The sequence below is a fragment of the Eubalaena glacialis genome, chromosome 15 (assembly GCF_028564815.1).
Source record: "Eubalaena glacialis isolate mEubGla1 chromosome 15, mEubGla1.1.hap2.+ XY, whole genome shotgun sequence".
Lineage (NCBI taxonomy): Eukaryota > Metazoa > Chordata > Mammalia > Artiodactyla > Balaenidae > Eubalaena > Eubalaena glacialis.
In genome coordinates, this window is record NC_083730.1 from 77,184,289 (window position 1) to 77,239,426 (window position 55,138).

Below are 55,138 nucleotides of genomic sequence, written 5' to 3' on the forward strand. Positions count from 1 at the left end.
ATATCCCACTTCAGCTAACCAATCCCTATGGATGGACATTTGGGTTGTTTCCAGTTTTTCCCAATTATAAGCAATGCTATGATGAACATCCTTGGATGTGCATCTTTGCCTACTCATAGGGTTTTTTGGGGGGAATTTTGCCTACTAGTGTGCTGTTTCTAGGGGAAATTTCTGTAGGTGAGATTGCTTGCACAAAAAACATTCACATTTTGCATTTTAATTTTTTTTTTTTTTTTTTTTTTTTTTTTGGCCACACTGTGTAGCTTGTGGAATCTTAGTTCCCCAACCAGGGATTGAACCTGCACCCTCGGCAGTGAAAGTGGAGTCCTAACCACTGGACCACCAGGGAATTCCCCATATTTTGTATTTTAAAAGATGCCCCCAAGTTGGGTCTCCCAAGACTGTACTGTGTATTCTCCCACAAAGCCACATAGGAGAGCGTATGGAGAATACTCGATGTGTACGTTTGAAGCTCTGCAGCTTTCACAGGACTCTGCTGGGTTAGGGAGGGGAAGAAGGAGGAGGGTGAATTCATATCCAGTTCCAACAATTAGTTGTTCTCTAGCTCCTTTCCAGGCAGAAAGCAGAGAGAAGGGACTGGCTTGGGTGAGGTAATCCTGACCCTCTCCCCTTCCACCATGTATGGAAATATCCTTGGAAACATCAGTTCCATATGGAGCCAACCCCCACCCCACCACCTCCCACCCTGTCGCTCAAGCCAGCCTGGACCTACTGGCTCCAGGGGACAGAAAAGCTGGACTCTGAGGAGTATCTCAGCAGGGAACGGGTCCACCAGCCCCCAAACAATCTTCCCAGTGTAAGTCCCTGCAGGCTGTCTGCAAGAATCACTGGCTTCTCTGGGTTAAAAATATCCCGTGCCCAAGGGGCCTTCAGTGTCTGTCTCAGAAGAGAGCTGGCTTATAGCTCTCCATCACTGGGGAAATGAACTGAGACCAACTGATTTTTTTTTTTTCCCTGAAGCTTTGAAACCAGACTTTCTGGGTTCAAATCTTTGCTCCACTATTCACTAGCTGCGTGACCCTAGGCTACTTACTTAATTTCTCTGTGCCTCAGTTCTCTGGCTGTAAAAGGAGTGTCAGGATCATCACATCTATCTCAGAAGCCAGTGGGTCTCCACCCTGGCTGAGCACTTAAAATCACCTGGGGAGCTTTTAAAAATCCTCTTGCCCAGGCTGCATTCTGGGTCAATTCAATCAGAATTTCTGAGCATTAGTTCTGGGCAAAAAATATATTTTAAAGCTTCCCAGAGACTTCCCTGGTGGCACAGTAGTTAAGAATCCACCTGCCAGAAAACTATAAGACACTGATGAAAGAAATTAAAGATGATACAAACAAATGGAGAGATATACCATGTTCTTGTATTGAAAGAATCAACATTGTGAAAATGACTATACTACCCAAAGCAATCTACAGATTCAATGCAATCCCTATCAAACTACCAATGGCATTTTTCACAGAACTAGAACAAAAAATTTCACAATTTGTATGGAAACACAAAAGACCCCAAATAGCCAAAGCAATCTTGAGAAAGAAAAACAGAGCTGGAGGAATCAGGCTCCCGGACTTCAGACTATACTACAAAGCTACAGTAATCAAGACAGTATGGTACTGGCACAAACACAGAAATATAGATCAATGGAACAGGATAGAAAGCCCAGAGATAAACCCACGCACATATGGTCACCTTATTTTTGATAAAGGAGGCAAGAATATACAATGGAGAAAAGACAGCCTGTTTAATAAGTGGTGCTAGGAAAACTGGAGAGCTACATATAAAAGAATGAAATTAGAGCACTCCCTAACACCATACACAAAAATAAACTCAAAATGGATTAAAGACCTAAATGTAAGGCCAGACACTATAAAACTCTTAGAGGAAAACATAGGCAGAAAACTCTATGACATAAATCACAGCAAGATCCTTTTTGACCCACCTCCTAGAGAAATGCAAATAAAAACAAAAATAAACAAATGGGACCTAATGAAACTTCAAAGCTTTTGCACAGCAAAGGAAACCATAAACAAGACAAAAAGACAAGCCTCAGGATGGGAGAAAATATTTGCAAATGAAGCAACTGACAAAGGATTAATCTCTAAAATTTACAAGCAGCTCACGCAGCTCAATATCAAAAAAACAAACAACCCAATCCAAAAATGGGCAGAAAACCTAAATAGACATTTCTCCACAGAAGATATACAGATTGCCAACAAACACATGAAAGGATGCTCAACATCACTAATCATTAGAGAAATGCAAATCAAAGCTATAATGAGGTATCACCTCACACCAGTCAGAATGGCCATCATCAAAAAATCTACAAACAATAAATGCTGGAGAGGGTATGGAGAAAAGGGAACCCTCTTGCACTGTTGGTGGGAATGTAAATTGATACAGCCACTATGGAGAACAGTATGGAGGTTCCTTAAAAAACTAAAAATAGAGCTACCATGTGACCCATCAATCCCACTACTGGGCATATACCCTGAGAAAACCATAATTCAAAAAGAGACATGTACCACAATGTTCATTGCAGCTCTATTTACAATAACCAGGACATGGAAGCAACCTAAGTGTCCAACGACAGATGAATGGATAAAGAAGATGTGGCACATATATACAATGGAATATTAGCCATAAAAGGAAACGAAATTGAGTTATTTGTAGTGAGGTAGATGGACCTAGAGTCTGTCATACAGAGTGAAGTTAGAAAGAGAAAAACAAATACCACATGCTAACACATATATGGAATCTAAAAAAAAAAAAAAGGTTCTGAAGAACCTAGTGGCAGGACAGGAATAAAGACGCAGACGTAGAGAATGGACTTGAGGACACGGGGAGGGGGAAGGGTAAGCTGGGACGAAGTGAGAGAGTGGCATGGACTTATATACACTACCAAATGTAAAATAGATAGCTAGTGGGAAGCAGCGCATAGCACAGGGAGATCAGCTCGGTGCTTTGTGATCACCTAGAGGAGTGGGATAGGGAGGATGGGAGGGAGACACAAGAGGGAGGAGATATGGGGATATATGTATATGTATAGCTGATTCACTTTGTTATACAGCAGAAACTAACACACCATTGTAAAGCAATTATACTCCAATAAAGATGTTTAAAAAAAAAAAAAAGAATCCACCTGCCAATGCAGGGGACACGGGTTCGATCCCTGGTCTGGGAAGATCCCACATGCCGCAGAGCAACTCAGCCCGTGCACCACAACTACTGAAGCCCACGTGCCTAGAGCCCGTGCTCCGCAACAAGAGAAGCCACCACAATGAGAAGCCTGTGCACGGCAATGAAGGGTAGCCCCCACTCAACGCAACTAGAGAAAACCCACGCAACAACGATGACCCAACGCAGCCAAAAAAATAAAATAAAATAAAAGCTTCCCAGGTCATTCCAATGTGCCAGTGCTGTAGAGATTTTGTGGGTATTAAATGAGATAATATAGGAAAAAGGCTCCCCGTGGTGCCTGACACAGAGTTATATGCTTTGGTGGGGGTTGTGGGAGCAATTATCCAAGCCTGCGTGGTGGTCAGGGAAGGCCTCCTGGAGGAGGGGGTGTTGCGCTGTGAACTGAAGGAGGAGAGAAGTTAACCAGGAGAAAGAGGACAGGATGCCTTTTAGCCGGGGTATCAGTACCTGCAGGGTTCTGGAGCCAGGAGGATGTGGCCTCTTGGAGGAATTGAAAGTCATTCCCAGAAATTCCCTGGCAGTCCAGTGGTTAGGACTCCACGCTTTCACTGCTGAGGGCCTGGGTTCAATCCCTGGTCAGGGACCTAAGATCTGGCAAGCTGCACGGTGTGGCCAAAAAATTGAAAAGTCTTTCCCTGTGACTGGAGCTGAGAAAGGAGAAAGGAGAGTTGGTGGAAAATCACTGGGCTTTATTCTGGTGTCAGGAAGATTTTAAGCAGGACAATGAGTGTGGGGGGGTGCCCTCCCCCCAAATTCAGAAACAGCAGGGCCTCCTCAAGGCATTGTGTCCAAGCCCTCTGGGGAACTTGAACTTGCCAAGGGGTGTGTGACACAGTCCCCAAGTTCCCCTTCAGAAGCCACGTCCTAGACTGTAAAGTCAGACAGTCCTGGGTTTGAATCCCGACTTCGCCACTTCGTACTTGTGTGGCCTTGGGCACATGACTTCATTTATGAGCCTCAGTTTCCTGGCCTGGAAAATAGGCATAAAACCCCCATTGGATCTTTGTGAGGATTAAATGAGATGATAATGTAAAAGACTTAACATGTTGCTTCCCACATGCTAAACAATAAATGTTCCCAATATGTGTGTCAATGTGTGTAAAAGACTGGTCTAGAAGAATCTACAACTGGTCATTAATTTTGGGGGGATTATGGATACTTTTAATTTTTATATCTCGGTTTATCTGTTGTTGCTGTTTTTCTAAAATTCTTTCTGCAATGAACAACTACTGTTTTTGTAAAGAAAACTTCCACATCTGTATTGTAAGCTCTGGAATTTATTCTTCTAAATCTTTTTTTCCCCTTAATCTCCTCTTTCTTCCCAACATCAATTAGTGCAGTGGTAAACTTAATTCATTAAATGGGTACTTAACAAATGTTATTCACACAACATATTTTTATTCAGCACCTACTATGTGCTGTGTCCTGTGTCAGGTACTGGGGTAGAGCAGTGAATGAGACAGACTTAGTCTCTGCCTTCCTGAAGCCTTGAATCTGGTAGGAGATGGACAGATGCAAACGAGTGCATAAGAAGTGTTTAATTACAGCCGTCCCTCGTTATCTGCGATTGGTTCCAGGAGCCCCGAATATACCAAAATCCCTGGATGCTTAAGTGCCATAGTCGGCCCTCTGTATCTTCAGTTATGCATTCGCGGATTCAATTAACCATGGGTTGTGTAGTACTATCTGAATTTATTGAAAAAAAAAATCTGCTTGTAGGTGGAACCGCTCCATTCAAACCAGTGTTTTTCAAGAGTCAACTGTATAATTATGAGGAGTGTTTTCAGGGTGCTAAAAAAAAGGTCTTAATAACAGGAGCCCTGACATAGTCTACCAGGCCAGGGAATGGTTTTCTGGGGAAATGGCTTTTAGGTTGAAATCCTCCCAAATAATGATGCCAGCTATCATTTAAATTTGTGCTGTCCAATGTGGTAGCCACTAGCCACATGTGGCTACTGAGCCCTTGGACTGTGGCTAGTGGAAATGAAATGTGTCAGTGTAAAATGCACATATGATTTCAAAGACTTCCTATTAAAAAAAGTGAGCTATCTCATTGATGTTTTTTATATTGATTACAAGTTGAAATGATAACATTTAGGATAGACTGGATTAAGTAAAATATACTAAGATTAATTTTAACTGTTTCTTTTTATCTTTTTTAATGTGGCTACTAGAAAATTTTTAATTACTAATTTAAAAAAAAATTTTTTTTTCCCTCCAGATAACAAAACAATTCCATTACACTATGAAGAAAAAAAAAGACCAAAATACTATTTTGTAAATAAATCTTTACATTAAGTCAAGGATAATTAAGATAAATCTTTTTAAAAACCTATTCGGGATTTCTTTTCACTCTGCAGCAAATTCAGCCTAAATGCTCCAAGAAATGCAGTCTGGGGCAAATGAAGAAAACAACAAAAAGTCAACATATCTGCTGCTATGAATGTGTGAACTGTCCTGAAAATCACTATAGTAACCAGAAAGGTAATTAATTACACTCATTGCAACATGTACAGTGACACATCTGAACCATTTCTCTTAGGCTGATTTTTTTTAATCAGTCATCAATTTTATACACATCACTTTATACATGTCAATCCCAATTGCCCAATTCAGCACACCACCATCCCCACCCCACTGCAGTTTTCCCCCCTTGGTGTCCATACGTTTGTTCCCTACATCTGTGTCTCAACTTCTGCCCTGCAACCCGGTTCATCTGTACCATTTTTCTAGGTTCCACATACATGCGTTAATATACGATATTTGTTTTTCTCTTTCTGACTTACTTCACTCTGTATGACAGTCTCTAGATCCATCCACGTCTCAACAAATGACTCAATTTTGTTCCTTTTAATGGCTGAGTAATATTCCATTGTATATATGTACCACAACTTCTTTATCCATTCATCTGTCGATGGGCATTTAGGTTGCTTCCATGTCCTGGCTATTGTAAATAGTGCTGCAATGAACATGTGGGTGCATGTGTCTTTTTGAATTACGGTTTTCTCTGGGTATATGCCCAGTAGTGGGATTGCTGGGTCATATGGTAATTCTATTTTTAGTTTTTTAAGGAACCTCCATATTGTTCTCCATAGTGGCTGTATCAATTTACATTCCCACCAACAGTGCAAGAGGGTTCCCTTTTCTCCACACCCTCTCCAGCATTTGTTGTTTGTAGATTTTCTGATGATGCCCATTCTAACTGGTGTGAGGTGATACCTCATTGTAGTTTTGATTTGCATTTCTCTAATAATTAGTGATGTTGAGCATCTTTTCATGTGCTTTGTGGCCGTCTGTATGTCTTCTTTGGAGAAATGTCTATTTAGGTCTTCTGCCCATTTTTGGAATGGGGTGTTTATTTCTTTAATATTGAGCTGAATGAGCTGTTTATATATTTTGGAGATTAATCCTTTGTCCATTGATTCGTTTGCAAATATTTTCTCCCATTCTGAAGGTTGTCTTTTCGTCTTGTTTATGGTTTCCTTTGCTGTGCAAAAGCTTTGAAGTTTCATTAGGTCCCATTTGTTTATTTTTGTTTTTATTTCTATTACTCTAGGACGTGGGTCAAAAAAGATCTTGCTGTGATTTATGTCAAAGACTGTTCTTCCTATGTTTTCCTCTAAGAGTTTTATAGTGTCCAGTCTTACATTTAGGGCTCTAATCCATTTTGAGTTTATTTTTGTGTATGGTGTTAGGGAGTATTCTAATTTCATTCTTTTACATGTAGCTGTCCAGTTTTCCCAGCACCACTTATTGAAGAGACTGTCTTTTCTCCATTGTATATCTTTGCCTCCTTTGTCATAGATTAGTTGACCATAGGTGCGTGGGTTCATCTCTGGGCTTTCTATCTTGTTCCATTGATCTATGTTTCTGTTTTTGTGCCAGTACCATATTGTCTTGATTACTGTAGCTTTGTAGTATAGTCTGAAGTCAGGGAGTCTGATTCCTCCAGTTCCGTTTTTTTCCCTCAAGACTGCTTTGGCTAATTTAATTTAATTACTAATTTTAAAATTTAAAAATTTTTAACATGTGGCTTGCATTTTGTTTCTAGGGGATAGTGCTGAGTTAGAGAGTGCTTGTTAGTGACAAGAATTATGCTAAGTAGTAAATGTGAGTATCTCGTTTAATCCTATGATGACTCTGACAGGTAGGTATTATTTATGTTCTTTCTACAGAGGAGGAAACTGGCACAAAGAGTGAATGGTCTGAGATTCACCACCAGCAAGGAACAAAGCTGGCATTAGAACCTGGGTGGAGTCAGTCCAATGAGCTGTGCACTTAACCTCTACCCCACACTGCTAAGCAGAGGGACCTGTGGGCTGGGACAGGAAGAGGCATCAAGAGCCATCCAGGTGGAAGGAACAGCACACGTCTGAAAACACTGACATTCCGTGGACTAGAGAGCCTCAGAACATTCGGCCGTGGAGTGATCCCATGGAGGATCTACTTTCTTGGAGGCTGTTTTCTCACCATGAGGACCCTGAATTCAGTTTTGGCAGGGCTGTCCATCAATGTCCTGTCAATGTCAGTTCTTTTTTTTTCTTTTTGAGACTGTTTATTTTCCATCAACCTATTTCCATTTTAAGAGTTTGTGGAAGAACAGCTTAAGACCACTCAGTGGTTGTTCTACCCGTTCAGTGGCCTGAGCAGTGGGGGCTGCAGACCAGCCTTCAGTGGGGGATGGCTGAATAGGCACAGAGGGCACCTGCACACCTTCGGACCAGTCTGCCACCTCAGGTTGATTAGCAATGAACTCAGGAGGTGGGGCGGTCCATTCACCCTGAAATTCCTCCTTGGTCACAGCCTTCTCAGCCGCTGCCTGCTCTTCCTTTTCAATCTCTTCAGGACCTCTGTAGAAGTAGAGATCAGGCATGACCTCCCATGGGTGTTCACGGTAGATGGTGCCACGCACGTGCAGAACTTCCCGGGCGAGCATCCACCACATCAGACCCACTGAGTGAGCTCCCTTGTTGCACGGGATGACAGTGTCCACACAGTGCAGAGGAGACTCTGTTACACAGACCGGTGGTAGGCAGGTTAATGTAAGAGGCCTCTGTGAGAGGCTGGTGGTCAGCCCTGGGATCAGTAACCACCAGAAGTCTTGGCTCCTGGAAGGCTGCCTGGATCTGGTTAGTGAAGTTTCCAGGAGTGAAGCGGTCAGCAATAGGAGTGGCTCCAGTGACAGCAGCAAACTTCAGCCCAGCTCACTGGCCAGTATTCCTGGAGGATATGACACTGACATCAGCTGGGTTTTCAATGGCGACAGTGGCACGAGCTGCCAACAGAAACTTCTCCCAGGTTCTCTTCAGATTTATGATGTAGGTGCCATCACTTTTCCTTTGTAGATGTACTGTTCCATTTGGAAGTCAAGGTTGGTGCCACCTAAGTGGGTTCCTGCTGCAAGGAATTTGAGGACATCCTGCTGCTTCATTTGCTGGACATCAAGGGCTCCAGGCATTGTGAAAATTTCCCTTTAAGTTACGATGGGAATCCAGAGCCACGCCGTATGGACCCCTGTCTGGGTAGCGCGGAAAGGCAATGCCAGTTCATCCTTAGGAAGTATGAGAAAACCTGGTTTGAGTTAACCAAGTCTGATGGCTGGGGGATGGGAGTCCCTGAGGGGAGGAAAAGGTTTTTTTTTTTTTAAAGATCCTTTTTAAAAATTTATTTATTTATTTATTATTTATTTTTGGCTGCATCAGGTCTTAGTTGCGGCACACGGTATCTTTCGTTGCAGCACATGGGCTCTTTGTTGCGGCGCGCGGGCTTCTCTCCAGTTGTGGCGCAGGTTTCTCTCTAGTTGCGGCCTGTGGGCTTCTCTCTAGTTGTGGCTCACAGGCTCCAGAGTGCACGGGCTCAGTAGTTGTGGCACGCAGGCTTAGTTGCCCTGTGGCATGTGGGATCTTAGTTCCCCAACCAGGGATCGAACCCGTTTCCCCTGCATTGGAAGACAGATTCTTAAGCACTGGACCACCAGGGAAGTCCCAGGAAAAGGTATTTTGGGGCTCTTTACATTAGGAAGTCCCAAGCAGGGGTCTGAGTGTCCAAGGTCACCAGCACTGAACTCCAAAGACTGAGTTCTCCTTAGAACTCCACCCACCAAGGGCAAAATTGACGGCTCAATTGATGTCTTGTTTTTCCTCTCCAGGGAAATATTGCTTTGAAAAAGGTTTGAGACCTTTGAGACAGGGACAAGTGTATGTCCTGGGATTGGTCTAAGGATAATGGTTTCACCTGGCACAGTAGCAGGTTTCCTGCACAGGCCTTAGCAAAGAATTCCCAGGTTCAGATCCCAGTCTTCCCACTTACTAGCTCTGTGACCTTGGGTAACTCAATCTCTCTGTTCTTAACTTTTCCAACTGGAAAAGGGGATAACAGTGGTCATCTCCTAGGCTTGTGGTCAGAATTAAATGCAAAAAAGCATGGAAAGCACCCAGCCTGCAGCCTGTTCATTATATTGATAGTACAATTATAATTGTTACTATTGTTCTGAAGAGAACGCATTTGACCTCCTCTAGAGGAAATGTGACATTACATCCCCATTGTAATATCCCCTATTACAGTTTTAGCATACTGTTCACCCCAGAAACTCTGGGCTTAATGTGAATTAGACTAATTGTGGGTTCTTCTTTATGCCTCTCCCAGCTTTAGCCCAGTGTCTGATGCAGGATAGGCGCCCCTGCTAACCCCTCTGTACCCCCATTATCAGTCTTCACCTTGTATTCCATGCTGCAATTTCCTTCTAGTTTTTCCAATGCACCATGGTCTCTGTCTTGCCTAAAGGCCTTTGCATATGCTGTTCCAGGCAGCTGGGAATGGTGTGAGGTTATTCATCCTTCATACAGACCTGTTTGCTCTTCTGTCTGCCCTTTTGGACTAAATTCCAAGAAGGCAGGCACCATATCAGTCTTATTCATCATTGTATCACCAGCCCCAACACAGAACCTGTTCGAAGGGAGTGCCAATAAATATCTCATCATTGAGTGAATGAATGAGTGATCTCACTATCTTAATCTTCCATTAAACTGTGAATTTTCTGAGGAAAGGGACTACAATTTGCTTTGTTCCAAGTGTAAGGCACAACATCTGCCAGCCATTCAGCAAATATATATTGAGTGCTTACTATGTGAAACACACAGACTAAGTACAGATATGAGCAAAAATGGACATGGTTTCTGCCCTTGTGCACTTTTAGTCTGAAAGGGAGAGAGACATTTATCAAGCAATCCTACCACTAAATGTAAATTACAGCAGAGAGAAGTGCCTACAACACAGAAGTACATGGAAGGTGTTGGAAGGGCATGCAATAGACTGCCTAGCTGGGAAGCAGTCTTAGCTCTTGAATTTTAATGGAGGAGAATGTGGCGTCCACAGAGGAGAGCCACTTGGTTCTGCCTTCAAAAAAGAGTTTGTCATCCAGCTTGAGAAATGACAGCTTCCAGGTGCAGGGCCTTCAGGACAAGGCCACACACTTCATGGGCATCCCCAGCTGATGGCTGAACATGGTGGGGGAATTGGGGCCTGGACATTTCTGCCCAATGGGGACTCCTCTAATGAAATTTTGTTCCAGGGCTCCCAACTGAGTTGGCTTATCTTTGTCATATCCAAGTTTCTCCTTGCCAGTCCTGCCTCTTCCTCTTTCTCTCTCACAGACATTCCTCCAACTCTATCTCAACATCTGCTTCCTGGAGGACCTAACCCGACACAGAGGGTCTTGAGGGCTGGATTTCTGTGGGAAGGGGAACTTTTTTTTTTTGTGGCTGCGTTGGGTCTTTGTTGCTGCGCATGGGCTTTCTCTAGTTGTGGCGAGCAGGGGCTACTCTTCGTTGTGGAGCACAGGCTCTAGGTGCACAGGCTTCAGTAGTTGTGGCTCATGGGTTCTAGAGCGCAGGCTCAGTAGTTGTGGCGCATGGGCTTAGTTGCTCCGAGGCATGTGGGATCTTCCCGGACAGGGCTCGAACCCGTGTCCCCTGCATTAGCAGGCGGATTCTTAACCACTGTGCCACCAGGGAAGCCCCTATTACCTGATTCCTGAGTCTGTGGGAGCAAAACCCCTCTGGAGTCTGGGATGGCAGTGGGGTGTTTCAGGAAACTATGCCCAGCGCTGGGTGTAACCTCCCTGTAGCTTTTCCTTTACTGTCTAAGGTGGGGTCCTTTTTGCTCCATGCAGAGTTTCAGAAAAATCTCCGTCTAGGGAGGATGGATATGTGGAAGATTAAAGGATATATAACCTCGAAAATATTGAATCTGGCCCCAAAGCCTGGGCTGCGAGCTTCACTGCCATTGATCCAGAGGGCGCCCCGAGGAAAGGTCCTCCAAATGTTCCCGGCCTCGCCTGGTACTGATTTAGGGTCCTCTTGGGAGGCGACTTACTGGGAGATAGACAGACGGACAAATCTGACTCTCCAGTGGACAGACATGTGATGAATGAGTGACTGATGGATGGACAGACATAGGTCAGATTGTGAGACGTCAAGACAGGCAGATGGATCTGTTAGCCAGTCAGGCATGTGACTCTCAGACAGAGAAAGACTGACAGAGGGCCTGAAGGCCTGGGAGCGTCCCACCTGCCTGCTCGGCCACAAGGCGGCGCTGCCGCCTCGCCCAGCGGCGCCCACCGTCCAGGCTGCGCGCGCTCTCGTGGGCCGGCGGCGGGGGCGGGTCCAGCGTGCTCACGGGGCGGGACCAGCAGCCTCGCGGGGGCGACCACGGGCGGAGCGCGCGGCGGGGGCGGGGCGCGCGTGCTCGCAGGGGCGGCTGGGGGCGGGGCGCGCGGCGGGCGCGGGCGCGCGCGGTGGCGGCGCGTTCCGTTCCGGGCCGAGGCTCGCGGCGGAAAAGTTGCGCGGCGGTGAGGAGCGGCCCCGGGACGGGCAGCGAGCGCGACGCCGAGCCGGCTCCCGGCGCCCGCGGCCCCGCCATGGACGACCTCGGTGAGTGAGCGGGAGGCCGAGGGAGTAGGCAGCGAGGGGTGCGCGGCCCCGGGCCGGTTCGGGCGCGAGCGAGCGGCAGGCGGAATCCCACCCGCGGCGGCCCGGGTCCCGGCTCTGGTTTCGGCCGGCCGGGGCTCTGCGGAGCCGGGATCCCGCGCTGGGCCTGAGTCCCAGGCCAAGGCCAGCCCCGCACCGTCCTCACAGCTGCCACCCCGTCGCTTCGAGGACAGCCCCACCTCCGGACCCTCGACCTCGGGCTTCCACCCCCATCTCCCAGAGCAGCTTCAGGGACCCTCTTCAGGGACCCACGTCAAGGACCCGCCCCGTCCGCCTCAGGGACGGGCCCCCACTGCCTGGACCTGACCACCTCCCCCGCTGTGGGACCCTCACTTCACAGACCTTTCCCCCACCCCCATCGCACAGATGGAACACCCAACCTGGGGATCAGCTGCCTAATCTCACAGGCGGGGCCCTCAATTCCAGGATCTGCTCCCACCCCGTCGAGGACCACCCCTTCACAGACTGACATCCCCACTTCAGGGGTAGCCCCACCGAGCCGACGCCTTTCATTTTACAGGTCAGATTCACAAGTTAGAGATAAGCCTCTGATGACACAGCCTCTGATGAGCTTCTGAGCCGCCACAAGGACAAGTTTCCCTACTGTCCCACTGATCCCCCCGGTCCATTTCACTGACTACCCTGGCCACTCTGTGGACCAGCCCTTCCCCTTTTATATCACAGATCAGCCTCATCCTAGAAGAGTAAGCTAGGGAGACAGATTCTGGTGAAATGCCAGAGGAATGAGGTGGGAAGTGGGCCCCAAGGTATGGCCATCTTTGAACTTGTCCAGGCTGGTAACGTGCCCTCCACCCCCGCAGCAGCATAACTTGCGAGAAGCCACGCAGGTAAGGAAGTTAAGATGCCCAGAACAGAGTTTTACTGTTTTCGTTGTTAGTGGAGCTCCCAAATTACTCTTCTCAGTCCAGTCTTGATCTGGTGTTAGGGCAGGGGAAAGTATCTCCTGGAACCAGACACTAAACCCAGGGAGCTTGGTGCCAGGGTTCTAGGAATGCCCTGAGTGGTGTGAACTCTGGAGTGGGAGGATTCACTCTCCCTCCCTCCCCTTCACGCCTGTAGCTGGAGGGCCTCTGAGCCGGGGAGTTGAGGAGGGGGGAAAGGTTTCTTCTCTGTAGGAGCCTTGTCTTCTCTCTATGGACTGTGGGTAGCTTGTGTGACCGCTGATGCTTTCTCTGTCTCAGGCTCTGAGGGGTGGATTCATCAGACAGGACTGATGGGCCTCCCCTGAGCACACAGGGCACTAAATTAAGACTGGCTATTTGTAGGCACTGAATTTCCAAGGGGACAGGGAGGAGGATTGGGACTTGACTGCTTCCCGGAGGCTTCCTTTTGGGATCAGGGTGCCTCCCTACCCCCCTGACCCCGAGATCCTGGAGCTGGGTATGGTGTCCGGTCCTGCCTGTTTTGCAGAGTGAGATGGTTGCCAAGCATAGTTCTGCCTTTGGGTCTGGCTTGGCACCCATTTTCCCAACACACTCAAGGTTGGCATGGCTTTCAGGCAGGTATTTTTTTTTTCACATAAAAATAACTGAGCTGAAAGGAGGCTGGGGGGATATTTTTCGAATCAGGATCTGAAAGTCTCAGTGCTTTCCCAGTGAGAATTTGCGAGCAGAGTTACAGTTTCTGAAACGCTGATGGGGGTTCTGTTGCTTCTAGACAGTCCCCTTGCTGTTTGAAGGACTGAGAAAGTCTTTTTAGAGTTCGCAGTTGAAGCCCGGAATTCCTGTCCTCTGACAGTCTTCCATTTAGGGCCAGGAAACTGAGCTCGTCTCTGAAAGGAAAGAGAGTGCCCTGGCAGAGTGGATTGTAGGAATTTAAATTTGCTTTTCATGGAGTACTTCCCCATACCTCAACTCATCTTGTCCTCACAGCAGCCCTTTCTGAGAACCCCTTAGGGCCACTGCTATCATTACTACCTGCCTTTTACAAACTGAGAAAACTGAGGCTGAGAGAGGTTGATTCACTTGCTGAGGGCTGCACAGCCACAGAACGACAAAATCATGGCTAAAAGCCTAATCCCTAGCTCCTAGGTCTGCAGCTCTGTGTACCCCGAGGCCTTTCTTCCTGAGGAGGGGTCACAGTGGGGTATGGCTGCCACTTGTAACTTCTGCTGCTTTCCACCATAGGCTCCTCAGTTGTCTGAATCTGAGCTGCCCAGCTTCCTTGGCCTAAGCTCCCAGGGGGCCAGCCACGCCTGGCTGAGCGGAGCCTGGGGTGGGAGGAATGGGCTGTGCAGGAGGAGAGAGGAATTTGCCTCTGTGCTCAGGCCCCATCAGCTGTCTGGATGGCTGCTCAGCACCCTGCCCGTCAGCTGTTTTCCTAGTTAGGCTGGACACATAGGCCGGGCCTCTTGTTTTTATTTTTCTCCTGAGAGTGCTCTCAGCTGTGAGCCTCTTGGTCCCTGAAACAGGGGCGTTTGACATGTAGCAAGTCTAGAGGGGTCATAGTCTCTGCTGTGACTTTTTTTGGTCTTAAAAAAAATTGGGGAACTCTCCCCTTCCTGTAGCTGTTAGTGACAAACTCACCATGTGTTGTTTAATAAGTTACAAATTTATAGCTCTTTGGGCAGAAAAACATAAACACAGCATGTCCTGCCCTTCCGTGTGTGTTCTCTCTGCTTTGTGCTGCGGGGTGGCTGCTGGTGGCTTTTCTCATTACTGTTTAGATGCTGGTTTGGCTGGGAGTTCTCCCTGTTCAAGTTCTGGCTGGAGTTTCCTGGACAGAGTTCTCATAACACTGAGATGCACTCTGATTATGTTTCCCGACCTGCCTCCTCTCTCTCCCCTCCTTCATGTGTCTAGTGCACTTTGGGGTGGGGGTAGGGACAGTGACCACAGCTGGGGGCTAATAATGATCACGTGCTCTTGATGGGAGCCAGGCATCCTACTCAGCATTCCTTGGTATCATCCCAGCCATTCCGAGAGGGAGGTGTTTAATCTCCACTTTACAGATGCAGAAATCTGAGTCAGGGAAATTCAGTGGGGAGGCGCTGGGATTGGTACCCAGATTGATCCAATTCCAGATCTGGTCATCTTCATCATAATAAGGTAGTAAGTGCTCGGTAATTAACCAAGGGGATGAGCCATGGGGGCCTCCTGAGTAATTGCTAGGTACCTTTTACATTTCTGCCCTGGGGGCCGTCCCATATGGTCATGGTGGCAAAGGGTGGTCTGGTTCAGGCCTTGATAGCTTTGCCTTTCCCATCCCTTGCAGGGGGAACAGCCAGCTGTTGGCAATGCCCAGTTGCTGCTGGAATATGGACCTGTCTTCGTGCAGCTTCTCAGCAGTCTTGACCCTCTGGAACACAGTGCCTCATTGTCCTTGGGGGGAGTACTGGGGAGCAGGGGAGTTGCCTGGGGCATTCCGGGCTACGGAGCCTCTCTGTTCCATGGAAAGTCTGGACTTTGGGCTCACCCATCTGTGGTGCCTCTGTGTGTTAGGCTAGGGTCAGGGCACCCAGCTGCTGGGCCTGTGACAGGCGTGGCCCGTGGGGTGATGGTGAGTTCCTAGTGGGGCTCTGCGTCAGGGCCAAATCTTCTCCGAGGCTGTGTGCTAGTGAGGTGCAGAGCTGGGATTCGGACCCTGGAGTGCTGGATTCTTAAGCAGGTGCCCTTTCTGCTGGGCAGCCATAGTTTCCATAGTGTGGAAATGTTCAGGCCGCTGGGAGCCAGAGCCCTGCCACTGTGGGTTTGAAGTTCCCCGAGGGAACATCTCAGTATTCTTTTCTTCCAGTTTCCCCAGGGGTGGCTGTGCATTGGCCAGTGGAAGGCCAGATTAACTGTGGATGTGCTGACCAGCCCTCCTCCCCCATTTATTCATCGTGCCTGAGTGTGCCAACTCTCCAAAGCTTCCCTTGAGCCTTTACCTTGTTCCAAGGCCAGAGATGTTGAAAAAACTTCCTCCCAGCTTCACTCTCGTTCCATCCCTCTGCTGGGTTGTCCTGGTCTCAGTGCCTTCATTAATAATAACAGCCATCTGTAGAACACTTTTTCTTTTTTACAGTGTTTGCAGAACTCTTACTGTAATGTTTATTGAGCACTTACTATGTGCAAGCCCTGTGCTGGGTACCTTACATACATTGTTTCATTGAATCACGTTGGCCCTATGAGGTGCAGGTTCCGTTATTATTACTACTACCCGTTTTACAGATGGTAAAATGGAGGCACAGAAAGGGTGTGCCCACTTGCCCAAGTTCTGTAACTAGTGAGTGGCAGAGCTGGGATTTAAATGCAGATTGGGCTTGTAACCATTTTTACATGTCTGTTCATGATACTGGATCGATCTCGGTTGCCTGTTTTTTTAAAAAATTTATTTATTTATTTTTATTTTGGGCTGCATTGGGTCTTCGTTGCTGCACGTGGGCTTTCTCTAGTTACGGTGAGCAGGGACTACTTTTCGTTGTGGTGCACAGCCTTCTCATTGCAGTGGCCTCTCTTGTCGCGGAGCACGGGCTATAGGTGCGCGGGCTTCAGTAGTTGCAGCACGTGGGCTCAGTAGTTGTGGCGCACGGGCCTAGTTGCTCCACGGCGTGTGGGATCTTCCCAGACCAGGGCTCAAACCTGTGTCCCCTGCATTGGCAGGCGGATTCTTAACCACTGCACCACCAGGGAAGCCCTTGGGTTGCCTGTTGGTTTGATTGCTTTCCATTTCTAGGATGCTAAAAATCTTTTCTGCCCCTTCCCACACACACATTCTCTGTTCAGTGTCTCACATCTGTCTTTTTCCTGTTCTCTGTGGCTTCTTCCCCCTCTATTTGTTCTTTCTTGGGGATGCCATGCTGAGGATGGGATACTGGGCACTTGTGGCAGTGTCTCCTGCTCAGTGGAGGACCTCATTCCTCTCTTACCTGTTACCTCTCCAGTCACCTGTTAGCCTCAAGACAGGGCTGCGAGCTTACAGCACAGCTGCTGCGGAGCACCTGGGGCAGGTTCTGAGCTCCCTCTTCACTCCTTGTGGTTGGAATCAGAGCCGTCTCTGTGCCCCCCACCCCATACACTCTCCTGTCTTTGTTCAGGTGTTTGCACATGGCTGCCATTGGGAGCCAGCCCATTTCCAGAGGAGGAAGTCCTAGGAAACTTTTGAGGTGGAGAATTGAGGATGTCCTGTGGGAGGGAGAGAGGGAGAGAAAGCATTAGGAAGTTGAATTTTCCCAGAAATCTTGACAAACCAGCAGATTCATAGCGGTATCCAGGGGAGTTCCCTGGAGGTCCATTGGTTGGGACTGTGCGCTTCCACTGCAGGGGGCCTGGGTTCGATCGCTGGTCACGGAGTCAAGATCCCACATGCTGGGCAGTGCGGCCAAAAGAAAAGGGGGGGGCGGGCTGTCCAGAGATGGTCTCCTGACCTGGGATAGGCCTGGAGCCACCACGGCCTCCCAGTCTACGTTGCCTTTTCAGTTGGAGTCACATCCGGCCTCAAGCATCCATTCACATCCAGATAAGTCTTCCAATTAATGGATTGATTGCCTAACCAGTGGGGCCCAGGGCTGGCCTCTCCAGGGAGGCCTTGGATGCTAGGCCAGTGGCAGGCAGAATATGTGGTTGGCCAGGCCCAGCAGAGCCCCAGTGGCCAAATTTTCCCTTAAAGATGGCCTTTTAATGCTTATTTCTTGTGTGATTGTGGTATTGTGGTTTTATGGGAGAACATTGTTATTTAGGTGCATGCGAAAGTATTTGGGAGTGAAATATCATGATGTCTGCAACTTAGTTTTAAATGATGTAGTAAAAAAAAAGAAAGGGGGATATGTGTATATACTGTGTATATATGTAGAGAGAGAGAAGGAGAGAGAAAATTTGTGCAAGTGTGTACAAAAAAGTGGCAAAAACATTAACTATGACTGAATCTAGGTAGAGGATATATGGGTGCTCATTGCAATGGCCTTTCAACTTCTCTGTATGTTTAGACATTTTCATGATAAAAAGCTGGGAAAAAAGTAAGAAAACCTTGCTTTTCCATAGTGGGCTTGGAGTTATTCGGTCAAGGGTGCTCATACGTGACTACCTGTGGTTGACCTGAGTGACTCTCGGCCTCCCTGGGTGGGCAGAGACAGGAGCCAAGTGGTTCTGGGATGGTGGTGACTGGTGACTCTCAGCTGGGGATGGGGGCACATGGTGACCCGTGCAGAAAAAAGGACAGGGCCAGGCAGAGACAGTGAGCTTCCCTGGTGTGGAGGGAGCCTCTGGGGTTATTTTGAGTGTGGTGATGTTAACCAGACCAGGGTCAGGGCAAGGGAGATGCTGGGCTCTGGTTAGAGTTTGGAAGGGGTTGCCTGGGTGGGATGCAGAGCAAGGCTTTACAGAAGGCAGAGAGCAGCCTCTGGGCAGCTGGAGCCTGGGGGAGGGGACGAAATGCCATTCGCTTCACATCACGAACCTCTTATCTGTGGCCAAAGGAACACCATTAGCCTGTGGGCAGCGGAGGCCGGAGTGGCCCCAGGCTCTTGCTTGCAGCTCCGCTGGCTGTCCAGTTCTCCAGACTTGAGGCTCCCTCTCCTGGAATCCCCACTCCCAGGTCTCTCTTGTCTTGGTTTGTGCGGACTCAAATCCTGTCCACCAGGCCTCCCATCTGTTTGGGAGAAATAGCTGGGTTCCGGCACCAGTGGCCCCCTTGGCTTTGAGGGCCCTGGTGCCTACTAGAAGCATTTTGGGCAGCCAGTCGGCCCTCGTAAGGGGAGTGCTTCGCACGAGGGTCTTCTGTGAGCCTCATGTCTGTCTGTCAGCGAGCAAGGATACAGAGGCTGGCCACTGGGTCATGATCATGGGGTCGTCCTAGGGAGGTCTCAGAGCCGTGTGTCCAGCCTGACTGCCTGTTTGAGGAGCAGGATGATGTGTGTTTTATGGGGGTGGGGGTGGGGAGGGGTGGTGCTGGGAGGAAGCTTTATGTAATTCTTGGCTGGGACTCAGGTAATTGTTTTAATGAAATGGAATGCAGCTTATTCAGAACTCGCTTGGCAGAAACAGCCATGTTCTGTTCTGTTTTCTTGTTGGAGAGAGCGAGTCACACACTTGCAGCCGTTTGAAAGAGTGGAACCCAGGGTGAGCTAGCATGAGCAAGGTGGGCCGAGGCCTCCGGGGATCTCCTCTCGGTTCAGTGCGAGGATCCTCAGACGGCTCGACTCTCCTCTGGACGCCAGTCTGGGAGCCTTTTTGAATGAGCCATGGACACTCGGGCCTCTTGCAACAACAGAAAGACCCTGCTGCAAGTGGGCTGTGAACTGAGCCTGGAGCTGCTGCCTCCCTCGTTGTCAGGAGGCCTCGTGATATGGACGTGGGAGCGCTCAGCACACAGCAGACAGACCCTCCAGGACAGTCTGCTATTTGCTGTATCCCCTTTTTGCCACCTCAACACCTCCTGTAACTCCCCGCGCGCCCCCCTTACCCCCCCCAGCATCTCCCATCAGTGTCGACATCCGTGGCCTAATGTGACCCATCCGCAGATACACCTGGATCCCCTTTCCTTCTGGTTTCCTTTCCCCCCCTGTCTGCCCCTGCTAACTTCTTTAGTCTGCTCCTTTTTCTGTTTTTAATGCAGCCTGGGCCGTTCTTCCACGTTTTCTCTTTTGCTAAGAATGCATCTCACTCTGTAGCAGCCATATTTCCCCTCCCTTCCTTAAAATCTGCTTCTCCGCAGAACCCCCTGCTTCCTTCCCCTCTTCCTTCTCTGATCCCTTTGTGGGGCGCAACATTGCATTTTCCCAAAGGCTTTTTCTGGGCTCCCTGTTTCTCTCCTAGGTACCCAGGTCAATTTATCTACTTGCGTGACCTCTTTTATCACTGGTATGTTGGCAACTCCTAAATTTATATTTCCACCCCTGACGTGGATTCTATTGTCCAGATTCTTCCGGTCTGCACGCCAGCAAAGACCCAGCTCATTTCCTTCTCACTCTCTCTTCACGGTCTCATTTGTTGTCTGCTCTCTCTGTTATTGCCCCTTCCCTTCTCTTGGCCTGTGTTAAACCATTTCTGCAACAGTTTAAAATTTATTTATTTTATTTATTTATTTTTGGCTACATTGGGTCTTCATTGCTGTGCGCGGGCTTTCTCTAGTTGTGTTGAGCGGGGGCTACTCTTCATTGCGGTGCGCAGGCTTCTCATTGTGGTGGCTTCTCTCTCTGTGGAACATGGGCTCTAGGCGCATGGGCTTCAGTAGTTGTGGCACGCAGGCTCAGTAGTTGTGGCTCTCAGGCTTAGTTGCTCCGCAGCATGTGGGATCTTCCCGGACCGGGGCTCGAACCCGTGTCCCTGCATTGGCAGGGGGATTCTTAACCACTGCGCCACCAGGGAAGCCCCATTTCTGCAACATTTTAAGGTTTAGGAAACATGTTCACGTGCTTCGTCATGTTTGATGATTCTGACAACAGCCCTTTGGGATATGTGGTAGCTTCCCCCATTTTACAGATGAGGAAGCTAAACTGCAGCTCAGGGCACATAGAGGAAGGGGTCACACCCAGTATCACCACAGATAATGTTGCAAAAACTTGATCTTAGGTCTTTGAGTGCCCAACCCATTCTCTTTTTGGTTCTTCATGTTGGAAACCTTAACGCAGAGATGGGAATTCGCAGGTTGGATTTGGCCTGCAGACCTGTGTTACTTGGCCTGCGTGGTATTTAAAAATATTCCGAATTAGTTGCCAGCATTTAAAGTATCAGGAGATTGCACCCAAAAATCCGTATGTTATTTCTTTCGAAAAATCAGAGTCGGCTACACTGGACGCCCATCCTTCATGGCACTGGTTTGTTGAATTTGACAGCTCCCGCCCTTGCATTGGCCCTCTCTGTTGCCTGCAGCGAGCCCACTTTTTGGAAGGTTCTAAAAATGCTTTCTTTCTGCCCTGCATTTACGGCAAACACACAGTTGCCAAGTCTAGGGGGTTTCTTGAACTGCATTCTCTGAGTTATATTTGACTTCTGACCACTCCAAGCACTTAGCTCTGCCCGAAGTCTGGACCCTTGTCCATGTTGCAGAAAATAGCCTCCTGACTTGTCCGTCTCCTTTCACTTTCAGCCCTTAAGGTCTCAGCTGCAGGCACCTTCTTGAGAAGGTTTTTTTTCCGGTTAAAACTAGCCAACCTCTTGAACCTCCCACTTCACTGTAACTTCACAGATCTGTGTACACTGGGCTTTTTTCCTTTTGTCTCCCCCTCTGCCCTGTAAGCCCGTTGAAGACAGGGATCTTACCTGCTGTTCAAGTGTCTCTAACCTCCGAGTATGGCTCGGTTCTCTCTGTGGTTGCTTAATAAATATTTGAAGGTGGCTGATGATTAAATGAGTATGAACTGCAGACACCCACCATGATGCTGAACCTCCACCATCCACTTCCTCCACTGGAGAATCTGAGCCAGAAACCCTCTGGGTTCCAGGCAGGTGGGGAGGCAGCGTAGTGCCACAGACAGAACACAGGCTCGCCTATCAGCCCTCCTCTCCTGGGTCTGTATCCATGCTGTCCCTTGCCAACTGTGTGACCTTGACAGGTCACCTTATACCCTGAGCCTCAGTCCCCTCATCTGTGAAACAGGTGCATTTCCTGAAATGCTATAAAGTACTCAATAAATGGTAACGATTATCATTCTTATTATTATTCCCTGGAATAATCTAGACATTGCTCTGGGGGGGTTGGCTTTCTCTGTCACCTTTCCACCTGACAACTCTGCTGCCTGTGTCTGCTGTGGCCTTGGTGGCGGGCATTTAGAGCACACGTACCTGGATGGCCATTCAGCTGGGCCTGGGGGAGGATTCTGAGTTCTGTTAGCTCCCCCGAGAATGTGATTTGGGACCCTTTGTGGCCCTGTGGGGTGAGGACGAGTGTTTGGGGCTCTGCTCTGCAGGTGAAATGGTCATGTCCTGGTGCTGGTGATGTTAAGCTGGGTTTTGATTATGTGACATCTCGCTTCCCCGAGCCTCTTCCGTGGCTTTGAGGAGGAAGCGGTGGGGGAGGAGGTTGTTTGGTGGCTTGGTTTATACCAATTGCTCATCTAAGGCTAAAGTTTGAGAGCGGTCAGAAAGCTGCTCTGGGATCAGAGCAGGGCTTCTCCCAGAACTCGCAAGCCTTCCTCTGGCCAAGGCAGGCTGTAAAGGATGGTCTGTGACACCTACAAAACCTCCCAGGATGGGTCTAGGCTGGTGAGGCTCCTAGTAGCAGTAGAACAAAGGAGAGTTTGGTTTTCTGGGCCATGAACTGTGGCTTTTGTCAGCTGATTGGACCCAGTACCTAGGCTGCCCCCTGTCTGCCTCTGTACCCATTTAGGGGCAGCCGATCTGTCGGGTCAGTCCCAGACCCCATTCAGGTTTGAAGTGGATCAGAGAGTCGTGGCCAGGCTTTTGCTTGCTCTCTGTTTCCAGGAATGTTCCTCTTCCTTGGGTGGAAATGGGAGTGTCCCACAGCCTGCACTTGGTTTCCTCCGGATTTACCATTCGCCCCGTGGACTCCCTCTGGACTCTGCCGACCGGCTGGGGTGGGTTCATCACTGGTGAGCTGCAGGACAGCCGCATCGGGCTGGCTCCTGTGGGGCGGGGATGAAGGAGCGGCCACGGCGCCTGGAACACTACACTCATGCCTCGTCGGAGACCTGACCTGGTGCCCTCCTGGGCTCGCTTGGTTACGTGCTGCCCATCTTGGAAAGTCCTATGTCCTCACAAGTGGATGTGTGGTTTCCTCACCGTCCTTAGGAGCGTCAGCCTAGCTGCATCTTTGGGGTGAGGGAGCTGTTGAGATAGCTCAGTGGCCTTGTTTCCCTCCCTGTCTGAACCCCTCAGATGGTCTCTTCTGCCCTGTCCTAAACTTTCCAAGAATTCCCGCCTTTTCTCTGTCTTTGGAGAGCCACACTGGAAGTCTTTTTGCCTGGTCTGCTGAGGCAGCCACACCAGAAACAAGCTGGGGAAGAAGAGGAGTGTCACTTGGAGGTGGTTGTCATGCTTCCTGTGGTCACTTGTGATCATCTGTTTCCAAACATCCTGTTTGTACCCTTAGTGCAGCAGGAATTCTGACCTGGAGACAGCGATTATCTATCTGCCTGACCTTGGACAGAGGCATGGGGCCAGGGGTGTCTCAGCTCATCTGCCCCTGGGGGACCCTGGGCTTGCTGGTCGCTGGCTGTTGATGGCATTGCCGGTAGCAGCTCCTTTCCTCGTCACTGGCTTGGGCTTCATCCCGGCTCTGCCCATTCTCTTCTCCCTGCTTCTACTGCCTGTGAGATTTTTCCTCCAAATGATCTGTTGCGTGTGACCAGTCAGCACTCCCTTCTCTGTGGTTCTGGACTGATTCAGTCTTTCTTAGAGTGGAAGGGGCCTTAGGATGTCACCCACTCCTGTGGTTGGGGTCTCTGCCAATCTCCTCTTCAGTCAGAGCTGCTCACTTCGTATCTGTGTATATATTGGGCTTCCACTGAAGACTGCAATTGCAAAAGGGGTTTTGTGGTTTTTCAAAAATTTGAAAATAAAGATGTAAAATCATTTGAAAATCACTTATGAGGTTCAACCCACCTGTTTTACAGAGGGACAAACTGAGACCCTCTGAGGAGAAAGTACTTGCCTGGGACACTTAATAGCAGAACAAGCCTGTGCTTTTTCCCCTCTTTCTAGCCCTTCTTGGGGAATATCCTGGTTCCTAGTTTTCTTCATTTCTAGAACCACACACTTGCCACAGTGTAGCCTCAAGCCTTGTTTTCTTCTAGAGACCTTTCTCATGCCATTTTGTATCCAGTATTGTTACTTACTTTGTAAAAGTTTTTATGTCAAAGAAGATACATGCCTACTGTAAAAACAAAAAAGAAAAAGGTACAGAGTGAAAGTCCTTCCTTCCTTCCCCCACCAGGGGTAACTGTAGTTAACAGTTTGCTGTGTATCTTACCCACCCATCTTCTACACATTTGTAAATACATAAACATGCATGTGATATACATACCCTTCACTTTTTTTAAACTAAGATGAAATTCACATAACATAAAATTAGCCACTCTAAAGTATACAATTCAGTGGCATTTAGGACATTCACAATTTGTGCAACCATCACCTCTGTCTAGTTCAGAACATTTTCATCACCACCAAAGGAGTCCCTGTATCCGTTAAGCAGTCACTTCCCTTTACTCCCTCCCCATAATCCCTGGCAGCTACTAATCTGCTTTCTGTCTCGATGGATTTGCCTATTTTGGACATTTCGTATTAATGGAATGATACAATACCTGGCCTTCTGTATTTGGCTTATTTCACTTAGCATAATGTTTTTGAGGTTCGTTCATGTCATAGCATGTATTGGTGCTTCATCCCTTTTTATGGCTGAATAATATTCCATTGTATAGGTAGACCACCTTTTGTTTAGCCATTCATTTGTTGACGGACATTTGGGTTATTTACACCTTTTGGCTATTGTGAATAGTGCTGCTATGAACATTCTCGTTCAAGTATTTATCTGAATACCTGTTTTCAAATCTTTATGTTTATATCTCTTCATTGTTTTTTTTCTCTCGTTTTTTAAAAAAAAAAAAATATTTATTTATTTATTTATTTGGCTGCGCCGGGTCTTAGTTGCAGCATGTGGGATCTTTGTTGCCACGTGCGGGATCTTCCTTGTAGTATGCGGGATCTTCACAGGGGCATGTGGGTTCTTTAGTTGCAGCACTTGGTTCTTTAGTTGCGGCATGCGGGATCTTTAGTTGCGGCATGTGGGCTCTTAGTTGTGGTATGCGGGATCTAGTTCCCTGACCAGGGATCGAACCTGGGCCCCCTGCATTGGGAGCATGGAGTCTTAACCACTGGACCACCAGGGAAATCCCTTCCTCTCTTTTTTTAATTCAAGTTTATTTACAATATTGTGTTAGTTTCAGGTGTACAGCATAGTGATTCAGTTTTTTGTTCTTTGGGGTTTCTTTTGCAGATTATATTCCAATATAGGTTATTACAAGATTTTGGGTTTAATTCCCTGTGCTACACAGTAAATCCTTGTGCTTATCTATTTTATGTATAGTAGTTTTCCTCATTGTTCTTAAAGTTTATTTTACTATATTGTTGTAAATACCTATGAAAAGGACTAATTATATTCATGTTCCTTTTAATATTTAACTTTTTTTTAATACTGATTATCAGTCTTATATACATTCATTGTAGAAAAACTTAAAAAGTACAGAGATGCACAAAGAAGGAAATAATGAAAACTCAGGGAGATAATCGTCCAGAGATAACCACAATAACTGTTTTTATGCATTTCTGTATAATCTTTTCAGTGCATATGTATTTACATAATTGGGATACTAGTTACCAGCATTAATATAACATGTACCCTGTGCCGGGCACAGATCTAAGTGCCTGACTTGCGTTACCATATTTTTTTTTCCTCACAACAACCCTTTGAAGTAGGTATTCTTATAGATGCAGATGCTAAAGCACGAAGAGGGTAAGTGACTTGCCTGAAGTGAATCGCTGGTAAGTGGCTGAGCTGGGGTTGGAATCCAGAGACTGCTGTAAGCCACTGTCCCATACAGCCCCCTTTGATTCCTGTAGACTGTTCTGATTCCCACTCACAGATGCCACTGGGGAGGAAGGAGGCGAGGGGGGCAGGCTGGTGTGTGTGCATGTGTGTATTTCGTGTGTGTGTGTATTTCGTGTGTGTGTGTATCACAGTGTGCTCAGGAGTGTAGTGATTGAGGAAACGATCAAAGAGATGCATGGCGGGTGTGAACACTGCCCTCCCACCCAGATTTGTCAGGGAGTGAAAACCACTGGGAATATAGTGTCAGTTGGCGTGTCTCCCTCCCCTCTGGGCGAGGTCTGTGGGCCCAGCAAAGAGAGGAGCCTTTCCTGCCCCTTGGTGTCCCCCAGCCACTTCTGCTTCAGCCCTCTGTGGGTTCTCTGTCCTGCTGCTCTACAACTTTCGGATTATTTGCTTATATCTTCCTTTGGCTTCCTTTTGAAAGTTTTTTTTTCCTCAATTACTGAGCCTTGTCAATTAGAGAGTTGAACTCCCCAGCTACGATTGTGGATTTGTCTTTCTTTCCTATCATTTCTGTCGATTTTAGCTTTATCTGGTTTGAAGCTCAGTTATTGGATGTGTATGTGTTTAGGACTATTACATGTTCATGACGAATTGACTTTTTATCATTATGAAGTGTCTTTCTTTATCTCTAATAATATTCCTGTCTGGAAGTCCACATCATCTGATTTTCACAGAACCACTCCAGCTTTCTTGATATTAGTGTGAGTGTGGTATATTTTTCTCCATCGTTTTATACCTATCAAACTGGTAGGAACTGTTTATCTGTGTCTTTATATTTAAAGTGTTTTTCATAGACAGCTTATTTTGAATCTTGCATTTTTATCCAGTCTGACAATCTCTACCTTTTAATTGAAGTGTATAGACCTTCTAACATTTAAAGTAATTATCAAGACAATTGGGTATAAGTTTACCATCTTGCCACTTGTTTTCTGTTTCTACCATTTGTTCTTTATTCTTTCTTCTTTTCCTGCCTTCTTTTGGATTCATGGTGTATCTTTTAAGATTCCATTTTATCTCCACTGTTGGCTTATTTGGCTATACTTCATTGGTTTATTTTTTTTTCATGGTTGCTGTATGGTTTACAGGTTTAACTTAACACAGTCTACCGTCAAATCATAAACCACTTCACATATAATGTAAGAACCTTACAATGGTATAGATATTTCCATTCTCCCCTCCCGTCTTTTGTGTTATTGTTGTCATAAATCTTACTTCTACTTATATTATAAAACCCACACTATGTTGCTAGGCTTTTACATTTACCCACAAATTTACTATTTCTGGAACTCTTTGTTCCTTTGTAAAAAGGGCTTTTTTTAAGTCTAAAGAAATTAACAAAAATGTTTGCAAAACATTATTTTTTTCCCTTCCTCTCTCTTTCAGTTTCTCATCCAAAAACTTGTCGTCCTCTTTCTTTTCCTGGCGAGTTTCCCCTGCCTGTGGAGCTTCCCTCTGCATCGCTAATCCATGCGTGCTTTTTGGCTGTCTCATCTGTGGCTTGGTGGTGATAATCAATGATGCTACCAGCTGCTCCAACTACAGAGCCCCATGGCTGGTGTTGCTAACACATTCCAGTGGTCCAAGGTTCAGAAAATCCACACATTCCAGCTCCCATCTCCTGCTCCTCTGCCCCACAGGGAGAGGTGTGACAGGATCCGATCCACAGGATGCTGGGGCTGCATTTCTCCCTGTTCCTCCTTGCCCTCCTCCTCCCCCTCCAGTGCCAAGTGAAAGTGCCACCAGCCCCAGGGCCTGGCTGCCCGGGTACCAGATTCCCGCCAGCTGCCTCACTCTTGTGAGCCAGCCCCCTTCCCTGACCTGCCCTCCCCCACCCACAGAGGAAGCCAGACAGGCCACACAGTGAGTTGAAACCTTAAGTACCCACCAGGGGCTGCTCTGCTTAGGCCACAAAGTCTTGTGCAGTGTTCCTTTGATTTTTTTTTTTTTCTTTAAAGGGCAGGAGTGGTGCCGGTTAGGGAGGTAACTAGATCACAGTAGAGGGAAATTTCCTGGGATAGAAGAGGAGGGAGGGCTTGGGCCCTGTGCTTATGTGTTGCTCGCCCACATGGTGCTTGGCATGTATTGAGCGCTCACGGAAGCCCAGAGTGGCGTGGACTGCAGTGGTGAGCAGGTCTTGGCAACAGATGGGCTTGGTGGGGCTGGGCTCTGCTCGATGCAGGGAGGTAAAGATGGATGGAGACAGACTCCCTGCCCTTAATGAGCTGTCACAGGCTGGTGGGACAGAGGCACTCAGGCAGACAGTTCCTACCGGTTTGATACGTGCTCTCATAGGGGATGTGCACGGTGCTTTGGGAACTCAAAGGAAAGGGACCTGGAACCCTGTGCCAGGAATGTGGTCAGGGAGGGCTTCCTGGAGGAAATGGTACCCTAAGCTGACTCTTTGATGTGTGTTTATTTTAACTGGAGTCTTGACATTTAGAAAAGCCCCACACTTTCATCCTTTATATAAACCATAAGGATTTCCATAATAAGATTTGGGAATCTCTTACAGAAGATGCTGTAAAACCTGTACATTGTGGTGTATCTGTCCCTAAATAAGTGTTGTCTTCTCCCCTTCAATGTTGCTATAAACATTGTCACCCATGTAGCATATGTTTGACTTTTTTTTTTTTTTTTTTTTGGCCACGCCATGCAGCATGAGGGATCTTAGTTCCCCAACCAGGGCTCGAACCCGTACCCCCTGCATCAGGAGCACGGAGTCCTAACCACTGGAGTGCCAGGGAAGTCCCCAAACTACCTTAATTTATGTGTGTTTCCTCATTGTAAGCAGGCTTGTCTTCCTATCTGGATTTTTTTGTGTATATGTGTTCTACCAGTTAACTACTTGTGCAGTTTTAATCCTGTATTATTTCTACTTTGTTTTGTGTAAAAGGGGAAAAATTAAAAAGCTGGAATCCCCGCCCCCTCCAAAATATTTATTTTCCATAATAAGATTTAGAAATCTCTTACAGAAGAGACCCCCCACCCCCAGCATAGAAACTACGCGTTCCTATTTATTTAGGTAGGTAGAACGGATCCTTTTTATCCTCATGTTGCAGAAGAGGAAACTGAACTGTGATGAGTCTCAAGGGATAAGAAAGGATTTAGCCTGGAAAAGAAGACAGGAGAGTGGACGGCACAGCATGTGCAAAGGCCCGGAGGGAGGAGGCCTTTTGTGTGTATGTGCTAATAAGTTCATGGGCTCTGCTCTGGCACCGTGTGTTGTCCCAACTGGATCTTACAAACTCATCAAACTTAGCCTGAGCGACAAGGCCACGGACAGTCGCTAGCCTTTGTTTCCCCAGTGGAATGACCTTTTTGGGTGGCCTCGGTATGGCAGTTGAGGTGGAGCCAGCCTCTGGGGCTTCTATTATCCTCCAGTCAGGTGTTCAGCTCTGTCGGTGCAAATTCTTCCCCGGCTCAGCTGGGGTGGAGCCCTGGGCCAGTTCTGAAGGGCATTTCCACAAGAGTTTGGGGCCTGAGATTGTGTCCTGGGCCCGCCGGCCCCAGTGGTGAGCCTGTATGCTTGTGTGACAGGAAGGACCTGGTTCCTGTGATAACACGTTTGACTTTACCCCTCTTCCGGAGGAGGGCTGTCAGGGGATGGAGGCAGCTTTGTATTTGGATTTCAGGGCTGGACTTGGGCACCGCGGGAGTGGGCTGAGGGAGGAGTGAGCACTCTGAGAATTCTGGAGCTGGCTGCATGCAATTTACAGCTTCCCCACACCCGGGCCAGAGCACACAGGAGTGGCAGCACTGTATCGTTCCCCAAACCTCTGCTTCCTGGGTCCCGGAGAGATTCAGAGGTGGCTTGGCCAGGGGAAAAGAAAGGCCCCTGGGCTCGGGTAGCCCCGTGGCTCTGCCTGTCTGGATCACTGCCCTTGTCACCCTGACTCTCCTGTGCGCCTTCTTCCCCGAGGCCCTGCTTCTCCTCCCACCTGCCCTATCTCATCTGGTGGATGTTCCGTCCTCCCTCAGGAAACAAACGTGGGAGGCATCCTGTACTCTGTCTTCATAGCCACTCAATTACCAGGTCTCCTTGATTTCGCCTAGTTTTATTTAGAGCATTGTGACTCTTGGGCCGCCTCTGGTCAAGCCCCGCCTCCCTCCCGGCTCCCCTGCACACACTGATGTAAAACGCAAGCCTGGTCCTGCCGTTCCCTCCCCCACAGTTTGCCCTTGTAAGTCCAGACTCCACAGCAGGTCCTGCGCTCCTCTTCCCCCAAGCTGGGACTTGTGCTCTGAGCTCCAACCCCCTCTGTCTGCCAGGCTGTGTCTCACCTCTGCCTCTGTTCCTTCCTGTGCCTGGAAAAAACCTCTGCTCTCTCCCCCTGGCCCAGATTATGAGAGTCTCCCACTAGTTAGCGCTCTGTGGGGACGGACGCTGTTTTGTTTTATCACTTTTTTTTTGGCCGAGCCGTGTGGCATGAGGAATCTTAGTTCCCTGACCAGGGATTGAACCCATGCCCCTGCAGTGGAAGCACGGAGTCTTAACCACTGGACCACCAGGGGAGTCCCCAGACATTGTATTTTTGTCACCTCTGTGCCCAGCATGGTGTTTGTAGACATTATCGGGGCCACCGAGGGTAAAGGTGAGGCGGCACCCAGGGAGAGGGATGGAAGGACAGGGGGAGGCAGGTCCTGGGGAATTCCCCCATCCCTATGATGTTAGAGGCCGTTATCATACCCAGTCTACAGATGTAGGAACTGAGCTCAAAGAGGTGCAGTGCCAGCAAGTGGCGGAGCTGGGACTTAGAAGTTTTCCAACTACAAAAGCCACACTGCATTTCCTTGCAAACTCACGTACTTGCTGAGGCCGGTGGGTGTTGTGAATGGTTGGAGTGGGCCAAAAAGAAAGGGCGTTAGATTTCATGCTACAGCCAGTGGTGGCCCTGCAGGTAAGTAGACCCGTATTGCTAGCTCTTCTGACTGCTCCTGGGAAGCCAGACAATCTGGCTTTCATATGAAATCTCTCAATTTATTAAGACTAACTCAGATTTCTTTTAAAAGCACAAACAGGGACCTCCACTGCAGGGGGCCAGGGGGCATGGGTTCGATCCTTGGTCGGTTCGATCCCTGGTCGGGGAACTAAGATCCCGCGGCCAATAAAAACCCCACAAACACATCCAGGGAGTTGTGTGGTGGGATGCAGCCTGCAGGCCTAGGGCTGGTGGTGTCTGCCATATTCTCTGTTGCCTCCTTTAACCCCCCCTCCCCGGGTCCTGCTGCCTCTAGAATCCCCTCTGGAAGAAGAATCAGAGTTCATTACTTGAAAGAGTTCTTGGAAGATTATCTGGGCCAACCCTTAGCCATGTGTGGTTCTTATTTCACCAGAAAGGTAGGTAGGCGTGGGCAAGTAAGGAACTGTAAAATCTGCCTCGCCGGGAGTCTGTGCTCCTGGGCCTGAGCGGCTGGGCTCAGCCCCACTGCCCCACCCCCAGTGGCTGCTGGCACTTCCTGCTGTCGGCCACTGCACACTGAACTGCCCTTGGCTCTAAGGGTGGCACCACCCCTGGGATCTTCCCTCAGAGGACCTGGACGCCAGGCCAGAGCGCCATGGCTGCGCTTTGAGCCTGGGTTTTGAAGTTTGTCCCTCTCACATGGAAACAGGAGTCTTTGTTCACAGCCAGTGAGACTTGACTCCTCTCGTCCCAGCTCCTACCTCAACTACGTGTGGGGTAGGACAGTGGAGTGGGGTGGCCAGGCACCCCTCCGCCCCCGACTCCCTGCAAGGGACAGTGCCCATGGAGGGAGACCTCACAGTTTGGGGTACAACAGGGAGGGGTGGATGGGGACAGAGACTTGCACTTTTTTTTTAAGTTTTATTTTTTTATTGAAGTATAGTTGCTTTACAGTGTTTCAGGTGTATAGCAAAGTGATTCAGTTATATATATCTTCTTTTTCAGATTCTTTTCCATTATAGGTTATTATAAGATATTGAGTATAGTTCCCTGTGCTGTACAGTATGTCCTTGTTTATCTCTTTTATATATAGTAGTGTGGATCTGTTAATCCCAAATTCCAAATTTATCCCTCCCCTGCTTTCTCCTCTGGTACCCGTAAGAAGACTTGCACTTTAAAAATAAATAAATAAATAAACAAACAAATAAATAAACACATTTATTTATTTATTTATTTTTGGCTGTGTTGGGTCTTCGTTGCTGCACGTGGGCTTTCTCTAGTTGTGGTGAGGGGGGGCTTGGGGGGGGTACTGCTCTTGCCATCTGTCCTGGCTCTGCTGGGTTGGATTCCCAAGAGCTCCAGATGTCTCCTCCAATAAAACCCAAAGTAGGGCTGAGATGAATACTCCCCCCGCCCCCCCCAGCCAATCTCCTGATGTAACCAGCTGGGCATGGTGGAGGGAGGCCAGCCATGCCAAGCCAAGCTGAGCCCTGGGACCTTCTCTGCCACGTGAGCCCCGGGGCACAGACCACCCTGTTCGGTTCTTCCGTGAGGCTTGGCATCTGCTTGGCTCTCTGCTTCAGTTCTGGGGCTGGTAGGCTTCTAGCTGGTGGACTACAGGGTCTTCTTTTGGGTCTCTTCCCACCCCGTCCTCCTCCTGTGTACCTTGATGTCCCTACATGTGAGCCCTGCCAGCGAGACTGACAGTCCCTGAGTGCTTTTTCTTTCAGGCAAGTCTTTCCCTCCTTTTTTTCTCCGTGGTTTCCCAGTGTGACTCTTGTTAGCCGAAGTCGTGAGGCCTGGCCTCCACCTGCTCCCTCCCTGTCCAGGAAGAGGCCGAATTCCCAGTGCAGAGAGTCAGCGAGGATATGGGCTTCCAGAGAAATTTGTCTTGACCTCCTCAGGAAATGGCTGGAGGCATCTCTCCTTTGTAGATCAGCGACGCCATCCCACCAGGGCCTGTGTGGGGAGCTTGGGAAGGACTGGGACAAGACTTGGGGCTCCTCCCTTACTCAGGAGGTACCAACAGTCAGTCAGGCAGCCCGAGAATTTTGTCTTGCCCCAAACCAAGCAGATGGCTTCCAAACTTGTGAAACTGGGAAGACCAGGGCTGGATGGCATAGATACTTCTAGGGAAGTGAAAGTGTAATTGAGGGTCAACTGGGGGCCACTGGCCCTGGCTCTTTCTTGCCCCCTTTGCCCCTTCTTCTCTGCTCTTGACTATCTCAGATAGTGGTTCCAACTGTGTTCTGCAGTGTCATACCCTCCAGATGATACTCGTGACAGAAAGGATCATGAGCGGCCCATCCTTCTTCTGGAGGGTGCTGCCTGGGGTTCTGAGCACCTTCCAGCTCTTTCTCTCCCTCAGGAAAGCATATTGGAACACGTGGGTGGGCTGACAGTCATGAACCCACTTCAGCTTATTTTCAAACAGTGAAAGCAAATAAATAGGAAATGTCCATACTTTATGATCCTTAGCTTAGGACAGGTGGTGGCACACCTCAGGCTTGTTGATCGTACATCATGCGAGAGATTCTTTGTCCCTCCCTCATTTGGCTGTTTGGTGCCTTCAGTGGAGCCTTGACTGCCAGTCTGTCTCCTGATGATTCTCTTGCCACCTCTGCCTGATTCTGGTGGAGGCTGGGGAGCCACTGTGCCCCAGAACGATGGCCCAGGCTCCTCAATCTGTGCAGATAAGAAGAGGGTGGAGGTCAGCGCCTGGGGCAGCCCCATCTTGCATCATGCTGTTTGGATGGGCAACAGAGTGGAAAACACTCTTGCAAGTAGACCTACCAGGCAACGCGTTAGCCTAGAACATGGAGCTCCCCGTGCCACCACTAGGGGCTCATTTGTGGCACAGGGCCCTGCCTGAGGGGCAAAGACAAGAAGGGAGGCCCAGAGCAAGGGCCCCAGCAGAGGCCGGGGTGGAGGGGCACCCCAGTGGCCAGCCTTCTTGGATTGCTCCAGGGGCTCTGGAGACTGGCGCTTTGGAAACGGAGAGTGTGGAGAGTGGTGACAGGCAGAATGAGGGACAGCTGCTGACAGCGATGTTCCTCTCCCAGTGGGGTGTCATGGAAAGAACATGGGTGAGCTCTGCAGTCAGGCAGAGCTGTCCTCGTGGGGGTGGGGGACTCTGCCCGGCTGCAGAGCGTACTCATCACACATCTCTGAGCCTCTTTGTCCTGATCTATAAAATGGGGTTGTGAGGCCTGCACGTTTCTCCCCGTGCCCCCCTGTCTGAGCTTCTTTCTGGTCACGCGACCCTGTCTTTGGGTTCTTTTGTGGCACTCTGCAGGGCTCGGAGCCTCAGTGGCAGGAGCAAAGGCTGCTCTGCCCTGGGCTTGCTCTGGGAGGTCAGAGACTGAGAGCTCCTTCTATTGCCGAGATTCCAGGTTCAACGCCACAGGGCTCTCAGACAGCAGTGACTTCCCAGCAGGTGGCAGAGCTGGCATGGGGCTGGGGGGTGTTGGAGCCTGTAACTTCTCGCTCTCGCCTCTGTCCTTGCTAGGGAGTGAGTCGGAGGCTTCTGGGCTCAGCTGATGTTCTCTGAGGAGGACTTGGAATGAACCCAAGGAACGGAGGGATGAGGTCAGTGGTTTGCTCAGCAAGGAGGCCCGAGTTAGTGACAGACCTGTCACAGCTCCCAAGATTCCTGGCCGCAGTCCCTGGCTCCGCCTCCTCCCCCTCCCATCCTTAGGGAGATGAAAATCGGCAATGATGCGATGATGCGGGTTTCTTTACCGAGTGTCTCCTTGTGTCACAGCGGGAGGCCCAGGAGGCTCTCCCCAGCCGTGGTGGTTTTCGCATACTTTTTCATTGATTACTCACCCTGTGCTCTATCTGAGTGACTAAAGCCCAGAATTGCCACCCAGGCTGGTGAGTGGTGTGGATTTGAACCTGTCCCCCTCTCTACTTGGAGGCCTGTTCTTTCCACTCGGCCACGCTGCCATGCAGGCTGGGATGCCAGGAGGGGTATAGAGAGAGCTATGTGATTGTCCCAGCTCCCAACGCCACATGGGAAGACAGATCTATGGTATGGACAGGATGGCTTTGTGGGGCTGCTTAAATGTCACCTAAGTCCCCATGTGCATGTGCAAAAGGTCGCTCTGAAGCCTCAGTTCTTATCTTACAATTCATTTGCATTTTGCACCTGACTCCATAAAGTAGCCTTTTAATTTAAGGCAGTGATTTCAATTTCTTGCTTCTGAGTCAGTTTGATCCTCAGAAGGTGTCCTGGGTTCACCTGTGCCCCTGGCCTCCACGCTCCCCCTGGGGGTGTGGATATCCCTGTAGATGATGGGGGTGGGAGGCATGTTCAGTGCTGTGAATAAAGGCACTTTGCTGGGGAAAGGGAAGAGGGGGCCCAGTTTGGCCAGTGAGGCAGGTTGCAGTGAGCGGGCCGAGAAGGTAAAGGCCAGTCAGGGCTGTATTCTGAGAGGCTCAAGACCAGAACGCCAACCCCAGGGGTTCCGATCTCGTTCTGTAGGCAGAGAGGGTCATGGTGGCTGAGTATTCTGACTCTCTTTTGCTTGGCAAACGTCCAGTCACTGTCCAAGAGGCTCATGAGGGTATTCGTGCTGTGGATCTAGCAAGGGGGGGGAGGAGGTTCCTGCCCTCAGAGGGCAAGCGGTCTAGTGGACGCGCACAGAAGGGGTGAGGTTTCAAGTTCACACTGCTGGCGTCTGCTGCAAGGGTTAGAATGGAGGAGCGCAGGGCAGGCGCTGCCAGGGAGTTCGAGAAGGGGCCGAGCGTGGATTCGGATGCCGGTCTAAGTTGTTGGCTTCCTGTGACAGAAAGGGAGGCAAGTAAAGGGGAGAGGCCCCGTGAAGGAAGAACTGATGGTACTTGGTGACAGTGACATGTGGGGAGCTGGAAGAGGGCCGCAGGATATCACAGGTGCTATAGGAGAACCGGGGAAGGCCAGCAAGAGAGAATGCGGTCAGGAAATGGCCTAGCTGCCGGAGATGGGGAAGAACGGACCTGTCCTGTGGCCACCGTGAGCCATGTTCATTAGTCAGAGCTTGACTGGTCAAGAGGGGGTAAGTAGTGCTATGAAATCCACAAACATCGGGAAAAGACTACAGCTCATTCCTGGAACAGGCCAACTTTTGAACTTTCTGTTTGGGTCTCTGTAGGGCGGATGACTCACTTCTAAGCCCCTCCTAACCTCTGTTGATGATTAGCAGGGGTGAGAGGCCCCCGGAGCCGCCCTGCTCTGCAACAGACCGACTTGCCACAAAGAGCCCAGATTGCAGGAATGGATTGGGTGGATTTGGAATAGCTGAGAAAAATTCCAGCCCCTGAGCCACCTGGGTTCGAGGCTGTCTATCTTGTTGTATGTAAATCCACGTTTTACCCTTTGAAGGAACTGCGGGGCGGGCCTGGAGTTGGACCCTAGACACGACCTTAAAAAAGTCCAGAGTCTCTGGGTGACCCGAAGAGGTGATGAAATCTGACCAATGAAATGCGTCCACGGGGTTCTGGGCCCTCTGGGGGAGGGTGGGGCCCGCTGATCCTGGACCCAGAGATGAGTTATTTACAACAGAAACGAGACTCCGCTGTCCAGTCAGCCTGGACCTGCTGCTGTGCCCGTCTTGGGGGGGGGGGTGGAGGTGTGCAAAGTATACCTGGGCGGCTTCTCCCACCTGTTGCTGCTTAACCTGCTGGAGCCCCATCAGATGGGGAAGCCGCCGTGGCCCAGGGCCTGGTCACTGGGGGGTCCTGTGTGGGTGCCCAGTGCAGCTGGGGCCTGGCACAGTTGGGCTTCTGCCTGGAGCTCGGCGTGACCTCTGGAGTTGCCTTTCTGCCTTTATTCTCTCGTGTCTCTGGTTACCTGTGCTCTGTGACCTTGGGCGCCAGCCAGGCACCCAGTAAAGAGAGCCAACCTGCCTACACACTCATGTTGTGTCAGCCCCTGCAAGAAAGGGCAGACAGGAAACCGCCCTCCTAAGGCATGTGGGAAGCCCAGGCAAGAAACGCCTTCTCCAAAGGGCCGCCTCCCACCTCTCCGAGCAGCATCTTGGAAGACTCCTGGCCGTCTCCCCTGGTTTCCTGTGTGTCACCCCCAGCCCACACTTCCTTCAGGGCTGAGAGTAAAATGGCAGTTCCTGTTGAGTGAGGCATGAGTCAGCGAAGGAGAATGGTGGCTGAGTCTTCATAACCTCCAGGCATGGCTATTAAATATTTAAATGACACTACAGTATTGATTGTTTCTCCTCCATCCCCTTAGGGAGAGCAGTTCGCTGTCTGGGATTCAGATAATAGCAATATCTTGGATTTAGACAAACTCCGAAGAGCTCCAGAAAGGTTCTGTGTAAATTTCACCCAAAATTATGTTATCTCCTCCTCAGGGCTTGCTATCAGGCATGGGAACAAATTGGGTTCTGCCCGTTTTACAGCTAGAGAAGATGCCCGACCCGATGACGGGCACCCAGCAGGCTGGGCCTGGAATCACAGCATCCTGGCACTGGCTACTTTCTCTGTTCACGGCTCCTTCCCCATCTTCCTCATCCTCACAGTCCCGCTGTCATTCAGCCATTCATTCTACCTGCTGGGGATATGGCATCAAGCAAGATAGACAGGGCCCCTTAATTCCTGGAGAGGAGGCAGTCAGTTGGCAAGAACCCAGATTGGCAGGGGAGCCCCCTTCAGGAGATTGAGTTCCTAGTCAGTGGCCAGGCCCTGGGTCCCCGGGCTGGGTAGTGCAGAGCAGATCTGGCCTAAATTGTAGATTGGCCCTTACTGTTCACAGATCTGTCTTTCCTCCCAGGACAGTTATCAGGATAAATATACCCAGCTCCCCATTCCTGGGGAGTTACTCACCATGTAAAAGTGCCCTGCTGCCCTGGATTAGATTACCTCTGCTCTAACTGCTCATGTGCTCAGGGCTGGGGGAGGGGGAGACCCGCCTTCTCGTCCTGCTCTCCTTCCTAATCTGGAAGAGTCTCAGCAAAGGGGCTGAGATGAGACCATCCCCGTAGAGGGGAGCCGGTCCTGCTGTTTACACAGCTCCTTCCTTAGGAAGGGCCGAGCCCCGCTCACTGCTTATGTACTGAGCTTGGGCAGCTGTAAGGAGGCTGGGCAGCTTCTCCTCTGACACTTGAGGCCACCAAGGCTGCGCAGGTGGTCAGCAGGGGGGCCGAAACCTCTCTTGCCCACAGTTCTGAACCCAGTAGGGTAGGCAGACTGAAAGGCTGGGTTTCTCCAGGTCTGGTGGGGAAGGGACTCACCAAGCTGCTGCTGTCTGTGTGAGAGTCTGGGTCTCACCATAAATGGAGGGAATGGACAGTTGGCCCTGGCCTGGGAAGGCCTTGTGCGATGGCAGTCCCTTATGGCTGTGCTGGAGCTCTCAGGGCAGTGTTTGCTACACCTTCCTTCTGCTTCTCAGCTCCCAAGGAAACACCTGCCTGGGCAGTGAAAGCTGAGTTACATTGGCCTGCAGAAAGAAGGTGGGTGAGCTGAGTCTTGTTCTTATTGTGGGCCTCTTCTAGGCTAGGTATCAAGAATATAAGGCACGTCAAGCTGGGGTCTTCCTGGTGGCCAAAGGACCCTACCTCTTTTAGATCGGCCTAGCGCTGGTGTGGCAGGGGAGCCTGTGAACTCTGGGATGGGATGATGCCCCACATGTACCTGCCCCATCATGAAGATCTGCTGGGCAGGCTTCTCCATGGTGACTTTGTTTTCCCCAGGATGGTGCTCCTAACTGATGATCTAGGATTGCAACATCCTTTGCCTTCAGGATGTTGAAGCGCTTTTCTCCTTCCCCTCCAGGGCTAACCATCTCTCTGGGAGGGAACTCCATCTACTGAGCGTGTGCTCTATTCCAGGGACTGTGCTAAAGCAGGCACTTTATATCCACTCTCTCATGTAATCCTTACTCCTGTGAGTAAGGTGGTGGAATTCCCATTGGACAGACAAGAAAACCGAGGTACAAGAGCAGTTAAGCAGCCTGGACGGGCAACTTGGCCACAGAGCAGAGTTTGTGTGACTCAGAATTCCCGTGTGAGTTCTAACATCTCGTGTCCTCAGAGCCTGGGAGGGAGAATGAAATCTGTAACCGTGCCCCCCCCCACCCCGGCCGCCGCCACATTTGAGGGATCCTGGATGGCCCTTTATCTCACTCTCTTTAGCATCCATCCAGCTCTAGGCCTCTGATCTTGATAGTCTTTAATCACATACTAAGAAGTTGCCGGGCTTGGGTAGGAGGAAGCCAGGCTTGTGAAAGAGGCTTGACTTGTCTTTATACTCCAGTTGGGGGTGGAGGTGGAGGTGGTTAGTTGATTCTCTTTAACTTATTATTGGGTGTCATGTGTCTGTGGGTCAGCCCAGGTCCCCAGGCCTCAGTCTGGCGGAGATCCCCTATGTTGGGGATGGGAGGGCGCCTGGGACTCCCTCCGTCCTGGGCGCCTGAGCTGGTCTGGGAATATGAGGGGCGCAGCTGCAGCATTTGCCCTGGAATGCAGCCCAACCGGCCCCGAGTCTCCTCCCTCCCGGCGCAGAGAGCCTGGACACCTGAGTCTTAACCCCCTCAGGGCTGCAGAGCCAGCGGCTCCCCCCACCACCTCCCGTCCTCAGGATTGTGCTCGGCTGGTGGTTGCTGGGGCCCAGGGAAGGGCCTTTCACCTTGTCCTGGCCCCGTGCGCTGTGCCCACCCACCCGCTTGCCCCTGGGCAGCCTCTCAGTGGAAGCCACAGCCCCTCTGAGTGGCTGTTTAGGCGCAGCCGCTGGGCACTGGAAGCTAGGGCATGTGTCTGTCTCTTGTGTCACTCGAGTCATGCCTTCAAATGATGTGTGCTGCAGGCACGGCCCAGAGGCTTGGGCCCCCGGCGCCGTTGTGCTCCTCCTCACAGCCTGCGCCATCCCTCCAGCTCAGTCAGGCATTCCCTGGCACTGAAACTTTCCCGGTGCACCCATGGCCGGCTGGGGGCTCCCGGGTCTTCCCCAGCTCTAAAATTCCGTGATTGCGCGAGGTTACCTTCGGTTACTCCCCGTGGCGGAGAGCCGATGGGCCGATAGCTCCCTCTGGCGGGCAGCGGAGGACGGTCCGCACCCCTTCGCTGCCAGGGCACAACAAGCTGGTTGCCTCTGGTGGACTGGAAACTGTGCATTAACTCCCCCGTCCCCAGTTTCGAAAGGAGAACTCTCCCTCTCCACACATACACTGGATAGACTCCCAGAGACCTGGGCTTTCCCTCTTCTTGGATGGAAGTGACAGAACCTGCATCCACTGGTCTGGAGAGGCAAAACGCTTGCAGAATCTAGGGTGATTTCCTCCAGAAAGGGGCTGGGAAGCCCCAGAGAGAGCTCTTTCCCCAGGGTGACTAAGGTGGTCCTAGTCACTCTGACTTGTTCTGGTGGTCTCAGGCCTGGACCCAGAAGCTTAGTGGAGCGATGCTGAGGAAGTCTGAGGCCTTCCTTAGGCTGAATGAGTGAGCCCTGACTGCTTACTGCTTCTGTGTGTATGGAAGCCATCCTCCAAACATGTGGGAGAGAGGGTGTGTTCCAGCGGCACCATTTTCTCTGACACCTTCTTCGGGGTATGTGTAGAAGGAATCCTGAGCCTGCCCCTAGGGTATTCAGAGCTGGCACCAGGCAGTAACTAGCTGAAAACTGGGGACCTTCCCCCCCACCCCCGCCCCCGCTGTGGACTGCAAGTGGACTCCATCTGCCATCTCTGTTTACTCAGGCTGGGGAGGAGTTTGCTGAGCTTGCAAGGAGACTTTGGCCCATCACCATTTTGCAGCCTGTGGGGAGATAGCAGGCCTCGGCACCCATAGGAATCCAAAGTAGAGGCCAGCGAGTACTCCTCCGTGCCTCCTGTATTCCTGGCTCTCCCCTGAGGCGCATGTGAGGGGTTTGGTGGGACAGTGGCACCAAGTCCTGTCTATCACAGAGCAAAGACCAAGGATGGAGAGAGAGGAGGAAGCTACACCGCAGCACCGGTGGCTGTGCATGTCCTAACTCTCACTCAGACACAAGTTTGGACAGTGGTGTGCCTCCGCTCTCTGACATCCACAAATGTTTCACTCTGTTTTTGGGGTGTTTTTTAAAAGATTTATTATTTATTTTATTCATTTTTGGCTGTGTCGGATCTTAGTTGAGGCATGCGGGATCTTTCTTTGCGGCGCGCGGGCTTCTCTCTAGTTGCGGCATGCGGGTTTTCTCTCTCTAGTTGTGGCGCGCAGACTCCAGGGCGCATGGGCTCTGTAGTTTGCGGCACGTGGGCTCTCTAGTTGAGGCGCACGAACTGAGTAGTTGTGGCACGCGGGCTTAATTGCCCCGCGGCATGTGGGATCTTAGTTCTCTGACCAGGGATCGAACCCACGTCCCCTGCATTGTAAGGTGGATTCTCTACCACTGGACCACCAGGGAAGTCCGCAAATGTTTCCCTTTGAATGTTACTTTATTACTTTGCTTTTGCTTTTGTCTTCAAGGTTGCCCTTTTCTTGTCTTGCCCAGATCTTACCCATAGAGGACTTAGGAGAAGTCAGCACTTTGCAACCCAACCTGACCTCCTTGGAGGAAAATCTTTTTCTGAATTTCACAAAGCAAATGAGATGTGGTGTTTGCAGCTTCCCGTGTACTATAGCATCTGCTGTCCCATATAAACCTCACGCCAGTGCTGTGAGGTGGGGAGCTAAGTGATTTGCTCTGTGGCTGTGGGTAGTGTAGATAGAGGAGCTGGGACTGAACTCAGGTCTGGCTCGACTCCACAGATCTTTTGTCTCCACTCCCCAGGACTGGTCCTTTTGACCAACAGATGTATCTGTGTTGAAAAGAGCCTGTTTAAATCATAAACCAGAATCCATCCATAAACCAATGAGCCAGACTTGGAGTCAGGTCATGAGTGAGGTGGGAGAAGGTGTTTGGTGCAGAGGCTGGTGGTGTCCCTGGCTCAGAAGGTTTGACGAGGAAGCTTAACCATCTGTCTTTTATTGAGTGGAGCCTGAGAGACCCGAGTTCAGGTCCCAGCGGTGTCACTTCAGCCAGCTTAGGCAGTGTGGAGATGTGCCTCTGCCTCTCTGAACCTCAGTTTTGCCATCTGTGCTAGTGGTATCGTGAGGAGGAAGAGAGGTGACACAGGTGAAACTCCTGGCACCTGGTGGGCATTCAATCATGGCAGCTGCCCTTGTTACCCCTACTGGACTTGCACATGTTGGGGGCTGGCTCTGCCCATGATGGAGAAGGAGGGACCCCAACCATCCTGCTGGCTTGGGCCCAGAGGAAGCCAGGACGCCTTGTGAAGCCAAGGCAGCAGGTGTGGCCGTGGAGAGGCCACTGGGATTGGCCCTGGACACTGGTTCCTTTTCCACTGTTACCTAGACACACAGACTCCCTGTAGTTCCGTTTTGCTAGAGATAGGAAGTCAGACTTCTTCCAAAGGACGTGGAGGAGTCGGGGGCTGCAGGAACTGACCTTCCTTGGAAGTCAGAGACATCCCGGGCCTTGGAACAAGCTTCTGATCAGCTGAGTAGGAGCCTGGGGTAGGTGCTGCCAGCCTTGGGGGTAGGACATCAGGGCATGTAGCTGGGAGGTGTGGGCCCACAGACCCAGGTCCTGGGTGAGGCCCTTGCTTCTTTCTTACTTCCTTTGAGCAGGGGTGGGGTTGGGGACAGGGCCATCAGGAAGGATCAGACTGGCAGCCCTCAGAGCTTGGGCCCCGTCATTCAGGAAGTTGTGCTGTTTAAATCTGGCACCATCTTGTGATCACAGCAGCCTCTTGCAGGGCAGATTTTTCGGGTTTGGGGCCTCTGAGGAGTCAGTCCTGTCACTTACCGGCTTTGTTATTTGGGGCCAGTCCCACCACCTCTTGAAGCCGGTTTCCCCGTCTGTAAAGGGAAGGTGAGAATTCCAACTTCATGGGGTATTAGGAGGATTAACTGAGACCACGTATGCAACGTGCCCAACACGGTGCCTGTTAACTAGTAAATGGCCATGATCCAGCCATTGCTTTCTGGTGATTATTATCACAAGGGCCAGGGACCGAGTTCCCCCACTGCAGCAGGCCAGCAGCGGGGGGAGAGTGAACTAGTCCGTGGCACAGCAGGAACGAGGGCATGGCATGCAGGGCCAGGCTGTGGGGCTGTTGAGGGTCCCAGGAGGGCAGGATCAGCAGCTCCTGCCCCCACCCCTCCAGCTGTACCCTTCTTGTCTGGGGACTGGGGAGATGCAGGGCCCCCTGTGGGCTGCCTAGTGCCAGGGTAATGGAAGCTTGCACTTGAGGGCTGATTCGGCTCCCTTGCTGCTGTTAAAAGCAGAATAGTGGGGCCCTGGAGCCTCTGGGGCCAGGCTGCTTGCCAGGCTTCCGCAGAAACAGCCTACAGAGCAGTCCTGCCTCTCTCTGCTGACGGTGTGGGGGGGGAACGCTGCACCAGCCTTGTCCCTCACACTCCTCACCTGCAGCCCCGAGACTCGGGAGGAGCTTGGAGCCTGAGGTTCGGCTTCTACCTGGTCAGGAGGGCAGGTACCACCCCAGGGACCCCTCCAGGCTGTGGGCTGAGCGGGCTTAAGCTCTTGGAAATTAAGTGGGACCTGGCAGTGCCCAGGCCCCTCCCCGTGACGTGGGGCTCCTCCCGCCCGTTCTCTCCGCCTTGCCCTGCGGAGTCAGAGTGCGGGTTCCAGGCAGGCATTTCTGACTCCCGGCCGGCCAGCCAGCAAGCTGCACAGCCCTGTCGGGAGGGAACGCAGGTTCCCGGCTCCCAGAGGTAGGAGAGCCCTCAGGGTGGCCCCAGGAGCCTCCAGAGAACCTTCTTCTTGGCTGGGGAGAAGAGCTTTGGGAGCTGTTCTTAGGCTGGTCTGGGCTGGTACCTTCCTGACCTGAGGCTGGTAATTTCTCCCATGGGCGGGGCAGGTGCTCAGAAGTCATTAACTCTTGGGTGTAGGCAGGGAGGGCGCTGCCACTGGAGACTTAGTCCCCAGGATCCATTTTCTTACCCGCTTCCCCCCCCCCCCGCCCTCTCTCTGCAGACGCCCTGCTGGCAGACTTGGAGTCCACGACCTCCCACATCTCCAAACGGCCTGTGTTCTTGTCTGAGGAGACCCCCTACTCGTACCCAACAGGAAACCACACATACCAGGAGATTGCCGTGCCACCCCCTGTCCCTCCACCCCCGTCCAGCGAGGCCCTCAATGGCACGGTCCTTGACCCCTTAGACCAGTGGCAGCCCAGCACCTCCCGATTCATCCACCAGCAGGTAAGGTGGGGACAGGGGCTCGGAAGTCAGCTTCAGGGCACAAGGAGCTTGTCTGGCAGTGGCTCGGAGAGCCAGCGATCAGGGAAGTGGGGAGAAGAGGCGGGAAGCGTCTGGCTCTCCCCACCCGCCGCTGCCACGTGAGGGGGCAGTGACCAAGTGTTAATCACCTGTCTCCTGGTCAGAGTGTGGAAACTCCCTGGTGAGACTGGCTGTGAGCAGGAGCCTTCCGGGGGTGACTCGGGCTGTTCCTCTTCCTCCCCGGGGAGGCTCTGAGCACTGTCCTTCCTGCAGCCTCCATCCCCGTCCCCCGTGTACGGCTCCAGTGCTAAAACTTCCAGTGCCTCCAACCCCCAGGACGGCATCGGCCTTCCGTGTCCCCGAGCTGGCGAGGAAGAGCACGTGTACAGGTACTGCCCAGCTCCTCCCCCTGCTTGGGAATCCTGCGCATCGGTGGGCAGAGGCCACTGAGGCCAGGGACAGGCACGGCACAGCGCTGGAGGGGAGGGGGGTTCTGCTTCAGGGGTCACTGGGTTAGACGGCAGAAGGCCTCTCAGCTGGCCCGGTGGCCTTATCTGCCGTCACCGTGCAGCAGCTGGGCTGGCTCTCACATCGCCCTGCGTTGAGGAAGGTTCAGCAGCTGAAGCAAGACTTCCTTCCTCCCCTCTTCTTGCCACATCACTTCCCCGCTCTCCGTCCTCTGGCCGGTGGAGACGCTGTATCCCCTCTGCCTTATTCTCCTTGAGGATTTGGGGGCTGCCAGAGCTGGAGAGCTTCTCTCACCGAGGTCTTCCCTTTGCCTCTCAAAGCTTCCCCAACAAGCAGAAGTCGGCCGAGCCTTCACCCACCGTCATGAGCTCCTCCTTGGGCAGCAACCTTTCTGAACTCGACCGCCTGCTGCTGGAGCTGAACGCTGTGCAGCATAACCCCCCAGGCTTCCCTGCAGGTAGGACTAGGTCAGGCCCACCAGGCCCACCTGCTGGCCTCGATCCCTGCAGGGCTCAGGGCTGAGCAGCTTTTCTCTTTTCCTTCTCCCAAGATGAGGCCAACTCAAGCCCCCCACTGCCTGGGGCTCTGAGCCCCCACTATGGCATCCCAGAGAATAACAGCCCGCTGGGTGTCAAAGCTGGGCCACTGACCAAAGAGAAGCCCAAGCGGAACGGAGGCCGGGGCCTGGAGGATGTGCGGCCCAGCGTGGAGAGTCTCTTGGATGAGCTGGAGAGCTCCGTGCCCAGCCCCGTGTGAGTCTCCACTGGGCCCTCCCAGGCAGGGGAAGGTCTCGCCCAGCCCGTCCCGTGCTCCAGGGTCTGCCGTCTCATCCCCAGTGTCACCCGTTCCCTCTGAAGTGCCTGTTGTTTGCCAGGCCCTGCACCAGGCCTTGGGGGATGGTGGCGAGTCACGCAGACACCATGCCTGCCTTCAACGAGCCACTATCCATCAGGAAGGACAGACACTGTGCACGCTGAGGGCACCCGTAGCCCAGCAGCTGTCAGCACAGGCTTTGGAGCCACACAATAGGGTTCACATCTTGGCTGTGCACTTACTAAGTGTTGTCTCTCAAGCCTTTGTTTTCCCATCTGTAGAATGGGATAAGGGGAAATGGGATAAGGGGGATAAGATCACGTACCTCAGTAGGGGTGAGACCCAATAACACACGTAAAGCACGTGCACACAGGACCCATGGTAAGTGTCTACCGAGTCTTATCTCTCCTTGGTGGTACTGTGTTGTTGGAACAACCTCACACGTACGTGCAGTGTTGTGGGGGATACACAGGATGCTGGGGCTTGTTGAACAGGCATGCTTGGACTTGGTCTTCTTGGGAAAGGTGCCATTTGAGCTGCCCTCGCCTCTCTCCCAGCAGCTCACCTCAGTGCTCTGTCCTGCTGGCTGACAGCAGCCCCTCCCAACGATGGGTCCCCAGGAGAGACTGGGAGCTGGTGGGCTTCCCTGGGGTTGGGGGTAGCAGGACCCCAGTGTCAGAGCTGAGTTGTTGATCCCCTGGGGAGGGGAGGGACATGCTGGGGGTGCACGGGCTGGCCTCTGAGGTCCCCGCTGATGCCATGCCTGCGTGCAGCCCCGCCATCACTGTGAACCAGGGCGAGATGAGCAGCCCCCAGCGAGTCACCTCCAGCCAGCAGCAGACACGCATCTCCGCCTCTTCTGCCACCAGGGAGCTGGACGAGCTGATGGCCTCGCTGTCGGATTTTAAGGTGCCCTGAGGTCCCTCTTTCCTGCCCTGGCCCCTCAGAACCCCCATCCTTCCCCTCCTGTACCTCAGCATGAGTAGCTGGAACTTGGCCCCTCCGTGTTTGGGTGCCTCGCCCTGAGCCCGGGACCCCGCAGGCAGTGCCCTGGCCTTGCCAGGATACGGGGGAGGGAGGGCCAGGCTGGCCACGTGGCGACTGAGCTGCCTCTCAGCCTGTGAAGGCAGGACGTGCTCAACAGGACATTCCTTCCTCCCTGGGTGCTCTCAGCTCCCAGCCACCCAGGCGAGGGATCAGGAGGCTGGGACAAAGGACCCTGTGTCGATGGCTGCTCTTGGTAGGGGAGGGGGTGCTCTGCTGGGCCGTGTGGGATCCTGTGCTGAGAGGTCATTTGCCCTGGAGCCCCATCTCCCACGCTGGCTGGCTGTCCTCAACACATCCTTTCTTTCTGCCTCTGGCTCCTGAATCCACAGGCCTCTTTTGCCATCCTCCTTCCATCCTCCATGTGCCTCTGAGTCCCCACAAGTTCTCTCTGGGAAACCTCACCCATCAGGCTACTGGGCCAGTCCTGCATGAGGCGCCCCATCCCCTCCCCGCTGGGCCTCCCCAGGCCTTCCAGACCCGAGATGTTTTATTTAGAGGATGCAGTGCTTTGATGGGGACTGATGGTGACTGAACTCGCCAACAGTTGCTGACTCCACCCTTCCACGGGGGCATGACTTAGGGAATCGGAGGAGGGGAGCCGGCTGTTGGCCCCATTGGTGCCTCCAAACCTCCCTTCGGCTGGGGTTTCACGGGGGTGGGGGATGGTAGCGGCCTGGGCTTGTGGCCCTCATGTGCCAGTGATTCTGAGTGGCCACAGTCAGGAGCAAGTACATTGGACTCAGGAGTTGGCCCGAGGGAGCCCTGCCCCAGCACCCTTTAGGCTGTGCTGCTTTTCTGAGATCCCTTGAGAAGCTGCGCTGGTTCTCACTGTGCCCCTGGAGCAAGGTCTCGGGGGATGTAGGAGAGCTGGGATTGTCTGGGAGAGACAGAGCCGAGAGCTGCCTGTGGCTGCCTGTCCCTTGATTGGTGCTTGGGCTGACCTCCTCGTGCTCCACCTCACCTTAGCTTTTTCTCCCTCATCCGTACTCAGATTGGCGGGGCGCGGTGCCCGACAGGCATGGCTCAGAAGCTGCTTTCTGCTGCCTGGGTTTGATGGGAGCCAAGGATATGAAGCCCAGGAAAACCTTTCTGGGGGCTGGGTCTTCTTCCAGGGCCAGTCCTCATGCCTCAGCTTCACCACCACCTTGGTCTTGTCAGTGTAGACGGTCTGGTCAGTGTAGACGGGGACTCTCAGAGCCCTGAGGCCCAGCCTGCCCCTTGCAGTGAGCTTCCTTCCTCATCTCTCCCATCTCTCTCTCTTCTCCCCTCTGTCTTTTGTCTTTCTCCTCCTCCAGACCAGCTCCTCTGCTGTGGCCTTGAGCTCCCCAAGGCTGCTGCCCAACTCAGCTCCATCCCCACACCACATACTTTCTCCTCCTCCTCCTCCTCCTGGGCCCTCTGTATTCCTGCCACCCCCTAGGAAACCCTCCCCTCGAGGCCACGGCCACACCCTGGAGGTCCTCTGCACTGAGGACAATGTGGCCCCCAGCTGGCTTGATTTGGCTGGCCTTGGGGAGATGCCTGACACCCCCAACTCAAGGTCTCCCTCCAGGGAGAGTTCTTTGGGGCCACTGGGTGCAGAGAGCCAGGCTCGCGTTTGGAGGGACCCACCAAACGCGAGCCTGGTGAGTGAGCTCTCCAGGGTGCCTCCCGGCCACACTCTACCCCACGCTGGGTGCACAGGTCCCCAGGAGGCTGGGGAACCCCAAGTGCTGTCGGCCAACCCTTTGTGTCCGGGAGAGGCCGTGGCTGCCACATGGGAGTGGCCGTGGGCTCTGGAGGCACTTAGGCCTGAGTCCCCCCGGGGAGCTACGCCCAGCTTCCAGGAAGTAATCGAGCCAGCCGCCATGGCTGTGGACCGTCAGGCTATCTTCCCGGATACCTGGAGTCTCACGAAGGCACGTGGACAGCAGAAGGAGAGGGCAAGGCCAGAGCCAGGGGAGCCAGAGAGCAGATGCCCTGCCCCAGTTGAGGAGGAGCAGTTAGGTGGAGAGACGCCCACGGTGGGCAGCCTGGTCAGGCCAGCCCAGGGACCCGAGACCCCCAGGAGGCCAGAGGGCACCACCGAAGCCGCTGCAGAGGCCAGGAGGGAACGGTCAGAACTTCCACAGGCTGTGGTCGTGGACACACCCAACACCACGGAGAGGATTTCCACCTCTGGCCAGGCAGGCGTGAGCTCGCACGGCTGCTAGGCGTGGCCCCGGCAGGCCGCACGTGGACCACGCCTGGCTAATTGCATGCAGCCTCCCACTCTGCGCATGTTTGCTTGGGCAGCCGATTGCGATATGCCGTGGCCTGAGACCCTGACAACCATCACTGGGCAGTGGGCTCTGTGGGGCCGGCGGAGCTCCCTGGGCCCTGGAATTTCTCTTAGTGGCACCCTGCCTCTTGCTTGATTAAGGCTTTTTCCTTCAGATGAGCTTCCCCTGACATCCTGATGGGATGTGTGTGGAATGGTGAAAAGCATGGGCTTGGGAACCAGATAGAACTGAATACAAACCACACCTCCAACACTTGCTCCCTGGGTGACCTTGGGCAACGCCCCCACCGGCCTCAGTTTTCTCTTCTTTAAAATGAGGGTAATAGACCATTTCCCCCAGAGTTGTCCAGAGAATTAAATGAAGTAATGCCTGGAAAGTGCTTAGAAAGAACATAGCACACGGTCCCCCAGTAAGCCGTGGCTGACGTTAACGGTTATTATTCGCTTCTTGATTAAAATTTTAGGCCCTTTTCAAAAACAAAGTAAAATAAAACAACAACAAAAATAACCAAACCAGGACTTCCCTGGCAGTCCAGTGGTTAAGACTCCACGCTCCCAATGCAGGGGGCACGGGTTTGATCCCTGGTCAGGAAACCAAGATCCCGCATGACAGTGCGGCCAAAAAAAAAAAAAAATAACCAAACTGCTAGAAACAAGTAGGTTATAATGTAAACAAGGAAAAAAAACCTGGTTGAAGGATTTACTGTGAGGAACGACCGCATTTTTTCTACTACGAATCAAAAGAAGGAAGGGAGGGAGGGAGGAAGGGCAATTCTTATGCCCTTTCAAGAATGTCCACTTACATTCTTTCAAATAATTCTTGTAATAACCCTGTAAGGCAGCTGAGAAAATACCGTTACCCCATTTCAAGGATGGAGAAGCTGAGGCCCTGGAAGTGAAGTGTCTTACCCAAGGTCAGGGCTGCCTTGGAGGGAGTCTGCTCTGCCCCCTGCCTCCACCCTAGCTCAGCTTGGCTCTTCTCTGGTGGTGTGGTCCTGCCCACCCCTCCTGGGGGCTCTTGAGTGTGGACTGAGCAGCATCTGCTGAGCCCAGAGTGGCCTGTGACAGCTTCCCTCCCCCCCTCAGATCCGCTCCATGATCAGGAGGAGCCGGGAGACCGGCCACGCTCACCCCATGTCCCGGGAGCCCTCCCCTCGTCGCCGGCTGGACCCCGCCACCCTGAGCAGGACCCCGTCCCAGGAGCGGCTCATCGCGGAGCTGCAGGGTCGGCTGGGCATCCAGCCGGAGGTGGAGGAGGCCGAGGGGGCCGCGGGGGCCTCTGCCGAGGACTGGCTGACCGAGGGCGTCGTCATCACTGTGCAGCCGTGTGGGAGGCGGGCTAGGGGGCAGCTGGTAGAGAAGGTAGTGAGTAGGTGCCCAGGGCTGGGCCAGGGCGGAGGTCCTCCAGTTCTTCCCCAGCAGCGGCCAGAGGGGAAGTTTGGCGTGTGGGGGGGTCCTGCATCCCGTGGCCTTGTGAGGCCAGCCTCACTCTTGGTGCCAGAGTGGGAGGGCCCCAGGGAGCCCCTGCTTGCTGAGCTGATGTTTCCTCCGCCGTTGCCTTCATCTCTCTCCCTCTCTTCTTCCTCCCAGGTTGTCTTCCCTCCTGGCTCTCCCATTCCCCTGAGAAGAACCTTCTCTGTTCTGCCTTCTCCTCCTCCTCCCAGCCCTTTGCTCCAGCATCGCAAAGACGCCTCGGCCAGCAGCTCTTCTCCCCGGCCCAGCCCGCCCACCTCCTCCACCCTGGGGCCCTCGGCTCTTCCTCGAGGTCCCCCCGGGGTCCAGAGTGCTGGGGCGGGGCCACGGGAAGACGGTGTGCAGGGCCCCACCCCGCCCACTCCTGCGCCCCACTCTGTGAGGTCCATGGGCTGCCAGACCGACGAGGACCCACTCTTCCCCCCGATGCAGGCAGGCCTCCCGGGGCCCTGACACCAGCCCTACCTGTCCCTGTCCTTACGCTCGAGTGGTGTTCCCACCCTGCACACACACACACCCGCTCTGTTCCTCCATCCACAAGCCCTGCATGGTACCATGGTCCTTCCTGAGACCTGGCCTTGACCCTGGACCCTCGCTTAACCTGATGTCCACGCTCTCACCCCCGAGACGTCAGCTGCCCTCTTTCTTCCCCATGGGGCCTCCCCTCTGCCTGCCCCTTCCTGCCGCCCCTCGGTCCTGCCCCAGGCTCCATCTGAGGAAGCCATTCCCAGAAGGAAAACCAAAACCTATTCCCCCCCTTCAGCCCCAGACCCAGTACCTGGCGAGGCCTCCTTGCTCTCCGGCCCCATCACTTCCCCTCCCTAAGTCCTGCACCTTTTGGGTGGCTTACCTCTCTCTCCCTCTTCATCTCTCCCTGGGCCTCTCTCTCGTGGTTGTTTTTCTCTAGACTTTTTCTACTGATTTTGGTACTGCTAGTAGGGGAAAAAAAATCCATCCTTTTATTTCATCCTAAAGTCCTTTTTGTGAAATGGTCTGATGACAAGGTCTCTTATTCTTTCTTCCTTAATTAAAAAAAAAGAAATTCTTATTCTTGTTTCCTCCCCTATCTAAGATCCAGGGCCTGGAACAAAGAGCGGACGGAGAGCTGTGCTGGGCGGCCGGCTGGCCTCCGAACGGCAGCCAGAGCAGCCCTGAAGGGCAGGACGAGGGAGGGGTCAGTGCCAAGGCTGGGGCTTAATGTCCTGCTTGCCGTGTGTTCCCAGGGCTCAGTCAGCCCCACCGTGAGCCCCTCTGACACCAGAATGTCTTGCAGATGCCACTCCCACCTTGAGGGCTTCTGAAGCCCCTGGAGGGGCTGCACTTCCTGCCTCCATCAGCCCGTCTGTCCAGGAGAGGGGAGAGCCCCTGGTGCTGCGAACCCCATCCCCAAGGCCCGGATGTCCTCACCTGCCCTCTCCCCTCTCTCCACAGTTCATGGCCCAGGGGAAGACAGGGAGCAGCTCTCCCCCGGGAGGGCCCCCAAAGCCTGGGAGCCAGCTTGACAGCATGCTGGGGAGCCTGCAGTCTGACCTGAACAAACTGGGGGTCGCCACAGTCGCCAAGGGGGTCTGCGGGGCCTGCAAGAAACCCATCGCGGGGCAGGTGATGATGGGGAGGGTGGGGCAGGGGAGGGAGCGGCAGGTGGGCACGGGACCTTGGCTTCTCTGGGAGGGTGCTTTGTGGCAGACCTGGGTCCTGAACCATATCCTGCCTCCCTCCTCAGGTCGTGACCGCCATGGGGAAGACGTGGCACCCGGAGCACTTTGTCTGCACCCACTGCCAGGAGGAGATCGGATCCCGGAACTTCTTTGAGCGGGATGGACAGCCCTACTGTGAAAAGGACTATCACAACCTCTTCTCTCCGCGCTGCTACTACTGCAACGGGCCCATCCTGGATGTGAGTTCCTGGGTGCAGGTGGTGCCACCTGAGGCTCAGAGAGGTCACATTACATGGCCGAGCTCACACTGCTAGGAAACTGGGATTCACACTCAGGCCGGATGCACGGCTCGTCCTAATGCACATTAAGCAGCGCTACCTCTCATCCCCGATTCCCTTCTGCTGAGACTCCCAGAGGTTAGGAGCCCTGCCCAGGTAAATGGAGTGGAGTGTGGGCTCCCTCCCTCTCCTGCTGTGTGATGTTAGGGAAACGTCTAGCCTCTCTGAGCCTAAGTTTCTTCCCTTATAAAATGGGAGTCACAATAGAACCTATGATCTCAACTGCACATGAGGATTAAAGGAGACAGAGTGTGCCTGGCGTATCACATCCTTCAATAAGTCGGAATTCTCAGTGCTATTCAGAGCACAGTTGGGAGAGACCCCCATCTTGGGAGTGTTATACTCTTTCCTTGGCTGGGGCTGGGGGCGGGGGCAGAAGGACGGCCTTGCCTGTGGTTCTCAGCTGTGGGATCTGTCCAGTGGGGCAGCTGCTCAGCTCTGGTCCCACACTTTGCTTTCACAGAAAGTGGTGACAGCCCTTGACCGGACGTGGCACCCCGAGCACTTCTTCTGTGCCCAGTGTGGAGCCTTCTTTGGGCCTGAAGGTACTGAGCGGTACCTTCTCACTCGCTGTCGCCCGGAGCATTGGGGAGGCGTGGGCATGGTGGCTTGCTGAGGCTGGAGTCAGGGTGGCTCCTCCTCTGGAGGCCTCATCTGCCCCCCACACCCCCCCTCCTCAGGGTTCCACGAGAAAGACGGCAAGGCCTACTGCCGGAAGGATTACTTTGACATGTTCGCCCCCAAGTGTGGCGGCTGCGCCCGAGCCATCCTGGAGAACTACATCTCGGCCCTCAACACCCTGTGGCATCCTGAGTGCTTTGTGTGTCGGGTAAGGGGCCCCCAGCCCTCCTCTGGAGGGGGCCGAGAGTGGGCAGTGGGGAGAGAAGGGCCTACCTGACTGTGCTTTCTGAATCTGATTTACAGGCCCTGTTTGGGGGTATTAATGAGGTGAGAAGGCAGGGGGTGCACTCCTTCAAGTCCAGTAGGTCCTGGGCCAGGGCTCGTATTGAGGCTGGCAGAAACCAAGAGCAAGGTGGTCCTGTGCAGCAGCCCTGAGACGGGTCATGTTCGGGAGAAGGGTGTGTGAGAGTGAAATGAGATAACGCAAGCATTTAGCAGCCTCAGTGGAAATGGGCAATGGTTTCCAGACTGCATTCTGGGGGGTAATGTCCCCCAGATGTTATTAGAGATCCAGTAAGCATCTCCTGATCAAATAAGTTTGGGAAACTGTTCATTGCCAGACTTCTCAGAGCCTTTAATACCTAAGTGTGCCGTTGGATCTCCAAATGGGAATCTAGGATGCAGAGTTTGACCCTGGAACCCTTTTCTCGACACCAGGGTTTCTGGGCACACCGTTAAGCCACCTGCTGAAGTGCCCAGGCGTAAGACCCGTGTTTGAATTCAGGCAGTGCAACTTAGCAGTGGCAAGTCAAGGTCATTGGGAGAATTCAATAAGCGTTTAGCACCACACTTGGCATGTAGAGGATGCTCAGCAAGGGGGAATCGTTTCGAGTGTGATGACCCTGGCTGTCTCCTGCCCATCACCTGGGAGCTGCCTCAGCCCCCAGCCCTAGCCTGAGCCCCCTGCCACCCCCGCCCCACCCCTCTTCTGTCTCCAGGAATGCTTCACACCATTTGTCAATGGCAGCTTCTTCGAGCACGACGGGCAGCCCTACTGTGAGGTGCACTACCACGAGCGGCGGGGCTCGCTGTGCTCCGGCTGCCAGAAGCCCATCACGGGCCGCTGCATCACCGCCATGGCCAAGAAGTTCCACCCGGAGCACTTTGTCTGTGCCTTCTGCCTCAAGCAGCTCAACAAGGGCACCTTCAAGGAGCAGAACGACAAGCCTTACTGTCAGAACTGCTTCGTCAAGCTCTTCTGCTAGGCGCGCTCATCCCTTCCTCTGCCCCACTTCCCGGCCCAGCCTCCCAACTGCTACTGTGACCCAGAGGCCTCGCCCAGGGGTGAAGGGGCAAACCCGACTGAAACTGGAACCACGTCCTTGGCTGTTGCAGGATGGCAAGAGGGTCCTGAGGGGTCCCGCCTGCTTTTCTTACCCCCTGCCAGAGCCTCTGGGCCTCCTTCCTCCTCCTGCAGCTCTCCCCAGGCTGCCAGCTCTTCACCCTCCCCAGAGGCCGAGGCTGGAGGGCTCCACCTGTGTCCCCACGAACCCGCCTGGCCAGGCCAGCACCCCACACTGGAGCCATCTCTCATATTTCGGCAGTGGAGCTGGGGGTGGGGGTGGGGAGGGCAGACAGGGTCACATGGGGGCCTCTTTTCATCCTTATCCTCCCCCCACAACCTAATTATCCTTGTTTCGAGAGTATTGGGGGACAGCAGCTCCCTCCAGACAATGCCAGCATCCACCCATCCATCCATCCAAGGGCGGAAGTGTCAAAGTGGCCACGGAAGGTTCCTTGTGCACCTCCTGCCCTTCCAGTCTCCCCAGGCCTGGGCAGCTGCCCCCCGACCCCTGTAACTGCTCTGGTTCTACTGAGAAAGGCCTCTCCAGCAATAATGTTTTATAGTCACTTCCTCCTTCTCCGGGGATGGTGTGAGGTGGGGTTTCACCCCGTGCCTGGACACTGTACCAACTTTGATAGATTTCTACACTGAGGTTTGAATTCATATCGTCTGAGTTGCTTTTACTTCTCTATACAAACAATGATTTTGAAGAGATTTTAAAGACGTCTCCTTTTGTACCTTTCCCCCATGTGCACTGCCACTGTCCTGTGTATGCCACGGTGGCTCTGGTATATGGGGTTTGCCTTGTACTGAGGGCTTGGAGGGGGGGAAGCAATTTGTATTTTATTTTTTCTTAGCACAAGCAGGTGAACTGGGAGCAGCTCTGTGACTCCCCTTCTTTAACTTCACAGCTCTTCACAAGGACTGTTTTTTATAAACTGCTGTATTTTGAAACCCCTTCCTTACTATCCAGGCCAGCAAGCTCTTCACTGAAACCGGCCTTAAGGGTGTCTTGCCCTTTGGGGCCTAGAATTCCGAACCTCATCCGTCCTGTTCCTGAGGGAGGAGAAGGGGGAAGTACACTTTGGGGGTGCTGTTTCCTAAGTAAGCCATTAGGAGTGTCCACTCCCCTTTGAACTTTCTGGCAACAAAGAGAACATTCTCGGCCTTCTCACTGCTTCTCTGGGGCTCGCTCTTCTGCCTCCTCAGGAAAGCTGGTATCTGATTTTGACCATTAGTCTTGTTGATTCCACTGGGTGCATCCCTTCCCCAAATTTCCTGCCCTCCCTGGAGACTGGT

General features: G+C 52.1%; 1 protein-coding gene, 1 non-coding gene and 1 pseudogene across 6 annotated transcripts; 1 reads left to right on the forward strand and 2 right to left on the reverse strand.

Moving 5' to 3' along the window:
* Window positions 1-7,818: 7,818 nt before the first annotated feature.
* LOC133075491 (small ribosomal subunit protein uS2-like) lies at window positions 7,819-8,672 on the reverse strand (annotated as a pseudogene).
* A 3,346-nt stretch (window positions 8,673-12,018) lies between these two features.
* Window positions 12,019-54,132, forward strand: PXN (paxillin). 5 transcript variants are annotated; one of them, XM_061170253.1, is made up of 15 exons: window positions 12,019-12,144; window positions 43,572-43,798; window positions 44,090-44,205; window positions 44,605-44,741; window positions 44,835-45,036; window positions 45,871-46,006; window positions 47,440-48,309; window positions 49,491-49,766; window positions 49,995-50,309; window positions 50,950-51,051; window positions 51,309-51,479; window positions 51,601-51,774; window positions 52,337-52,418; window positions 52,554-52,702; window positions 53,493-54,132. In XM_061170253.1, the coding sequence occupies exons 1-15, from the start codon at window positions 12,132-12,134 to the stop codon at window positions 53,757-53,759; spliced, it is 3,237 nt and encodes a 1,078-aa protein (XP_061026236.1). In that variant the 5' UTR covers window positions 12,019-12,131; the 3' UTR covers window positions 53,760-54,132. The 5 variants fall into 5 exon arrangements, with proteins under 5 accessions (XP_061026236.1, XP_061026232.1, XP_061026233.1 ...); XM_061170249.1 differs by lacking the exons at window positions 47,440-48,309; window positions 49,995-50,309; XM_061170252.1 differs by lacking the exons at window positions 12,019-12,144; window positions 47,440-48,309; window positions 49,995-50,309 and adding an exon at window positions 43,215-43,309.
* Window positions 24,910-24,982, reverse strand: TRNAW-CCA (transfer RNA tryptophan (anticodon CCA)). The gene has a single exon. It is a non-coding gene; the product is annotated as a tRNA-Trp (tRNA).
* Window positions 54,133-55,138: the final 1,006 nt, after the last annotated feature.

Excerpts from the sequence above, each read along its gene's own strand:
- PXN (XM_061170253.1), top strand. Across the intron at positions 49,767-49,994 it reads GGGGGCAGCTGGTAGAGAAG|GTTGTCTTCCCTCCTGGCTC; the intron begins GTAGTGAGTAGG and ends TCTTCCTCCCAG. Across the intron at positions 50,310-50,949 it reads CACTCTTCCCCCCGATGCAG|ATCCAGGGCCTGGAACAAAG; the intron begins GCAGGCCTCCCG and ends CCCCTATCTAAG.